The sequence below is a fragment of the Mobula hypostoma genome, chromosome 14 (genome assembly GCF_963921235.1).
Source record: "Mobula hypostoma chromosome 14, sMobHyp1.1, whole genome shotgun sequence".
Taxonomy (NCBI): domain Eukaryota; kingdom Metazoa; phylum Chordata; class Chondrichthyes; order Myliobatiformes; family Myliobatidae; genus Mobula; species Mobula hypostoma.
This window is the reverse complement of record NC_086110.1, coordinates 21,054,922-21,127,010: the sequence shown is the minus strand read 5'-3', so window position 1 is coordinate 21,127,010 and position 72,089 is coordinate 21,054,922. Positions and strand designations below refer to the sequence as shown.

Below are 72,089 nucleotides of genomic sequence, written 5' to 3'. Positions count from 1 at the left end.
TGAACTTTTTACTGTGCTCATGGACTGTTCTTCATCAAGTTATGGTATTGTTGCACTGTTGTAACTGTATGTTATAATTATGTGGTTTTGTTAGTTTTTTCAGTCTTGATCAGTCCTGTGTTTTGTGATATCACCGGAGGAAATATTGTATCAGTTCTTAATGCATGCATTACTAAATGACAAAAAAAAAGAGGACTGCGTGTCTTCATAATCTAAAAAAGGTACTTTACAGAAGCAAAGGGCAAAACAGCCTTCTGCAATATTGGCTATTGAGCTCAATAAAGTGGCAGCTCATAGAGGCGAATTCTCTGCCTGTGGAGCCTATGTCATGGGGTCCATTTTATTTACCATTATACCCATCACTTCTGAAAAATATTTCCTTCAGTAAGTAAGCATCTATTCAGTACAACAGTGGGCTAAGATTCTTGAGAGAGACTACATGGTGAAATCTTCACCATGGACCCAAGGTTCATGGATGTGAAAGTCCTTGGTGCTTACCCACTGTTGTAGCGGAACAAGCATTTCCTTCCCTCCTGTCATAATAACTGCTCTGAAGATAAATCATGACATAGACGTCATACTTGAATTAATTATTTTGTAACTAAAGTGACAATATTTGTATGCTGGAGTTTCCATTTCTCCCAATAATGCTTTTTCTCCCCCTCCGTGCCTCCTCCTGCTTTGCTTTGCGGAGCAGAGATCTCTGTATTGCTCTAGTCTCATCCTGTGCTCTCAATCCCAACCCCAGCCATTCCATTCTGCTGATCTGTCCGAAATATCATGAACCTATGATAATTCAGCCTCTCGCTATTTTTAACAGAGCATCCTCTCGATAGAGCATCCACCTCAAACCCCTGTATTTCTACCCTCAGTGGCCACTTTATTAGGTACACCTGTAAACCTGCTTGATAATACAAATATCTAATCAGCCAATCGTGTGCAGCAATTCAGTGCATAAAAGCATGTAGACCTGGTCACGAGATTCAGTTGTATTTTCAAGCCAATCATCAGAATGGATATGAAATGTGATCTAAATGACTTTGACTGTGGAAATATTGTTGGTGAGAGACGGGGCAGTCTGAGTATCTCAGAAACTGATCTTCTGGAGTTTTTACACACAACAGTCTCTAGAGTAGTGGTTGCCAACCAGTCGATCGCGATCGACTGGTCGATCTTTGAAACTTTCCCAGTAGATCCTGAAAAAAAAGAAAAATAAATACACAAATACATTATGCCTGATAAACCTTTTGATGCAAAAGCAAATTTTACCCCTAGAGTGCATATGTGAGTCATTTTTAACCCATACTTAGTTGCTTTCCCTGGTTATTGTGTTTCTCTTTTCCCACTGCCCAGCATTGTGCGTCACATGTGTGCTGACATCATGTGACTATTGCCGCTGTCTGTCAAATTTCCATGGAGTGTGGCAGAGCTGAAAAAGTGTTTAAGATAAACGAACAAATGGGCAAACTGTCCAATGGCGAAAGAAAGCAACATGTGTGGGTAGAAATGACTCACTTATGCATTCATGACTTAACTAGAAAATTTCTCAGTATAGCGCAGACCTCTGCCAAGGGGGCAGTTAACTGAGGAGTAATTGTTAAAATTTGTAATACAGATAACGTAACTGCAAAATGCAGTCCTCTTTGGCATAAAAATTTGATTAGCTTTAATCGGTTTTGACTCTATTATGCTGCTATTTATATTACATCAGTTACGCAAAAGTTTGATCGGTTGTACTGCTTTTTCTTTCTTTCAATTTTTTTGCCTTTGATAGCGTGAATTCATGTATAGCATTTCAGATAGTGTGCTAGTAATTAGCATTAACTTTAGTTTTTACTGAAAAAGTTAGCGCCCCCTCTCTCTTTTGATTTAGTTGTTGTATTTTTTTCAGCGTAGCCTGTGCTGCATCAAAGTGACCAATTAGATTGGATAAGAGTGCAGACTGTCGCAAACATCAATATACGGCACTCGCTGGTGATATCCTGCAAGGTAGCTAGCATGGTGGAGGCTCCACGAAAGAAGGCAAAAATGTACAAATTCCATCCAGAATGGGAAGAGGAAGTTCTATTTACCTTGGTGAAAGACAAGTGCGTATGTATGTTGTGCCACCAAACACAAGCACTGACTAAAAGAGGGAATCTGGAGCAGCACCACCACACCAACCACCAGGAATTTAAAGACACCTACCCCCCCAAAGAGCGCAATTCGTGCCTGGAAAGTTGAGGAGCTGAAATTGGGGTTGAAGACCCAGCAATCGTTTTTCACAAAACATGCTGCTCAAAATAAGGCTGCTATTGAAGCATCATTTCGTGTAAGTCACCTTTTGACTAAACACAAGAAGCCTTTACAGGTGGCGATTTATTCAAGGAAGCAATGGCCATTACCACAGAGGCTGTTTTTAATGAATTTAAAAACAAAAACGACATCACAACCGCAAGACGTAATATACCACTTGGCCCTGCAACAGTGACAAGGAGGGTAGAGTCACCGTCAGAGGGCATAGATCGACAAGTGTTAAAGGACTTGTCACTCTGTAAATATTTTTCATGACAGTTCAATGAATCCCTGGGTGTAATGCAAACAGCTCAGCTTGTATTTGTCAGAATGGCTTTCCAGGATTCTACAACGAAGGAGGACTTTCTCACTCTTTTGCAATTAAAGGAGAGAACGAGAGGTGAGGATATTTACAATGAGTTTAAAAAAAATGTCCGTGAAAATGACATCCCCATTCATAAACTGGTGGCAATTACTACTGATGGGGGCCCAGCAATGCGCGGTGTGCGTGTTAGTTTTATAGCACTGTGCCGTAGGGACCCTGATTTTCCCGACTTCCTGGATTATCAGCAGTCCTTGGCTGGGAAAGTCATGGACTTTTGTCATGTAATGACACTGGTGGTCAAACTGATAAACTTGATTCGAGCAAAAGCGTTTCAGCACCGCTTAGTCAAGGTGTTATTGGATGAGTTCGATGCCGCTTACGGAGACATAATTCTTCATGCTGATGTTCGGTGGTTGAGTGGCGGCAAAGGGCTGCAACGATTTCTTGACTTGCTGCCTGAGATAAAGACTTTCCTGTCAACAAGAAACGAGGAGCACGAGGAGCTGTCAGGTGATGCGTGGCTACTGGATTTAGCGTTTCTGACAGACTTAATGGCTAAATTAAACACACTGGACAACGAGCTCATGGGAAAAGACCGACACCTGCCCCACATGATAAGCTCAGTAAATGCATTTAAGGCCAAGCTTGGTATTTGGATTTCAAATTTAAAGTACGGGAGGCTGACTCACTTTCCCAACTTGGAGAAAATGTTACAGGCCATCAAGGAAAAAAAAAGATTTTTGCCCTGAGCAGTTGTGCTTACCTAGACAAAATGGCAATAGAGTTCGACTGACTTTTTGGGGAGTTAAATGTCATGAAAGATATCGCTGCATTTATTTCAAACCCATTTCTGCCGATCGATATAGAACAGATAGCAGCCAAACTCCAGCAAGTATTTGGTGTGCCAAGTGCTATTGGAATGGAACTAATTGATTTGCAAAATGATATCGAGCTTAAAACAAGATCAAGGGACAGTGACTTTTGGGGGCTTGTCAGCAGGGAGAAGTTTCCTCGTCTCACCACATGTGCACTAAAGTCAGTGCTTACTTTGGGTCAACTTATCTGTGTGAAACTGCGTTTTCTCAGATGAAAATTATTAAACCTAAGTACAGGAGCTGTCTTACCGACAGACACCTCACAGACTGTCTCAGACTGGCTGTCTGTAGTTATGAGCCAAATTTCAGGGAACTAGCAGAAAGTATTCCATCCTAGCCATCACACTGAGTGCAACAGTCAAATTTTATTCATTTATTTTTCATGTTGAAATAAAATTAAATAATGAAACAGAATTAAAGGTGTGAAGTATTGAAATATTCTTAAAGAAAGTCAGCTATGGCCTGTTCGATATGCTAGTTACAGTGTTTTCTTTTTTGAATTAATTTGAAAGTTTAACAAAAGTATTTTGTGTAATTCAAATGTAATTCACCCAAATAAAAGGCCTCAAGTTGGAAGTACAATCTGAGCTGTTTTTCCCTCTGAACGATTTAGTAGGTAGATCTTGCCTTTCACTGAGGCTGAGGTAGGGGACCTTGGGCTTAAAAAGGTTGGCGACCACTACTCTAGAGTTTACAGAAAATGATGTGAGAAACAAAAAACATCTAGTTCTGTGGATGAAAACTCCTTATTAATGAAAGAAGTCAGAAAGAATGGCCTGACAGGAAAGAGACAGTAACTCAGACAACCACACGTTCCAACAGAGGTGTGCAGGAGAGCAGCTCTGAATGCTCAACATGTCAACCCTTGAAGTGGATGTGCTCCAATAACAGACCGGTTTCTGCTCCTATGGCCACTTCATTAGTCACTCCTGTGCCTAAAGATGTGTCCACTGATGTATTTATGCTACCAATTCAACTATTTTGCTATAAATTCTTCGTGCATTCAGATAGAGGCTTCAATCCCGGTTTATTACTATTTTTCACTTTGTCTCTGTTTGCTGCTGCACGATTGTTCTACGTCCTTTCCTTTCCTGGCCTGTTCATGTAGCCATACTTTGCCTAATGTTAAATACAAGAAATTCTGCAGATGCTGGAAATCCAGAGTAACACACACAAAATGCTGCAGGAACTCACCAGTTCAGGCAGCATCTATGAAGAGGTGTAAATAGCTGATGTTACGGACAGAAGCCCTTCATCAGGACTCTGCATGATCTTTACCTTTCTCTTTACATTTCTAAGTTGCTTTTCATTTGGACCCTCCCACCCCCATCAGCCTCAAACCTGCGATCACTACCACCCAGAAGGGGAAGGACAACAGGAGTGTGGTCATGTCATGTGCTACGGAAACTCCTCCCGAGCACACACTGCACTGACTTGGAAATATGTCACGTGCGCTTCCTCGTTGGGCTAGAAGCCAGGAAAACTCCATAAAGCCTTCACGAGAGAGGGGATGGCAGGTTAAGAGAGTGGCTTACCACTGGCTTCTCAAGAGCATGAGAGATAAGTATTGCTCACTTCCAATAAAGGCTTCCAGGCTTGAAACAAGTAACGTTGAGTTTTTTTTAGCATTTTATTAAAAAAATTTCCTATTGGAATTTTTACTGTATGATCCAAAGTCAGCCATGATTGAATGGTGGAGCAGACTAGATGGGATGAATGGCCTAATTCTGCTCTGATTTGTTTTGGTCTGATGGTCTCATGAACTATTAAATCCATTCACTGTGCTTACACCTTTCCCTCCTGCAAACTATGCATGTGGATCTTGGTTGCAGAGGGTGAAAGAAAGGTAGAACTTCTCTTAAGTTCATTTGAGGATGAGTTGACTTGTGCCTTCATTAGATTCTTCAACATTTGGAGTCCCCCAACATCTACGTGATGATTTTGTTGGTGGATTTTAGCTTTGCCTTCAACACTATATTTCTGGAGCTGCTCCACAGCGAGTTGTGCCCTGCAGTGTCTGTGGATTACAAACCTTCTGACAGGAAGGAGGCAGTGTGTAAGGCTTGTCCGATCCAATGTCTGTAAGCACAGGCTGTCCCCAGGGCTGTGTCCTTTCACCCCTCCTGTTCTCACTTTATTCAAGTGACTGTACCTCCACACACAAATCCATTAAAATTCTGAAGTTTGCAGATGACCTGACTCATCTCTCGTAATGATATGGCCTGCTATCAAAGAGAGATAGACCAGTTTGCAGCTTGGTGTGCTTGTAATAACTCAGACCTTAATGTACAAAGACAGAGGAAATGAAGATTGGCAGCGCTGACAACACCCTGCCTGCCCCCTTTGGAAATGAAGGGTCAGACTATGCCTGTGGTTGAGTCATTCAAATTCCTGGGGACTACCATTGCCAATACATTGAAGTGGGACAAGCGCGTTTCACTCATCGCTAGGAAAGCCCAGCAGACATTGCTATTACTACTCCAGCTTAGGACGCTTAACATCTCAGGGTGTATCCTGTTGAATGTTTACTCAGCCATCATTGAGACTGCTGTGACCACCTCGATCACTGTTTGGTTTCTGGCCACGTCCTCTCTCTCCAAGTCCAGGTTACAGCAAGTGGTTCACTCAGCGGAGAAGATCATTAGCTGTTAGCTACCGACAGTGGTGGCGCCAGAGATCTTTTCTTGCTGGCGCTACAGTGGGGCTGAATTACTCAGTGATGGTGCTGACGGATGTACTGTATGATAATATGTATTCGCAAGGCCAGACGCGTGGCGTTGAAAAGTCAGTTTCAAGCATTATGTGCCTACTATAAATGCCTCTGTTGATTCACAAGCAACAGCAATTGACAGATCTAATATAGAAGTGAACTGTGACAGTGTCAACAGCATTGGAGACAACCCGGGCTACACAGTGCATAAACAAACAAACCAACAGAGCATCCGACCCACAGCGCACAACGTGAATCACACACTAATCCTGCAATCAGCGTCAAATGCGTGCTTTTCAACTGAGAAACACAACACTAACAAGTCAAGTCAAGTCAAGCCAATTTTATTGTCATTTAGACCATAACTGCTGGTACAGTACACAGTAAAAACAAGACAACGTTTTTCAGGACCATGGTGCTACATGAACAATACAAAAACTACACTGAACTATGTAAGAAAAAAACACAAAACTTCACTAGACTACAGACCTACCCAGGACTGCATAAAGTGCACAAAACAGTGCAGGCATTACAATAAATAATAAACAAGACAATAGGCACAGTAGAGGGCAGTAGGTTGGAGTCAGTCCAGGCTCTGGGTACTGAGGAGTCTGATGACTTGGGGGAAGAAACTGATACATAGTCTGGTCGTGAGAGCCTGAATACTTCAGTGCCTTTTGCCAGATGGCAGGAGGGAGAAGAGTTTATATGAGGGGTGCGCGGGGTCCTTCATAATGCTGTTTGCTTTACGGATGCAGTGTGTGGTGTAAATGTCTCTAATGGCGGGAAGACAGACCCCGATGATCTTCTCAGCTGACCTCACTATCCGCTGCAGGGTCTTGCGATCCGAGATGGTGCAATTTCCCAACCAGGCAGTGATGCAGCTGCTCAGGATGCTCTCAATACAACCTCTGTAGAATGTGGTGAGGATGGGGGGGGTGGGAGATGAACTTTCCTCAGCCTTCGCAGAAAGTAGAGACACTGCTGGGCCTTCTTTGCTATGGAGCTGGTGTTGAGGGACACCAGGTGAGATTCTCTGCCAGGTGAACACCAAGAAATTTGGTGCTCTTAGCGATCTCTATGGAGGAGTCGTCAACGTTCAGCTGAGAGTGGTCGCTCCACGTCCTCCTGAAGTCAACAGCCATCTCATTTGTTTTGTTCACGTTCCGAGACAGGTTGTTGGCTCTGCACCAGTCCGTTAGCCGCTGCACCTCCTCTCTGTATGCTGACTCATTGTTCTTGCTGATGAGACCCACCATGGTCTCAATGTCCACGGCTATTCGCATTACATAGGTAGGCAAGGCCAAAAGATACACCGTTATTAAAGTCAAATAAGCCAAACAACAGATGCAAGGCTTTACCAGGAGTTGAACAAATTGTACTCTGACCATGCAATACGTCAATTAGTTCGGCTACTGAACTTAAAACAAAAATCAACAGAATCTCCACTTGGAAGTCTAAGCAAAACCAGTAGGCTTAATAGCAGTAAATGTAATATTTTAGGATTTGCAGGAAACATAAGGACTATGGGGTATCCACCACAAAATAATAATAATCAGCATTAGTCTTGACCCAAATTTAAAAAAAAATCAATTGCACTCACCATTGATGTTTTCAGAGAAGCTCAATCCATCTGTTGTTGTGATTGGTGGCGAAAGCATCAATGATTTTCTGGATGTCAAGTGCTTTGGTCCTCCGGCTGTCTATGGCAAACAGAGCCAAGTTGCTGTTCTGAGCATCGCTGCTGCTGTTCCTTAGGTAGTTTTTGAGGCGTCTGAGGCAAAAGAAACTCCGTTTGCATGAGGCAGATGTCACAGATAGAGTCAGTGATATGCATTAGAGCTAGAAATTCCACTGTGTCATTCACTGCCTGTCCTTGCTTTTGTATATTTCCAGCAGACGCCGAACCTGATGTAGCTCTCCAGTCACTCCATAGTATTGGACCACTGGCCAAAGACAATTCAGGTCTAGGAATAGCTTGTGTTTGGGACTCAATGCTGAGACTCCAGTCAGAACACCCCAGTCTCAATTGAGAACCGTCTGTCTATAACCAGATAGAAACAGAGCTTGCAAAGGTCATCAGAGGATGTGACAGGTGTGTGTTTAGCTTGGGCTTCAACAACAAAATCATGTAGGCGGTGGGGTGGCTGGGCCTGTCTCCTTTCATGTGGTCTGCTCTGTATACTGGCCTTGACGCACAGGTCTCCAATTCTTGCCTGAATTTCACTCCATGATTCCTCTCTCCCCATTTTGTTGAGAGTGCATCGATAACAGACTGAGCCAAGTCTACAGCGGATGAAAGCTCCAAACTGGGAGATTGTAGCTGGTCTGACATGAACTTGGTGACTCGGAATAAATCCTCAAACAGAGTGAGAAGTAAAGCAAACTGCTCATCAATCAGTCCATTTACAGCTCCGTGTTTTCCTCCGTGTATTTGGTTGACTCATAATATCCTATAGTGTAGCTAGAATGGCAGGGAGTGATTTCCTTGTAGCCCACAAAGCTGTATACTGCCATGCCCAGCGTGTATCTGACAATTTCTTCAGTGGAGGAGGAGGAGAAGATGGTGGCGCCGCTTGTGGCCTCTCCGGTGGTGAATATCTGTAATCTGTCAAGTAGGGGACTGTGCACAATTCTGATTTGATGGAGGCAGACGTGAGAGCAGGGAGGAACATCTGGTGAAACTTCTGAAATGCCTGTTTCGTTGCCGCCGCTACTGTGTGATCCGAAATCTCCGAAGGGGAAGGCCCCGAATCCTCAGCTTTGCTTGTTGCTCAGCGGCTGGGGTGGAGTCGAAGCGCTCGGCAGAGATGGTGCTCGGTGCTCGGTGTCGGAGGGCTGGTTGGGGGCTCGAAGTTTTCGGACGGACTCAGAGTCGGACTGTGGTCGGGTGCTCCCAGGGTGTTGCATCGGCAAGTTTGCGGTGCTGGAAGCTCATGGCAGGGAGAGTTTCTCCCTTCTACCATCTGCGTGAGATGTTGGAGCTATCGGGAATTTGAGACTTTTTTTTACCGTGTCCATGGTCTGCTCTTATCAAATTACGGTATTGCTTTGCACTGTTGTAACTATATGTTATAATTATGTGGTTTTTGTCAGACTTGTGTTTCTGTGATATCATACTGGAGGAACGTATCATTTTTTAATGCATGCATTTCTAAATGACAATAAACGAGGATTGAGTGTCCTCATAATCTAATCTAATCTAAAAAAGACTCCTCGGGCTGTGCAGTTGATTCTAGTTCTCCCTGTTTCTTCATGAAAAGATCGAGGGCAACAGAGTTTGAAAAGAAGTTGTAAAGCAGCTGCACAGTTTCAAAAAACTCACCGGCCCGCTTGTTGTACATTGCTCACAACATCCACTAAAACAAGGTTAAGTCTGTGAGCATGGTAGTGTATATATAATGCCTGCGGGACCTCTTTCCTGAACCTCTCTTGTACCCTGTTATTGCACCCGGATATCACTGCCGCTCCGTCATAACACTGACCTATACATGTGTTCTATCAATAACACACTGGGCGAGTGTCTGTTCAATGCTTTTAAGAAGCAACTTTGCATCCAACCCTTCTGCTGGAGTGAAGTGCAAGAATTCTTCAAGCACTGTTTCGTTATTCAAATACCGCACCACCACTGATATTTGCTGCTTTTTACTCAAGTCTTTACTTTCATCCACCATGATGGCAAAATGTCCAGCCTCCTTGATTTCTGCACTTATTTGACGTCTGAGCATATCTGCCATAATACCCTTTAACTTCATTTTGGATATCGTGATGGGTGTTTTTTGCATTTCCAGGATTGTCCTCTTTTTTTTTTAGCTACAGTCTTATCAAACTGTCCAGTTACACTGAGCAACTCAACAAAGTTTCCCCTATTGCCAGATCCATCATTCTCCCAGTGTCCTCGCTGGGCAATGCCTTGGCACGCAGTATAGCGTAGAGACTCAACCACAGCTCTCATATACTCACGATTTTCTTGGACAATCTTTGCATGTCCTTTGTCAAGCATATTTCCCAATCTTGAACCGTCTTGTTTTCTCAATCTGAATTCGGCCCATGCCTCCATAGCAAGCTTATGAGTTGCACTTACATGGTGGGTTTTGAAAGCTGTTGTAGTTTTCCGTCAGTTGCGGTAACCGGTGACAGTGAAGGTAGACTCAGAATGGAACCCATATCCTCCACACAGGAAATGCCTGCATGCGAAGCAGGATGTAGTACCTTTTGTGATCGAATATTTCAGCCAGAAGTACAGGTTAAACCAGCCACAAATAAAACTCCTTTGCTGATTGCCAAACTGTTGCAAAGTGTAATTTTTCCAATGCTGGCCGACGGGGTCCTTCCTCAGGCTGTTGGCTAACATCACTAACAGTATTCCCACTAGAACTAAGAGCAGCTTCATCCACGTTCTCTTCCAAGTCCCGCTCCATTTCTTGTTCCTCTACTTCGTCCTCACACTCCTTTGATGAACTGCTGTCGTCCTCATCCCCACTTACTTCATTCTGCATGTCACATTCAATTAAGACATGCTCAGGCTGAGACACCACTGATTCCTCTGGATGAGGTTGTTTTCTCGCTAAAAATCGATCTATTTTTCACGCCGGCCAAAATAATGCACGTGCCAGGCCCACGCTAGCTTGTAAAAGCACAGTGTGTGTGTGGCATCCATTAGTCTCGTGAAACCGTGGATCTGCGCCTGGATCCTTCACTATGTATGTATACAATCAATCTCTCACGTGAGTGACATCACCACCTTAAGTGATCTTAGATCAGCTTAACTGATCTGAGGACAGCAACGGCAAGACATTGACAGCAAACGAATAAGCAGAACTGTAGAGTGGATCTGACCTTAGACCAGCACAGAGTTTATAACTTTATTGCGGTGTGGGTGCTATGGTAATTGGGGGTGCTGTTTCACTAGATCAACTGGAGAAACCAGCTGTATTCAAAACTATACAGAGAAAGCAGCTGCAATTTGTATGTCAAATTTCAGTTAATTTTTTGGTGGTGCTATGGTGGTGCTATTGTAATTTCTGTTGGTGCAATAGCACCAGCTAGCACCACCTCAGCGCCGCCACTGGCTACCAATCATAGAAGACCTGTTCATCGCCAGAGTGAAGAGAAGAGCTAAAAAATTACTGCTAACTTCACCCATCCTAGCAGTCACCTATTCACCAATTTGCCATCACGAAGATGCTACAAGTCCATCACCACCAGGACTACACATCATCTCCGAGGTTTCTATCCTGTAGCTATCCGGCTTCTCAACAAATCTCATTCAGGTGTAATGTCTCTGCACAACATCTGTTAAATGGTCTTTCCTGCTTTCCCTGCTCTGTTGATAATTATTTAAGCTGTTCAGATGTTCACACTTATTTAAGTTTAAGAAGAGGAAGTACTGGCGCTTTTAAAGAATATAAATGTGGATAAGTCTCCGGGTCCTGACAGGATATTCCCTAGGACCTTGAGGGAAGTTAGAGTGGAAATAGCAGGGGCTCTGACAGAAATGCTTCAAATGTGATTAGAAACCGGGGGGGGGGGGGGTGGTGGCACGTGATGACGTGGAATTGAGACGTATGAATCCAGCTCTCCCGCAAAAAAATCAGCAAAATGCCATTTAAACAGAGCAAAGTTAATAAGTACTTTCCAAAAACTACTTAAAAACTTCTCAAAACTATTTTACGATATGCCTCGTAAACCGCAACAGAAGAAGTCTGCTGTTGTGAAGTCGCCGCAAGACGGGAAGAAAAAAAGGGCCTACTGCAGCGATGGAACCTTGGACTCAGGTTGGATCTCCTTCGGAGGAGACACGTTTTATCTCTGGCATAGAAGAACAGGGAGCAATGGCAGCGGTAGCGGTCCCTGGGAAGAAGATGCCGGAATTGCGCATGCGCAAAGAAGTAGGCATGCGCAAATTGATACAACTCAAACTGCAAGAACTGACAGCCACTGCAAGCGAAAGTGACTCAGAGTCAGAATTGGATTCCGCAGAGAACACAGATGAAGAAGAGGAGGAAGAACTGGAAGAGACTAAAAGTAAAGGATATGATGGAGACATAAAAGAGGCTTTATTGCAAGTAATGATTGAATTAAAAGGATTAAAAATAGAGATTAGAAGCATGAAGCTGAGCTATGCTAAATCTATGAAAAGACAGGAGAAAATGGAAAAGAAACTTCAAAAGTTGGAAAGAACAATGGAGCATATTAACAATAGAGTGGAAAAAACAGAAAATGGTATGCTTGTCTGGAAAACGACAAGAAATCGACTGTTGGAAAAAGTGGACGTGTTGGAGAATTTTAGTAGACAAAATAATATTAAGATTATTGGTCTTAAAGAAGGTATAGAGGGAGACAATCCAATAGAAGTTTTTCAAATTTGGATCCTGGAAACTTTGCAAATGAAAGAGGGAGACCGATCAATTGAAATTGAACAGGCACATAGAGCTCTAAGGCCAAAACCACAAGATGACCAGTATCCATGATCAATTTTTAATAAAATGTTTAAGATTTCAAGACAAAGAAAGGATTCTACAAGTGGCTGCCCAAGCTGCCAAGAACAGAAAAGGGCCATTGATGATAGAAGGGAACAAAATTTTTTTCTACCCTGACATAAGTTATGAACTTTTAAAGAGAAGGAAGAAATTTAATCCAGTGAAAAAAGTCCTATGGGTTCACGGTTATCAATTTATACTGTGCTATCCTGCAACCTTGAAGATTTTTTTGGCTGGCGGAGAAAAAAGATTTTTTGACGATTACCAGAAAGCGAAGGAGTTTGTGCGAGATTCTTTGAAGATACAAGAACAAACCCAGGGGAGCGAGATGGATTAAAGATGAAGACTGGGTCAAGGAACAGACTTGGTAGGTTTTTAAAGGTGAAAGAATATATAAATATATTATTAATTATATGATAGAGGGGAAGAAAGGTTAAAGTTTGAAGAATATTAGTTGGAAATAGTGACATTAATTTTTCTATATATATATATACATACAATTTTTTTGCTATGGGGGAGCTAGAAGAAATACTGAACAATCACTATGGAATTCATGTGTGCAAGCGTGGCTATAGCCACAACCCGCAAAAAAGAGGGGGGTAGTGTTGTGCTTTTTTTCATTCACAACATTAGTAGGGGGGTATTTTGTTATTTTTCTTTTTGTATCATATCTATCTTTTATTTCTTTCTTTTTGCCTGGATGATTGGGAGTGAAACACATAGCAACATGGTGAAGTTTAAAGAGATTCCCCAAGGAACTATGATAGTTAAGATGTTAAGTAACGTTTTAGATTGGAGTAACTTTGTTAAGAATAATGACTAATTTATTGAATTTTTTGAGTTTTAATGTTAATGGACTTAATGGACTGGTGAAAAGAAAAAGAATCTTAACACGTATTAAGAAAATGAAGGTAGATTTAGCCTTCTTGCAGGAAACGCATCTAAAAATTGGGTGGGTAGTATTGTTGCAGCTTCATTTAATTCAAAAGAGACTCATTCCACCGAGATGCAACACAGAGTGTCATAGGAAGGCATTCCTGCCTGTGGCCATCAAACTTTACAACTCCTCCCTTGGAGGGTCAGACTCCCGGAGCCAATAGGCTAGTCCTGGACTTATTTCATAATTTACTGGCATAATTTACATATTACTATTTAACTATTCATGGTTTTATTACTCCAAGTTTGCGATGACACGAAGTTGGCAGCAGTGTTAGCTGTGAGGAGGATGCTAAGAGGATGCAGGGTGACTTGGATAGGTTAAGTGAGTGGGCAAATTCACGGCAGATGCAATTTAATGTGGATAAATGTGAAGTTATCCACTTTGGTGGCAAAAACAGGAAAACAGATTATTATCTGAATGGTGGCTGATTAGGAAAAGGGGAGGTGCAACAAGACCTGGGTGTCATTATACACCAGTCATTGAAAGTGGGCATGCAGGTACAGCAGGCGTTGAAAAAGGCGAATGGTATGCTGGCATTTATAGCAAGAGGATTCGAGTACAGGAGCAGGGAGGTACTACTGCAGTTGTACAAGGCCTTGGTGAGACCACACCTGGAGTATTGTGTGCAGTTTTGGTCCCCTAATCTGAGGAAAGACATCCTTGCCATAGAGGGAGTACAAAGAAGGTTCACCAGATTGATTCCTGGAATGGCAGGACTTTCATATGATGAAAGACTGGATGAACTAGGCTAATACTCGTTGGAATTTAGAAGATTGAGGGGGGGTCTGATTGAAACGTACAAAATCCTAAAGGGATTGGATAGGCTAGATGCAGGAAGATTGTTCCCGATGTTGGGGAAGTCCAGAACGAGGGGTCACAGTTTGAGGATAAAGGGGAAGCCTTTTAGGACCGAGATTAGGTGAATCTGTGGAATTCTCTGCCACAGGAAACGCTTGAGGCCAGTTCATTGGCTATATTTAAGAGGGAGTTAGATATGGCCCTCGTGGCTAAAGGGATCAGGGGTATGGAGGGAAGGCTGGTACAGGGTTCTGAGTTGGATGATCAGCCATGATCATACTGAATGGCGGTGCAGGCTCGAAGGGCTGAATGGCCTACTCCTGCACCTATTTTCTATGTTTCTATGTTTCTAAAAGCGAGGGGAGTAGCAATTTTGATCAATAACATGTTACCAATTAGAATACAAAATGTAACAATCGATTCTGTGGGGACATATGTGATTATACACTGTCAACTTTTTTCCAAATTATGGATTCTCATGAATATTTATGCACCAAATGAAAATGATGCAAAATTTATACAAGAAGCTTTTTTGAATTTGGCTGATGCACATGAAAAAATATTAATAGGAGGAGATTTTAATTTTTGCCTAGACCCAGTCTTAGATAGATCAACTAAGGCTGTTACAAGATCGAAGGTAGTAAAACTAACTTTATCATTGATGAAAGATTTAAATTTGATTGATATATGGAGAAGAATCAATCCCAAAGAAAGAGACTATTTGTCCTATTCTAATAGACACAAAACTTATTCAAGGATAGATTTTTTCCTATTATCAATCAATATTCAACACAGAGTGAAAAATATGGAATATAAAGCAAGAATATTGTCAGATCACTCTCCTTTATTAATGACAATAATAATGACTGATAAGGAAGAAGTGACTTATAGATGGAGATTTAATTCAACATTATTAAAATGTCAAGATTTTTGTGATTTTATCCAATTTTTGTGATTTTTGTGTTTGTATCCAATTTTTTTTGGATACAAACTCTCATTCAGTGGATGATAAATTTATACTATGGGATGCGATGAAAGCATATTTGAGGAGCCAGATAATAAGTTATATGTCTAAAATTAAGAAAGAATATATGGCAGAACTAGATCAATTGGAAAAAGAGATTACAAAATTAGAAAAAGAATCTCAAAGACATACGACAGAAGAAAAACGAAGACAACTTGTCAATAAGAAGTTACAATATAATATGCTTCAGACATATAGAATGGAAAAAGCAATCATGAGAACTAAGCAAAGGTATTATGAGTTAGGTGAGAGAGCACACAAAATTCTTGCTTGGCAGTTGAAAACAGAACAGGCTTCCAAAATGATAAATGCAATTAGAACAAGTGCAAATAAAATTACTTATAAACCTTTAGAAATTAATGAAACCTTCAGAAGTTTCTATTCTGAATTATATCAATCGGAATCACAAAATAATGTTAATGAGATAGAAAGGTTTTTATCACAAGTAACTCTTCAAAAATTGAATTCCGAAGAACAGAAGGGATTAGATATGCCTTTTACGTTAAAAGAGGTTGAAGAAGCTTTAGGATCACTTCAAAGTAATAAATCTCCAGGAGTGGATGGTTTTCCACCTGAATTTTATAAGAAGTTTAAAAATTTATTATTTCCTCCTTTTATGGAGTTAATACGTCAAGCGGAAAAAATACATAAACTCCCAGAATCTTTTTCAACAGCGATTGTAATAGTATTGCCAAAAAAAGATAGAGATCCTTTAAAACCAGCATCAAATAGGCCTATTTCTTTGTTGAGCACGGATTATAAAATAATAGCAAAAATTTTATCGAATACATTATCTAAATATTTACCAAAATTAATACATATGGATCAAACAAGATATGGAGTTAGATATGGCCCTTGTGGCTACGGGGGTCAGGGGGTATGGAGGGAAGGCTGGGGCGGGGTTCTGAGTTGGATGATCAGCCATGATCATAATAAATGGCGGTGCAGGCTTGAAGGGCCGAATGGCCTACTCCTGCACCTATTTTCTATGTTTCTATGTTAAACAGGATTTATTAAAAATAGACAATTGGCAGATAATGTAACTTGGCTACTCAGTGTAATTCATTTGGCACAAAAAAGGGAGGAGATGAGTATAGTAGTAGCCTTGGATGCAGAAAAAGCATTTGATAGATTGGAATGGGATTTTTTATTTAAAGTATTAGAAAAATATGGGTTAGGAACACCTTTTATAAACTGGATTAAAACTTTAAATACTAACCCTAATGCTAAAGTAGTGACAAATAGTCAAATTTTAACACCATTCCAGTTAAAAAGGTCAACTAGACAAAGTTGTCCATTATCACCTGCTTTATTTGTATTGGCGATAGAACCATTAGCAGAACTAATTAGAATTGAGTCAGATATTAAGGGTTTTAGAGTTAATCACGAGGAATATAAAATTAATCTATTTGCTGATGATGTTTTGATTTACTTAACAAACCCACAGCATTCCTTACGTAAATTATCTTCTAGATTGGATGAATATGGGAAAGTATCAGGGTATAAAATAAATTGGGATAAAAGTGAAATTTTACCTCTTACTAAAGGAGACTATAGCCAATGTCGATTAGTAACCCAATTTAGATGGTCGGTAAATGGTATAACGTATTTAGATATAAGACTTGATAATGATGTAAAGAATTTATATAAATTTAATTATTTACCACTATTGAAAAAAATTCAAGAAGATCTTGACAAATGGATGATACTACCAATAACATTAGTGGGTAGAGTCAATGTTGTAAAAATGAATATATTTCCTAGATTACAGTATTTGTTTCAAACATTACGAATACAATTGCCACAGAAATTTTTTCAAGAGTTAAATAAATGTGTGAGAAAATTTCTTTGGAAAGGTAAGATGTCAAGAATATCATTGGAAAAATTGACATGGAATTTTGAGTTAGGAGGGTTACAACTTCCAAACTTTAAGAATTATTATAAAGCAAATCAACTTAGATTTATTGCATCTTTTTTTGACGAAGAAAAATCGGCATGGATTAGAATAGAACTAGATAAGATAGGAGAAAATACATCGGAAGATTTTATATATAAATGGGAAACTAAATAGATACGGGAAAAGAAAGAATCTCCTATATTAAAACATTTGATTGATCTATGGAATAAGATAAACATTGATAATGAAATAAAGAAATCTTTATTAGCAAGGAGACCTTTGATTCAAAACAGACATTCCTTTTACAATGGATAATCAACTTTTATATAATGGGTACCAAAAAGGGATTAGACCTATAGGAGACTGTTATGAACGAGGTATATTGATGTCATTTGAACAATTAATGAATAAATATAAAACATTAAATAACACTTTCTTTTGTTACCTTCAATTAAGGGCTTATTTAAAAGACAAACTGGGTCAAACAATGTTTTTGCCAAAACCCAATGAAATTGAAATTTTAATTCAAAAAGGAAAAAAATCAAAAAATTTATTTATTTTATGTATAATTTGATTCAAAAACAGACAATTAAACAAGGAATCCACAAGTCAAAACAAAAATGGGAAACAGATCTGAATATTAATATTGATGAAACAAATTGGTCAAGACTGTGTCTTGACAGTATGACAAATACAATAAACGTTCGATTTAGATTAGTACAATATAATTTTTACACCAATTATATATTACACTGCAAAAAATAAATAGATTAAATTCGAACTTATCTGATCAATGCTTTCAGTGTAATCAAGAAATTGGTACTTTCTTACATTCTATTTGGTCTTGTTCCAAAATTCAACCTTTTTGGATAAATTTAAGAGTTTTATTGGAACAAATTACTGGAACTCAACTTCCACATAACCCTGTATTATTTCTATTAGGTGATATTGAAGGGATAAAACCGAAACTTAAACTGAATAAATATCAGAAAGAATTTATAAAAATTGCATTGGCAGTAGCCAAGAAGGCTATAGCAGTTACTTGGAAATCGGATTCGTATTTAAGTATGGATCGTTGGAATAATAAAATCTCTAGTTGTATTCCACGAAAAAAATTACTTATAATTTAAGAGATAAATATGATACATTTTTGAATATTTGGCACCCATATTTACAGAAGATAGGATGGCATATTTAGTTGCTCCGATGATAAAGATGTTGGTCCCTTGGGGAAAATAATAAATAAATATACTAAATTTATTTTGAATCCCATGGAGCACGTGGAAACTTTCCAATATCCAGGCAGTCTTGCTTCTTTCTTTTTCTTTTTTTTTCAGGTAGGGGTATATATTGGCGGGAAGGGTTAAGGGGGGGGAGGGTAGATATTATCATTCTATGTAATCATTTCGAAAACTCAATAAAAATTATATTTTAAAAAATGTCATTAGAAACGGGGATGGTGTCAGAGGATTGGCGTATTGCTCATGTTGTTCCATTGTTTAAAAAGGGTTCCAAGAGTAAACCTAGCAATTATTGGCCTGTGAGTTTGACATCAGTGGTGGGTAAATTGATGGAAAATATTCTTAGAGATGGTATATATAATCATCTGGATAGACAGGATCTAATTAGGAACAGTCAACATGGACTTGTGTGTGGAATGTCATGTTTGACAAATCTTATTGAATTTTTTGAAGAGGTTACTAGGAAAGTTGACGAGGGTAAAGTGGTGGATGTTGTCTATATGGACTTCAGTAAGGCCTTTGACAAGATTCCACATGGAAGGTTAGCTAGGAAGGTTCAATCGTTAAGCATTAATATCGAAGTAGTAAAATGGATTCAGCAGTGGCTGGATGGGAGACGCCAGAGAGTAGTGGTGGATAACTGTGTGTCAGATTGGAGGCCGGTGATTAGTGGTGTGCCTCAGGGATCTGTACTGGGTCCAATGTTGTTCGTCATATATATTAATGATCTGGATGATGGGGTGGTAAATTGGATTAGTAAGTATGCAGATGATACTAAGATAGGTGGAGTTGTGGATAATGAAGTAGGTTTTCAAAGCTTGCGAAGAGATTCAGGCCAGTTAGAAGAGTGGGCTGAAAGATGGCAGATGGAGTTTAATGCTGATAAATGTGAGGTGCTACATTTTGGTTGGACTAATCAAAATAGGACATACATGGTAAATGGTAAGGCATTGAAGAACGCAGTAGAACAGAGGGATCTAGGAATAATGGTGCATAGTTCCCTGAAGGTGGAATCTCATGTGGATAGGGTGATGAAGAAAGCTTTTGGTATGCTGGCCTTTATAAATTAGAGCATTGAATATAGGAGTTGGGATGTAATGTTGAAATTGTACAAGGCATTGGTAAGGCCAAATCTGGAGTATTGTGTACAGTTCTGGTCACCGAACTACGGGAAAGATGTCAACAAAATAGAGAGAGTACTGAGAAGATTTACTAAAATGTTACCTGGGTTTCATCACTTAAGTTACAGAGAAAGGTTGAACAAGTTAGGTCTTTATTCTTTGGAGCATAAAAGGTTGAGGGGGGACTTGATAGAGGTATTTAAGTTATGAGGGGGATAGATAGAGTTGACGTGGATAGGCTTTTTCCATTGAGAGTGGGGGAGATTCAAACAAGAGGACATGAGTTGAGAGTTAAAGGGCAAAAGTTTGGGGGTAACATGAGGGGGAATTTCTTTACTCAGAGAGCGGTAGCTGTGTGGAATGAGCTTCCAGCAGAAGTGGTTGAGGCAGGTTCGATGTTGTCACTTAAAGTTAAATTGGATAGCTAGATAGACAGGAAAGGAATGAAGGGTTATGGGCTGAGTGCAGACTAGGTGGGACTAGGTGAGAGTAAGCGTTTGGCACGGACTAGAAAGGCCGAGGTGGCCTGTTTCCATGCCGTAATTGTTATATGGATATATGGTTATTGACATTTATGCATGTAACCGTTCTGCTAATTGTCGATTGCTCATGGCTGTTTGCACTATTGTCTTGTAAATTGTTGGTTTTTATTCTGTTGTCTGTTATGGCATTGTTCCTGTGTTTTATGCTTGGCACCGAACCACAATCAGTTCTGGTAGGTTTCACATACTGGCAATAAAGTGATTCCGATTAACTGTATCACTAATATAGCTTGTGTTTTCCGATAACTTTCCTCTAACATTGGAGATACCTAACGCAGATGACATGAACACCAGCGTTCAGTCCACAGGATGACCCTGAGCCTCTTGGTGCTTTCCACTTTAATTCCCCGTTCCATTCCCAAGCTGACCTATCAGTCTGCGGTCTCCTGTCCTGCTACACAAGGCCCAACATAGCCATGATGAAAAATACCTCATCCTCTGTTGGTGACGTGGAAGCCTTCTGACCTCAGTGTTCACTTCTACAGCTTCAGGAAACTAGATTTTTCCAGTCGATATCAATCAATCACCGATGAATTTGGCTCAGTTTATTTGTTAATTTCTCCTGTTTTTCCTTTTTTCCCTGCTGGAAGTGGAGGACAAGCCCAGCCTGACTTGCCAGGCATGTCTCCCTGTTCTGCATTGCAGAACTCCTACATTCTTCTGTGCGTGTTCTCACTCTCTAACTGTTTCCACTTACATACTGACCAGATATCTGGCAGGCACTCGCTTTTCCCAGCAATCAAATTATCTTCTCTTTCTACCAGAGTGTATTTATCTCCCATGGCACATCTTGGGGCAGGGGATGGATGGGTACATATTCATCTGCTGTCCAGTGAGAGCTAAAGTCAAGTTGGCTAATTGTACTTAACAGCACACAATGAAAAAATCGTTTCTGGCTAAGTGCTGCATTAAGTTAGAAATAGTAGGAGAAAATTAATCAGCCATGTTGAATGGCAGAGTAGACTCGATGGGCCAAATGACCTAATTCTGCTCCCATGTCTTTTAAAAATTTTTTCTTAAGATACTGTATGGAATAAGCCCTTCCAGCCCACGAGCTGTGCTGCCCAGCAATCCTCTGATTTAACCCTAGCATAATCACAGGACAATTTACAATGACTAATTAACCTAACAACTGGTACGTATTTGGACTGTGGGAGGAAACTGGAGTACCTGGAGGAAACCCACGCGGCCACGAGGAGAACGTACAAACTCCTTACAGTCCAGGGCAGAAATATAGTCTTTTGGTTTTATAACTTTGTTTACAGTTTATCACAGTTTTACCCTAACCGCAGCTTAGGCCGCACCCCAGCACCCCCACATCTTGACAAGCTTCTTTTCTCTCCTTCCCGGTTGTGACAAGCAATCTTTGGCTTGAAACGTTAACTTCATTTCTCTTCCCACAGATGTAAACAGATCTACTGAGTAGTTCCAGCATTTCCTGTTTTGATTTTATATTCCACTTACTAAATCATCCATTTCCCATTCTTCTTTGCTTTAGATGACAGGAGTAATTTTGGATCGAATTCCCCTCGCCCTGCAGAGATTGATTTTTCTAATATTCCAGCCAGAGCCTGGGAGTTTTGTCAGGCTCTGGTTCCCTTGGCCTCTTGACTTGAAAACACTACATTCATCCTTCACCCTTGCTGGCTCAGATATTGTAGTCACATCACCATTAGATAAACCTGCAATACACGAACTGCAGTACTTCAAGTAGTCACCCAAGGTTTACCCTACCAGAGGCAAACACCCTATCCCACTCTAGTAGAGCCATTGTCTCACAGTGCCAGAAACCCAGGTTTAATCTAGACCTCGTGTAGTTTGCATGTTGTCCCTTTAACTGTGTGGGTTTCCTCCGGGTGCTCACATTTCAAAAATAAGTGGGTTAGGAGGTTAATTGGCCACTGTAAACTTCCCCTAGTTTAACGAAGCTCTAAAGTAGTCCAGTTTTAACCCAAGTTGTCCATGCCAGACAAGAAATTCATCTACACTTTGGCCCTCATCCTGTCCTACACATCAACCTGACCAAATGCTTCAAGGATGCTGGGATTGCATCCACCTCTACTTCTTCTCCAGAGGTCTGTCCACATATTCACCACCCTGTGTGAAAAACATTCTCCTCAGATCTCCTTTAAACCTTTCCTTCCTCGCTTCAATCCATTTTTAGAGTCCCCTACCTCTGGAAAAGTGCTGTGACTGTACCCAACCTCTTCCCCTCATTCTTTTATAAACCCTTCAGATTCCTGCACTCCTGTGAGGACAATCCCAGCCTATCCAATCTTTCCTTATAACTAAAGACCTTCATTCTAGGGAACATCATGATGAACATCTCCTTCCTTCTTTCTGGAGCTGTTGCAATATCTGATAATAATGAGTGCCTATTGTTGATGAGGTTGGGGGTCATTCACATTCTTGTGTTGATGTAGCAAATGCTATCAATTTTAGTGCTCCCGCAGCTGATACTTTAGTTAGTAATAGTTTTAACGGTTTTAGAATCAGAATCAGAATCAGAATCAGGTTTATTATCACTGGCATGTGTCGTGAAATTTGTTAACTTAGCAACAGCACTTCAATGCAAAATATAATATAGAAGAGAATCAATCAATCAATCAATTACAATATATATATTGAATAGGTTAAAATAATGCAAAAACAGAAATAACATATATTTTAAAAAGTGAGGTAGTGTTCACAGGTTCAATGTCCATTTGGCAATTGGATGGCAGAGGGGAAGAAACTGCTCCTGAACCACTGAGTGTGTGCCTTCAGGCTTCTGTACCTCCTACCTGATGGTAACAGTGAGAAAAGGGCATGCCCTGGGTGCTGGAGGTTAATAATGGATGCTGCCTTTCTGAGACACCGCTCCTTGAAGATGTCCTGGGTACTTTGTAGGCTAGTACCCAAGATGAAGCCAACGAAATCTACAACCCTCTGCAGCTTCTTTCAATCGACAGTGATGCAGCCTGTCAGAATGCTCTCCATGGTACATTTATAGGGGTTTTTAAGTGTTTTTGTTGACATACCAAATCTCTTCAAACTCCTAATGAAGTATATTTTCTGTATTGTCTTCTTAGGACCAGGTTCGATCCTCAGAAATTTTGACACCCAGGAACTTGAAACTGCTCACTCTCTCCACTTCTGATCCCTCTACGAGGATTGGTATGTGTCCCTTCGTTTTACCCTTCCTGAAGTCCACAATCAGCTCTTTCGTCTTACTGACATTGAGTACAAGGTTGTTGCTGCAGCACCACTCCACTGGTTGGCATATCTCGCTCCTGTACACCCTCTCGTCTCCATCTGAGATTCTACCAACAATGGTTGTATCATCAGCAAATTCATGGATGGTGTTTGAGCTATACCTAGCAACACAGTCATGTGTATATAGAGAGTAGAGCAGGTGGGCTAAGCACACACCCCTGAGGTGCACCAGTGGGGATAGAATATCTATCTCCCAGCTTTTATAGGAGGTAGATGTTCCCTTTAGCTGGGATTGAGATTGAAGGAATGACAGAGATATATCGATAATTACATTGATTTCAATAGTGTAGTGATCAGAACTGCACTCATTGTTCAAGTGTAGCCTCACCAACATCTTGTACATCTGCTTGTCCTCATCTAGGTGTAGGTGGGTTGATGGATGGAAATTTGGACAAAATGGGTGGATGGTAGGATTAGTGTGGTTAGGTGATGGAAACGTGATGTGGGGTGATCAGCCAGGCTTGATGAGTTGAAGAGCCTGTGCTGGATCTCTGTAGCCGTATGGAAATTCACTGCCTGGGCAACATGGAGTGGAAGCAAGATGTTGGACTTATCAAAGGCAGCACATTCTGAAATCAAACACTTTTTTTCTTAAAGATCTATAATTGACTGTAGATTAGAGAGTCATAGTGCATCACAGCATAGAGACAGGCTCTTCGGCCCATCTAGACCATGACAAGCTAGTAATTTACCTAGTCCCATTGACCTGCACCTGAACCAATGCAATTCGTATCTCCACTATTCATGTACTTACCCAAATTTCTCTTGAATTCTGTTTGTTCCACACTCAGTCCCCTCTCTGATTGAAGAAATTCCCCCTCATTTCCCCACCACTTCCTCTGGGAGCTCATTACACACTCTCACCACTCTGTATGAAAAAGTGCCCCCTTAAATATTTCACCTTTCACCCTCAACCTATCACCTCCAGTTCTTGTCTCACCCAACCTGAGGGAGAAAAGCCTGCTTGCATTTAACCTATCTATACCTTTCATAATTTTGTACACCTCTAGCAAATCCCTGCTCATTCTCCTATGCTGCTAACTTATTCACCCTTTCCCTATAACTCATATATTACTTAGATTTATTAATAACTTATATTTCCAGACAGGCCTTAAAGAACAACACAGGTTTAGAATTCATGTTGAAGAAGTACATTTATTTTCATTTGTATTTCACATGTTGATTTGCACTTAGTTGTCAGCAATGGTGCTATCGATCCAGTCCCTGAGCTCCGTCACGCGGGCAATAGCCACTGCCCCAGGAAACGATGCCAACCAAGTTCCAGACGTTGTCCTTCTGACAGACAAGTGGGCCGCCAGAGTCACCCTGTAAACAAGTCACAGCCTCAGACTTGGTCTCATTGCCTTTTTGCAACTTAAAAGAGGTTGAAGTACTTTGAAAAGGTTTCATACCATGCAAGATGAGGCACCAGCTGCCCCAGCGCAGATCATGATATCAGTGACTCTGCTACCCCAGTAGTTCCTGCAGTTCACGTTGGAGAGGAGAGGAAGAGCAGCTTGCTGAAGTTTGTTAGGTCGCTCAGCAACGTTAGATGATACTTCAATCAGTTATTTTTTTTTAAGAGTCATATTCCAATGAAAGTAAAAGGGTATATTTTCAGCCATTAGAAACCTTTTATAAACCTACTGATTGACTATACCTCTTTCCGGCCTGTCTCCCTTTTCTCAATTCTTGTGCTTCCACTGTATCTATTGCCAGGATAAGGCTTTTCTTTCCAGGACAGGGAGGAGGTGAACAGCGAGGTGTAGCATTTCTGTTGCATGCAGGGATATGTGAGAGAGACTAGTGGGGAGGGCTGAATGGACAAAGGAATCATGGAGAGAGCAATCCCTATGTAACATGGATAGTGGGGGAGGGGGGGTAAAGATGTGTTTGGTGCTAGGATCCCACTGAAGATGTGGAGAGTGGAGGGAAGGTAACGATGTGTTGGCGGTGGGATCCCTTTGTAGACGGCGGAAGTTGTGGAGAATGATGCGTTGGGTACAGTGGCTCATGAGGTGACAGGTCAGGACAAGAGGAACTCTATCCCTGTTCAGGTGGCAGGAAGATGAGGTGGACGTGGATGTCCGGGAAATGGAGGAGATGCAGGTGAGGAAGAGAAACCCCGTTCTTTGTCCTTATCCCTGGGACAGATGCGACAGAGGTGAAGGAACTGAGCAAAGGGAATGGCGTTTTTACAGGAGATCAGTTGGAAATAGTATCGTCAAGATAGCCGTGGGAATCAGCAGGTTTATAAAAGTTGTCAGTAGATAGTTGGTCTCCAGAGATGGAGACAGAGAGATCGAGAAAGGGGAGGGAGGTGTCAGAAATGGACCAAGTGAACTTAAGGGTAGGGTGGAAGTTGAAGGCAAAGTTTATGATATTGATGAGCTCAGCATGAAGGTGTGAAGCAGCATCTATGCAGTTGTCAATGTAGTGCAGAAAGAGTTGGGGAGTGTTACCAGAGAAGGCTTGGAACATGGACTGCTCTACGCAGCCAATGAAAAGGTAGGCGTAGCTGGGGCCCATACAGGTAACCACGGCTACTCTGAGGGTTTGGAAAAAGTGAGAGGGACGAAAGGAGGAATCGTTAATGGTTAGGACCAGTTCTGCCAGACAAGAGGGTATTGGTGGAGGGGAACTGGTTGGGTCTTTTGGAGGGAAAAATACAGAGAACTTTAAGGCCTTCTTGATGGGGATAGAAGTTTATAGGGACTGGACATCCATGGTGAAAATGAGGCGGTCAGGGCAGGGAATTGAACATTATTGAGGAGATCGAGAGCATGAGAAGTGTTGCTGTGTTGATCTGGGAAGGGACTGAACCAAGGGGGATATAATGGAGTTGAGGTATGTGGACATGAGTTCAGTGGGGCAGGAGTTGGCAGAGACAATGGTCTTACTTAGACAGTCACGTTTGTGGATCTTGGGTAGAAGGTAGAAACAAGCAGTGCGGGACAAGGGAACTATGAGTTTGGTGGCAGTGAATGGAAGGTCACAAAGTTGATGAGATCAGTGATGGCGACACTGAGGGTCCAGAATATGGTCCTTTTCAAGGAGGTGTCTTGAGAGTTTCCGACTGGCATCAGCAAGGTCGAGGTCAGTCCGCCACTCAGCAATGGCTCCCCCTTTGTCTGCAGGTTTGCTGGTAAGGTTGTGATTGGTGTGGAGAGAGTGGCGGGCAGTGCATTCAGAGGCAGTAAGGCTGGAGGAGGAGGAGAGGAGTGCTGAGATTGTGGCGGTTGATGTTTCATTGGGAATTAGAGATGAAAGATCTGGACCTGGCAGTTGCTTAATTTAATTTAATTGCTTATTAAAAATAGAATTCAAAAGCCCTTCATTAGAAAAAAAAAGTCAGCAATTTAAAGAAAAACAGATAGACTTACAAGCTGGAAGTGGAAATAAGTGGCTGCATTCTGTGGTTTACCATTACACTGTTGCTGTCGTCTTGTATAAAACATCTTCAGTTTTTCCTTTCTGAATCTACTAACTTTTTTGAGATAATTAGTTTTTTTAGTTGCCCAGACAGTTCGATCAAGCCAGCAGTTCATGTGCTCATTTCTAAACTCTATATGAGCGAAACAGCAATCACCTCAGCACAATAGACAACAATTTCTCATTGCATGTACATCTGTCTCAATTGCTAATGAACTTCTTGCAAACCGCTCGATACCAGGACACAACGGTGGTCGGAAGACAAAAAGAAGATGCAAAAATCATTCAGAAGTGTCAGCAATCAATCCCAAATCATTGACTCAAAATTGCTCTACTTTGCAACGGATTAAGCAATCGTTGGTAATCTGTTGATACACCAACCTTATCTAGGACAAGGAGACAAAGGATGAATCATGTAGAGAAAAGGGTGCCAGTCCAGCTACCAGGCCAGAGAGGTTCAAACGTTACCGTGTGTGCAGTCATATAGACACTGGCATTCTGGCATACAGCCCAAAGACTGGACCTTATACCGACCCGCACATTATCAAATTCCCTGATGGGTTTTACAGGCAACCCTTAGTGAACAGGACACCAGGATCAATGGCCCACTCTATGTCATCACGTGGGACAATATATCTGCAGTGACTGGCTGGTTTCAGGCTTATCTATCCATGTCCGTGAAACTCTTTTCACCGCACTCCCCATTCCTCAACCCTACTGGGTTTTTCCCTTCCTGCAGATGGCAGGTGTTATTCCGACCAAAGGCCGCTGATGGACAGTATGATTGAGGATCACCATGCAGACGTCCAGGGCTGGATTTGGCATCCCAGTGGGTGCATTGCTAGGGAGCACATTCGATGTGATATTGATGAAAACATGAGGCCAAACCGGGGACAAAATAGATCAGAGATGACCATTATTGTACGGCATTTCTGTTATCAGAGATGAATGATTTTGTTCTCCTAAAGGTGTGGGCAACTTTGTCTTTGACTTTCATGTAACGACAGTTGAGATTCCAGACTGTGTGTGTAGGTTTGCATTCTTGCATCTCATCCTGTTGATCCTTCAAAGTTCTTACTCAAGATTGGAGTTGTAATCATTGTATTTACAATAATAGACAAGGTGTCCTGATCTCTGGCGTTATACATAGTATGCACCAAGCATCACAATGTGCAACTGACTACACTGATCATGTTATGCCTCTTTGAGAAGGATGGCCTAGAACTTTATAAACAAAGAGCTGAACTTCAAATGGAACATAATCTCTTATTATCATCTTCGATTGAAAGTCAATCAATCAAAACTAAGAGTCAGTTTTATATACATGGTGATAAAACTAGGAAACTTTTAGCTAATCAATTGAAATCGGCCTTGGTTAAACGACAGATTCTTAAGATTCGTAAACAAGATGGCAATTTGACAGTTGACCATGATGAGATTAATAAATCCTTTCAAGAATTTTATACCTCCCTATATCAATCAGAATTTCCTGATGACTCCACTATAATGCATGAATTTTTTAAGAAACTGAATATTCCAAAATTATCATCTAATGAACGTTCAAAACTAGATGTACCTATTATAGCAGAGAAAATAAAGAATGCTATTTTTTCAATGAACTCAGGTAAAGCATCTGGCCCAGATGGATTTACTGTAGAATTATTTAAATTTTTCTCAACTACACTGACTCCTTGGCTATGTAGTGTTTTTAGGGATGCAGTGTCAATAGGTAAATTACCACAATCCTTTTATCGAGCTTCTATTTCCCTAATTCTTAAAAAAGATAAGGATCCTACTGAATGTGCATCTTATAGGCCTATATCTCTGTTGAATGTCGATTCTAAGATTCTTTCTAAAATATTGGCAACGAGATTGAAGAATGTATTACCCCAAATTATTTCTGCTGATCAAAGTGGATTTATTAAAAACCGTTACTCTTTTTTTAATATTAGGAGATTAATGAATATTGTTTATACGCCTTCACCCAAAATTCCAGAATGTGTTATTTCATTGGATGCTGAGAAAGCCTTTGATAGAGTTGAATGGATATATTTATTCAATACCCTTGAGAAATTTAATTTTAGTCCGATATTCATTTCCTGGATTAAACTGATATATTTTACCCCTTTGGCCTCGGTATTTACTAACAATCAAAGATCCCCTTTTTTTCATTTATTCCGTGGTACTAGGCAGGGTTGTCCTCTTAGTCCACTACTATTTGATATTGCCTTGGAACCGTTAGCTATTGCCATTCGTGACTCCCCTAATATATTTGGTATTACCCGTGGAAATGAGACTCATAAATTATCACGAGATGCAGATGGTTTACTATTATATATTTCTAACCAAGGAAAATCTATTCCGGCAGTATTAACTTTGCTTGCTCAGTTTAGTAGTTTTTCTGGTTATAAATTGAACCAAGGTAAGAGTGAACTCTTTCCATTAAATATGCAGATTCCCATTTATAGAAACTCTCCATTTAGAGTGATTACTGACTATTTTACTTATTTGGGAGTTAAAATTACTAAGAGACATAAGGATCTAATCAATTTCAACCTTTTACCATTAATTAATCAGGTTAAACAACTGATTACTAGATGGTCCTCTTTGTCTCTATCACTGATTGGCCGTATTAATGCTATTAAAATGATTATTTTACCCAAATTTTTCTATTTATTTCAAGCGATACCGATTTTTATTCCTAAATCATTTTTTTGATACTATTGACTCTAAAATTTCCTCTTATATATGGCAAAATTGAAATCCCAGATTAAGTAAAAAATACTTACAGAAATCTAAGGAAGAGGGTGGTTTGGCATTGCCTATTCTAAGATTTTACTACTGGGCAATTAGTATCGGATATTTAATATTTTGGACACAAGATTGGAATACAACTCCAAGCCCATATTGGGTAAACCTTGAAGGCCATTCTGTACAAGGGTTTTCTTTAGCTTCCATTTTAGGAACTTCACTGCCTTTTGCACTATCTAAATTGAATAAACAAATTTTCAACCCTATAGTTAAACATACATTGTGAATATGGTTTCAATTTCATAAATTTTTTGGCCTGAATGAATTTATGCTATCAAGCCCTATTATATCTAATTTCTTTTTCCAACCCTCAGTAATGGGCCAAGCCTTTTTGATATGGGAAACGAAAGGTATAACATGTTTTCGTGATCTATTTCTGGATAACTGCTTTTGAGTATTTATCTGAGAAATTTGATTTCCTAGATGCCATTTTTTTAAGATACCTACAAATAAGAAATTTTTTAAATACTAGGTTGCCGACCTTTCCGACTTCAAATCCTTCTGGCATTTTTGATAAAATTTTAGGTTTTAATCCTTTGCAGAAGGGATTAATAGCAGTAATTTATGATATAATTATGAAATTACAGCCAGATATATCGATTAAATCAAAAATGAATGGGAAAGGGAACTTCAACTTTCCCTACCTATAGAGAAATGGGAAAAAATTTTTCAATTAGTTAGTACTTCTTCTATATGTGCTAAACATACATTAATACAATTTAAAGTAGTACACAGAGCTCATATGTCCAAAGATAAACTAGCTCGTTTTTATTCCCATATAAACCCTACTTGTGATAGATGTCACTCTGAAGTGGTTTCTTTAACTCATATGTTTTGGTCCTGTCCTCTTTTGGAAAAATATTGGAAAGACATTTTTGATATTATTTCAACAGTTCTATGCTTCGATTTAAAACCCCATCCTATTACGGCAATCTTTGGATTGCCAATGGTAGAACACAGATCTTTGTCTTTTTCAGCCTGTCGAATGATAGCTTTTGTTACTTTAATGGCGAGAAGATCTATTTTGTTGAACTGGAAGGAAACTAATCCTCCAACTACATTCCAATGGTTTTCTCAAACCATATTAAGTTTAAATTTAGAAAAAATTAGAAGTGATATTTTTGACCATTCGGTTAAATTTGAAGAAACTTGGAAACCTTTTATGCAACGTTTTCATATGATGTAATCTGACCTTTCCGAATTTTTTTTCTAAACTTAAATTATATGATGAGAGGAGCGGAGTTAACAACATTATTGAACGTGTCTGATACAAGCTGTTGGTCTAGCCCTGCTTTGTTTTTTTTGGGTTTTTTTTTCTCTTTTCTTTTGGGTTTTTTTTGTTTATATATATTTTTTCTTTTTATTTCTTTTTTTTAATGATTAATTTCATTATGAGTTTGGAAGTCTTTTATATCTATGTTACTTAAAATTCATTTTATATATGCTGATGAATATTATTCCAATCTCTTTGTACCAACTTTGTTATTGAGTTTATAATTTTGAAAAATTAATAAAAAGATTTAAAAAGAAAAGAAAGAGGATGGCCAGTGTTTTGCCAGTGATTACCCAGTGATCACTGATATGTGTTAGTGATGTAATGCTGTGTGCTACTGTTTTAATTGAATTATTCACTTTTGCTGCAAATATTTATTGTTTTGACTTGCTGAGTGTAATTTGCAGTGAGAATGAGGAGTTTAGCACAATGGATTAGTCTTTTGCAGCCCGTGTCGACTGTTTAGAGAATGTGGCTACTGTTTTGAACTGTGTGGTTAAGCGACGGAGAAAAACTGTAATAGGGCTAATAGTATATTCTCTTTTAATTTGATCTAAAATGGCCATGATACCAAGCATTAATGACTTAAGTTAGCTCTCACTTGATATAAGTGAGATAGGAATAAGACTTTAGTTTATTTTGTTGGTTCCAAGCTATAAGTATTCAACAGTCTTGAGACTGACCTCATTTTGTTCTGGCTGTGAGCCTAATGATTTGTCAGCATTGACATTTCCAGAGAGGTCATGCATTCCAACATGAAATGTCTAATCTGTTTGCTTCATGTTTGTACTTATGACTGAGTTTGTCTTTTCACTTACTACACTGCAAGTAACATTTATTGCTGGAAGGCGCATATGTCAGGGTATTGGGGCTAGTGCAGAGGAAAATTAATCTGATTAAAACTGGGGCCCCAATGCCTGAGGGAAGTGACGTGTAATAATCTTTTATCATCTTCGTCAGCACCTGAAATAATTCTTGCCTTGCTTGTTATCAATATCTTGTGATTCTATTATTGGTTCTATGAAGTTTATCATGGCGAGGCATATTCATATTGGAGATTGAAACCACTTTTGGTGTTGGACACCCCTTACTAAGATCCTGTGTCCTGTCTGTATGGCATCCATCTCTGCACATCATTTTGGATCCTAACAGTACTGTAGCCCAAATTTGACCTGTATTTAAACAAATTCCTAGTTTTACAGGGAGCAATGTACCTTAGCAATGGACATGGACTTCTGGCTGGCTTCAGCTTTTGAGCTTTTGTCATGGGCACCAACAATAGCAAAGTCGTTCGTACTGTATGTGACAAAAGAAAAACAAAAGCAGTGACAGAGTTTGCTTGTTGCAAGATACCAGCAACTCCAAGCTTCATCAGTGGTGGTGGGGGGTGGGGGATGTGGAGGGAAAATTGTACTTTCCAGTCAACGATTTCCCAAACTATTCATGCAAGGATCTTCCCTCATGAGGTCAATGTTCATGCCCACAAGAGCAACTTTTCTTTGCCTCATATATCACTTTGAACAAAAATATCAGTTAAAGCTGCATCATCCCTCAGGAATTAGAGAATGATTCACCAGCACATTTCTTTCTCTCTTTGTAGGTGTTAAGACTTACCTCACGCCACAATGTGCAGCGGTGACAAACCAGTTTTCATTGATCAAGGAACTGCCGCAGAAATGCCAACCAGAGTCACTCTGTCACACGAGGAAAAAGGATTCTCAGTATTACCATAAAAACAGCTTAAGTTTTTCTCCACCATACAGAAGTAGTTTTATTGAAAGTTGACAGTGACTCCATATTGCAAATTGGGTAAAAGGAAACAAGGAAGTTATTAAACTTCATTGGATCATGAGTCCTCTCCTCTGTTATCAAGGTCATATTAAGCTCTCTTTCCCAATCTTGCTTGATCTTAAGTAAAGGATAATTGTCCTGTTGTAATAGTAAATTATAAATTTTCCCAATAAAGCCTTTCACTAAAGGGTTCATTTTTAAACTAATGTCTAACAGGTCAGAAACTTGTATATATGGAAAATTATTTAAATATTTTTGTACAAAATGTCTGACCTGATGATATTGCAAAAAATGTGAATATGAGAGAGAGTATTTAGTTACTAATTTCTCAAAGGCCATCAATCGACCTTTTTGAAACAAGTCCATAAAGGAAAAAATTCCTTTATTCCTCCAAAGAGAAAAGGTAGGATCATTAAGTGAAGGTTTAAATAAATAGTTTCGATAAATTAAACTAAGAAGGTTAATTTTTTTAAGATTAAAAAACTTACGAAACTGATACCAAATTGGTAATGATTGATTAATCATATGATTTATATTTAGAATAGAAATTTTGGCTAATTGTACAGGTAAAGGAGCTCCTAATAACGAAGCTAAATGAAACTGTTTCACAGTTTTCAATTCCAAGTCAACCCAAGATGGTCATTCCTCTTTATCGGTCCAATACAACAAAGAACACACATAATGTATATTAACCGCCCAATAATACATTCTTAAATTAGGCAAAGTAAGACCTCCATTCTTTTTTAATTTTTGTAAATGACATTTTCCAATTCTTGGTCTTTTATTATTCCAAACAAAAGATGAAATAATAGAGTCAACTTGATCAAAAAACTTCTTAGTTAGAAAAATAGGAATGTTTTGAAATACATATAAAAATTTTGGAAAAATCATCATTTTAACTGCATGAATTCGATCTACTAAGGAAAGTGTACGTGGATTCCATCTAAAAAAAAATTGCTTCATAAAATCCACAAAGGGAACTAAATTAGCTCTATAAAGGTCTCCATAATATTTAGCAATGGTAATACCTAAATATTTCTCAAGAATCCGTAACTTTTCAAGTAATATTATCATATATAGAAGCAGAATTATTTAAAGGAAATAATTCACTTTTATGCAGGTTTAAATTATATCCTGAAAACAATCCAAATTCATTTAATAATTTCAATAAGCTAGGAAGAGATTCTTCGGGATTCGAAATATAAACCAAAAGGTCCTCTGCATAATCTTCAGGATGAGGTCCTGAAAGGAGAATATAGGGAGCTAGGAAGGGAGTTGAGAAAAAGGACCGCAAAGGTAGTAATCTCGGGATTACTGCCTGTGCCACGCGACAGTGAGAGTAGGAATGCGATGAGGTGGAGGATAAATGTGTGGCTGAGGGATTGGAGCAGGGAGCAGGGATTCAAGTTTTTGGATCATTGGGACCTCTTTTGGCGCAGGCGTGACCTGTACAAAAAGGACGGGTTACACTTGAATCCTAGGGGGACCAATATCCTGGCAGGGAGATTAGCGGGGGCTACTGAGGTGACTTTAAACTAGAATGGTTGGGGGGTGGGAATCAAATTAAAGAGGCTAGGTGTGAGGAGGTTAGTTCACAACAGGGGGATGGGAACCAGTGCAGAGAGACAGAGGGGTGTAAAGTGAGGGTAGAAGCAAAAAGTACTAAGGAGAAAAGTAAAAGTGGCAGGCCGACAAATCCAGGGCAAGCATTAAAAAGGGCCACTTTTCAGCATAATTGTATAAGGGCTAAGAGAGTTGTAAAAGAGCGCCTGAAGGCTTTGTGTGTCAATGCAAGGAGCATTCGTAATAAGGTGGATGAATTGAAAGTGCAGATTGTTATTAATGATTATGATATAGTTGGGATCACAGAGACATGGCTCCAGGGTGACCAGGGATGGGAGCTCAACGTTCAGGGATATTCAATATTCAGGAGGGATAGACATGAAGGAAGGGGAGGTGGGGTGGTGTTGCTGGTTAAAGGAGAGATTAACGCAATAGAAAGGAAGGACATAAACTGGGAAGATGTGGAATCGATATGGGTAGAGCTGCGTAACACTAAGGGGCAGAAGACGCTGGTGGGAGTTGTGTACAGGCCACCTAACAGTAGTAGTGAGGTTGGAGATGGTATTAAACAGGAAATTAGAAATGTGTGCAATAAAGGAACAGCAGTTATAATGGGTGACTTCAATCTACATGTAGATTGGGTGAACCAAATTGGTAAAGGTGCTGAGGAAGAGGATTTCTTGGAATGTATGCGGGATGGTTTTTTGAACCAACATGTCGAGGAACCAACTAGAGAGCAGGCTATTCTGGACTGGGTTTTGAGCAATGAGGAAGGGTTAATTAGCGATCTTGTCGTGAGAGGCCCCTTGGGTAAGAGTGACCATAATATGGTGGAATTCTTCATTAAGATGGAGAGTGACATAGTTAATTCAGAAACAAAGGTTCTGAACTTAAAGAGGGGTAACTTTGAAGGTATGAGACGTGAATTAGCTAAGATAGACTGGCAAATGACACTTAAAGGATTGACGGTGGATATGCAATGGCATGCATTTAAAGGTTGCATGGATGAACTACAACAATTGTTCATCCCAGTTTGGCAAAAGAATAAATCAAGGAAGGTAGTGCACCCGTGGCTGATGAGAGAAATTAGGGATAGTATCAATTCCAAAGAAGAAGCATACAAATTAGCCAGAGAAAGTGGCTCACCTGAGGACTGGGAGAAATTCAGAGTTCAGCAGAGGAGGATAAAGGGCTTAATTAGGAAGGGGAAAAAAGATTATGAGAGAAAACTAGCAGAGAACATAAAAACGGACTGTAAAAGCTTTTATAGATACGTAAAAAGGAAAAGACTGGTAAAGACAAATGTAGGTCCCCTGCAGACAGAAACAGGTGAATTGATTATGGGGAGCAAGGACATGGCAGACCAATTGAATAATTACTTTGGTTCTGTCTTCACTAAGGAGGACATAAATAATCTTCCAGAAATAGTAGGGGACAGAGGGTCCAGTGGGATGGAGGAACTGAGCGAAATACATGTTAGTAGGGAAGTGGTGTTAGGTAAATTGAAGGGATTGAAGGCAGATAAATCACCAGGGCCAGATGGTCTGCATCCTAGAATGCTTAAGGAAGTAGCCCAAGAAATAGTGGATGCATTAGTGATAATTTTTCAAAACTCGTTAGATTCTGGACTAGTTCCTGAGGATTGGAGGGTGGCTAATGTAACTCCACTTTTTAAAAAAGGAGGGAGAGAGAAACCGGGGAATTATAGACCTGTTAGCCTAACGTCGGTGGTGGGGAAACTGCTGGAGTCAGTTATCAGGGATGTGATAACAGCACATTTGGAAAGCGGTGAAATGATCGGACAAAGTCAGCATGGATTTGTGAAAGGAAAATCATGTCTGACGAATCTCATAGAATTTTTTGAGGATGTAACTAGTAGAGTGGATAGGGTAGAACCAGTGGATGGGTATATTTGGATTTTCAAAAGGCTTTTGACAAGGTCCCACACAGGAGATTAGTGTGCAAACTTAAAGCACATGGTATTGGGGGTAAGGTATTGGTGTGGGTGGAGAATTGGTTAGCAGACAGGAAGCAAAAAGTGGGAATAAACGGGACCTTTTCAGAATGGCAGGCGGTGACTAGTGGGGTACCGCAAGGCTCAGTGCTGGGACCCCAGTTGTTTACAATATATATTAATGACTTGGATGAGGGAATTAAATGCAGCATCTCCAAGTTTGCGGATGACACAAAGCTGGGTGGCAGTGTTAGCTGTGAGGAGGATGCTAAGAGGATGCAGGGTGACTTGGATAGGTTGGGTGAGTGGGCAAATTCATGGCAGATGCAATTTAATGTGGATAAATGTGAAGTTATCCACTTTGGTGGCAAAAATAGGAAAACAGATTATTATCTGAATGGTGGCCGATTAGGAAAAGGGGAGGTGCAACGAGACCTGGGTGTCGTTATACACCAGTCATTGAAAGTGGGCATGCAGGTACAGCAGGCGGTGAAAAAGGCGAACGGTATGCTGGCATTTATAGCGAGAGGATTCGAGTACAGGATCATGGAGGTACTACTGCAGTTGTACAAGGCCTTGGTGAGAGCACACCTGGAGTATTGTGTGCAGTTTTGGTCCCCTAATCTGAGGAAAGACATCCTTGCCATAGAGGGAGTACAAAGAAGGTTCACCAGATTGATTCCTGGGATGGCAGGACTTTCATATGAAGAAAGACTGGATGAACTGGGCTTGTACTCGTTGGAATTTAGGAGATTGAGGGGGGATCTGATTGAAACGTATAAGATCCTAAAGGGACATACATCAAAGTTGCTGGTGAACGCAGCAGGCCAAGCAGCATCTATAGGAAGAGGCGCAGTCGACGTTTCAGGCCGAGACCCTTCGTCAGGACTAAGATCCTAAAGGGATTGGACAGGCTAGATGCAGGAAGATTGTTCCCGATGTTGGGGAAGTCCAGAACGAGGGGTCACAGTTTGAGGATAGAGTGGAAGCCTTTTCGGACTGAGATTAGGAAAATCTTCTTCACACAGAGAGTGGTGAATCTGTGGAATTCTCTGCCACAGGAAACAGTTGAGGCCAGTTCATTGGCTATATTTAAGAGGGAGTTAGATATGGCCCTTGTGGCTACGGGGGTTAGGGGGTATGGAGGGAAGGCTGGGGCGGGGTTCTGAGTTGGAGGATCAGCCATGATCATAATAAATGGCGGTGCAGGCTCGAAGGGCCGAATGGCCTACTCCTGCACCTATTTTCTATGTTTCTATAAAGGGAGATCTTACGAATAGTCCCATTTATAGAAATTCCTTGAATATTTTTAGCTTCACGAAGTGCAATAGCCAAGGGTTCCAACACAAGTTAAATAACAGAGTGTGGCGACCCACTTTCTGGCACCCACGAACCGGCTCACGAAACAGCGCGCACAGGCAGAGGGCCAGCAGCAAAAAGGGCGCCAGGCCATCTTCACCAGCAGGGGGAAAATCCCGCGTGGAAAGGGTCTGGGAATATGCATTCCCCACAGCAGTCCCGCCCAGGGAGGGCGGGAACGGGAAGGCTTTAAAGCGGGCCGCGAAGTTTGAATAAATCTCTTCCATCGCAACTCCAACCTCACCGACTCCATGTGGTTATTCTAGCGCTGTGTGTAGCACATCGCTACAATTGGTGACCCCGACGGCCCAAACGATATTTGGACCAGAGATGACCGACGCTGCATCTGTTCACGCAGTTTCGTTAAAACTGCCAAGCTTCTGGACGCTGCGACCGCATTTATGGTTCGAACAAGCAGAAGCACAATTCCACATTCGGCAGATAACCTCGGAGTCCACTCGCTACTACTACGTGCTGAGCTCCCTCGACCAGGAGACAGCTGCACAAGTTGAGGAGTTTATACAGTCGCCCCCGGAGGACGGCAAATACACAGCATTCAAAGCCTTGCTCATAGGGACTTTCGGACTCTCACGGCGCGAACGAGCACGCCGCTTAATGCACCTGGATGGTTTGGGAGACAGGCCGCCGTCAGCATTAATGAACGAGATGCTGGCCCTGGCTGAAGGACACAAACCCTGCCTCATGTTTGAGCAGGCGTTCCTAGAGCAACTGCCCGAGGACATATGCCTGCTGCTGTCCGACGCAGATTTCAGCGACCCCCGGGAGGTGGCGGCCCGAGCAGATGTGCTGTGGAATGCCAGGAACGAGAGAGGGGCATCCGTCACACAGATCACCAAGCCGCATGCCCAACGACAGACCAGACCGGGCCCAGCAGCAGAGCCTACAAAACCCGGCGACGGGAGTGAGGAGCCCAACGAACAATGGTGTTTCTACCACCAGCGGTGGGGCACGGAGGCCCGCCGCTGCAGACCGCCCTGCAAATTCCCGGGAAACGCCAGGGCCCAGCCGCCGCTGATGGCTACGGCGGCTGGCCATCAGGACAGCCTCCTGTACGTCTGGGACAAGCAGACGGGACGCCGCTTTTTGGTCGATACCGGAGCGGAGATCAGCGTCTTACCTCCAACGAGTTACGACACCCGCAACAGAAAACCCAGACCCACCCTGAGGGCCGCTAATGGCAGCACAATACGAACCTACGGCACCCGCACGGTGCGGCTACAGTTCAGCTCCAGCCGGTTCACGTGGGACTTCACACTGGCCGCCGTGGCCCAACCACTGCTGGGGGAAGATTTTCTGCGAGCCCACAGCCTGCTGGTCGACCTGCAAGGGAAGCGATTAGTCCAAGCCAAGACTTTTCAAACGTTCTTCCTGGGTGAAGCACAGTTGCCAGCCCCACACCTGGACTCCATCACGCTGTCCGACGATGAACTCACCAGGGTCCTGGCGGATTTCCCATCAGTACTGACACCGCAGTTCACGGCAGCCATGCCCAGACACGGAGTACAGCACCACATCCCGACCCAGGGACCACCCCTCCACGCCCGTGCTCGAAGGCTTCCCCCGGACAAGCTCCGACTGGCGAAGGAGGAGTTCAAGAAGATGGAGGAATTGGGGATCATACGACGGTCCGACAGCCCATGGGCCTCCCCCCTTCACATGGTGCCCAAGGCAACGGGGGGCTGGAGACCATGCGGTGACTACCGCAGACTGAACGAGGCTACAACGCCAGACCGCTACCCTGTGCCGCACATTCAAGACTTCGCAGCAAACCTACACGGCGCAAGGATCTTTTCCAAGGTAGACCTCGTCCGGGGATACCATCAAATCCCTGTACATCCGGACGACATCCCCAAAACAGCACTTATCACCCCGTTCGGACTTTTCGAATTCCTCCGAATACCGTTTGGTCTAAAGAATGCCGCACAGACTTTCCAGCGGCTAATGGACGCGGTGGGACGTGACCTGGACTTTGCATTCATCTATTTGGACGACATCCTCATAGCCAGCAGTAGTCGGCAGGAGCATCTGTCCCACCTCCGCCAGCTCTACTCCCGCCTGAGTGAATTCGGCCTTACAATCAATCCAGCCAAATGCCAGTTCGAACTCGACACCATCGACTTCCTGGGCCACAGGATTACTAAAGACGGGGCAACCCCGCTGCCCGCCAAGGTAGACGCGGTCCGCCACTTCCCCCGACCCAACACAATCAAAGGCCTACAGGAATTCCTGGGTATGGTGAATTTCTACCACCGTTTCCTCCCCTCAGCAGCCCGAACGATGCGCCCCTTGTTCACTCTAATGTCGGGTAAGGGCAAGGACATTACCTGGAACGAAGAGGCCGCAACCGCTTTCGTTAAAACCAAAGAAGCCTTGGCAAACGCCGCGATGCTAGTGCACCCCAGAACGGACGTTCCTACTGCCCTCACGGTGGACGCATCCAACACAGTAGTCGGTGGAGTGCTGGAACAACTCATCGAGGGTCGCTGGCAACCCCTGGCGTTCTTCAGCAAACACCTACGACCACCCGAACTCAAATACAGTGCTTTCGACCGGGAGCTATTGGCACTATACCTGGCAATCCGGCATTTCAGGTACTTCTTAGAAGGTAGGCCCTTCACCGCGTTCACCGACTACAAACCGCTTACCTTTGCGTTCACTAAGGTGTCCGACCCCTGGTCGTCCCGCCAGCAGCGACATCTGTCCTACATCTCCGAGTACACGACGGACATCCGGCATGTCTCTGGAAAGAACAATGTCGTGGCAGACGCACTTTCCAGACCGACCATACAGGCCCTGTCCCAGGGGGTGGACTATGCAGCGCTGGCAGAGGCACAGCGGGCAGACGCTGAGATCCCCAGTTACAGGACTGCAGTCTCCGGTTTGCAGCTCCAAGACCTCCCCGTAGGCCCAGGTGAGAGGACCCTGCTGTGTAACGTAGCTACCGGCCAACCCCGCCCCGTCGTCCCAGCAGCCTGGCGCCGGCGGGTGTTCGAATCCATTCACAACTTAGCGCACCCCTCCATCAGGACAACTGTCCGGCTGGTCTCCAACAGGTTCGTGTGGCATGGGCTGCGTAAACAGGTCAGTGAATGGGCCAAAACGTGCATGCAGTGCCAAACGGCCAAGGTGCAGCGGCACACCAAGGCTCAGCCGCAGCGGTTCGAACCCACCCGCCGGAGGTTCGACCACATCCATGTGGATATCGTGGGGCCCCTGCCAGTGTCACGAGGAGCGCGGTACCTCCTAACTATGATAGACCGGTTCACCAGATGGCCAGAGGCAGTCCCGCTCAGCGACACCACCTCCGAATCCTGCGCCCGAGTACTGATCGCAACCTGGGTAGCACGCTTTGGGGTACCGGCCCACATTACCTCCGACAGGGCCGCCCAGTTCACCTCCAGCCTGTGGTCGGCTATGGCCAGACTTTTAGGAACACAGCTACACCACACAACTGCCTACCACCCACAGTCGAACGGACTAGTGGAGCGTTTCCACCGTCACCTGAAGTCGGCTCTCATGGCCCACCTGGAGGGGCCTAACTGGGTGGACGAACTTCCCTGGGTCCTGCTCGGAATCGGCATGGCGCCCAAAGAGGATCTGCACACCTCGTCGGCCGAGTTGGTGTACGTCGCGCCCCTGGTCGTCCCAGGAGAGTTCATACCTGCCCCAAGGGGGCAAGAGGAAGAACCCACAGCAGTCCTGGACAGACTACGGGAGAGGCTCGGTAACCTGCCCCCATACCCACTTCACAGCACGGACAGAGCCCGACCTGCGTACCCAAAGACCTGCAGAACTGTAAGTTTCTTTTTGTACGACGGGGCGGACACCGGGCACCGCTACAGCGGCCCTACGAGGGGCCGTTTAAGGTGATCAGGAACAACGGGTCCACGTTCGTGCTGGACATTGGGGGGAGAGAGGAGGTTTTCACGGTGGACCGACTCAAACCGGCCCATGTGGACTTGGCGCAACCGGTCCAGGCTCAGGCACCGCGGCGCAGGGGCAGACCTCCCAAACAGAGGCCGATCCAGACTGTGGACATTGGGGGAGGTATCGCCGGTTCTGGGGGGGGGGGGTTATGTGGCGACCCACTTTCTGGCACCCACGAACCGGCTCACGAAACAGCGCGCACAGGCAGAGGGCCGGCCCCAAAAAGGGCGCCAGGCCACCTTCACCAGCAGGGGGAAAATCCCGCGTGGAAAGGGTCTGGGAATATGCATTCCCCACAGCAGTCCCGCCCAGGGAGGGCGGGAACGGGAAGGCTTTAAAGCGGGCCGCGAAGTTTGAATAAATCTCTTTTATCGCAATGCCAACTCACCGACTCCGTGTGGTTATTCTAGCGCTGTGTGTAGCACACCGCTGCAAGAGGATTTAACGGACATCCTTGTCTCGTACCCCGAGAAAGTTGGAAAAAGGGGGATCTACAGTTATTAGTGATAACAGTGGCAACAGGGCTTTTATATATCAATCTAATCCATTTATTAAAATTAGTACCAAAGCCAAATTTCTCTAAAACTTTAAATAGATCTTTCCATTCAACTCTATCAAATGCCTCTTCAGCATCTAGAGAAACAACACATTGGGGAGTCTTACAGAGGGAAGAGTATATAATATTTAACAATCTCCGAGTATTAGAAAAAGAATAACGGCCTTTTATAAAACCTATTTGATCCTGAGAAATAATTTTAGCTAGTATATTCTCCATCCGATTAGCCATTATTTTTGAAAGAAGTTTGGCATCCACATTTAATAATGAAATAGGCCTATATGAAGCACAATCAGTAGGATCTTTATTTTTCTTAAGGATTAAGGAAATAAGAAGCTTCATAAAATGTAGAAGGTAACTCTCCTGACATAAAAGAATCTTTAAGCGTTTCCAACATATAAGGAGTAAGCAAATATTCAAATTTTTTATAAAATCCTGCAGTAAAACCATCTAATGCAGGAGTTTTACCAGATTGCATTGAAAGAATAGCTTTCTGAATTTCTCTTTCAGTAAAAGGAGCATCAAGAATTTGCTGATCTTCGACAGATATTCTAGGAAAATCAATCTTTTGTAAAAAGGCATACATATTAGAAGGGTCAGCAAGAAACTGAGATTTATAGAGTTCACTGTAATAGTCTAGAAAAAATTTATTAATATCTTCATAATTACAAGCTAAACTACCATCTCTCTTACGAATTTTTAAAATTTGTCTTTTAGCTCTAACTGCTTTAAGTTGAGATGCTAATAGCTTGTTACTTTTATCTCCAGACATATAAAATTGACTTTTTAATTTAAGCAAATTTCTTTTAATTGGATAATTTAATAGTAAATTATATAGAGATTGAAGTTCAACCCTTTGTTTAAATAAATCAACATTAGGAGAAACTGCATAAGTATTATCTAGATCTTTAATTAGTTTGGAAATTCTATCTAATTCTATTTTTGTCTGTTTCTTAAGTTTAGCCAAATAAGATATTATCTGACCTCGCAAATATGCTTTGAGTGTATTCCATATAATCAATTTCGAAACATCTCCCGTATTATTAAAAAGAAAGAAATCTTTTATCTGAATCTCTGTAAATTTAACAAAGTCCAAACTTTGTAATAAATTTTCTGGAAAGCGCCATGGCAAGTTTACATTACTAACATCATTTAACTCAAAAGTTAAACTTAAAGGCGCATGATCCGATACTGCAATAGCATCATATTCACATTTCTGAACTTTGGACAAAAATCGGAAATCAGCTATAAAATAATCAATTCTCGAATATTTATTATGAACATGTGAATAAAAAGAATAATCTCTGTCATTAGGATGTAAATTTCTCCAGATTTCTATCAAACCATAATCAGTTAAAAAGGAACTACAAAGTGTTGCCGAACGATTCAGAGGCTGCTGATTGGTTGAACTTTTGTCAATCAAAGGATTTACGCAACAGTTGAAGTCACCTCCCATCAGCAGCATATATTCATTTTAGTCTGGTAATAAACCAAATACATTTTTAAAAAAGGATCATCTACATTAAGTCCATATAGATTAACCAGGACAATTTTTCTATTACAAATAGTTCCTATCTGAAACAATGTCTTTTTGAATAAATAAAATATTAGATTTAATAAAAATAGATACTCCATTTGTTTTATTATGACAAGTAGCATGATATTGAAGGCCCTTCCATGTTTTAAAAAATCTATTTTGATCGCCCGTTCTGATATGCGTTTCTTGTGCAAAAATTATATCGGGCTGGAATTGATTAATAACTTTAAATGTCTTCCTTCGTTTAATAGGGTGATTCCAACTAATAACGTTTATCTGTTTAAATATTCTGAACCCGACAATACACGCATACCATCGCGGGCTAATCAAAGATGGCGGTGATGAACATAACCAAATAGAAAATGCGCATGCTCCGGAACTCCATAACGGAGAAAAATACAAAAGGTGTGTGTGAATGAAAAATCCCACAATAAACCCCAAAATACAAAAGTACCCCCAAACATCCCACCATCCCCAAGGAAGAAAATCCGGCGAAAGAAAGAAAAAGCCGGAACGCATCCCCAAGAAAAAGACATAAGAACAGGGTTCCACGTGCCGCTCAGTTTAAATAATGATTAAAAGTTTTTCTCCTAATTCCCCCTCCCCCTTACAAAGAAAATACGTAACCTTAAGATTAAAAAAAAGCCCAGCAAAGAAAAAAATGTTTATACTTAATCAATAAATATAAACTAAAGGTATGCAACGACAGTCTCCAAAGACGCCAAAACAATACTATTAACCCAAACAGTTTAAAGAGGGAAAAGCAGCACCATTATTCTTTAACTTACTACCTTATTTAACAAAAGAATTAAAGCTAATTATCTATTACTAAACACTCCAAAAAACAAGAAAAAATCTATATAAACTGCAAGCAACCTATCACTTAATTAATAAAGAAAAAGACAAATAGAAACAGATAGTCAAACCAGTTCACAATCTATCTGCTGTATTAATTCACTCCGTATACTAAAGTCTTCAAAAAAAAGTCATTCTTTAATCAAACCAAGAAGACCACCTCTTCTTTAAGTAATCCATTTATCAAAAAATATCTTCAGCATACCGAGATCTTCAAAACCTGTTTTCTTTCGGAGAATTATTCAGCGACTCTAATATCTTTCATACATCAGACGATTCTACAATAGAATTGACAAAATCCAATGCCGCTTGGGGATCCAAGGAGACACGAGGAGTAGAGTCTTTAGGGAATAGCTTAAGTCTCACTGGACATCTCAGGGATGGAAACAGAATTTTTTCGTAAGCAATCTTCATGACCGGTATGAATTTAATCCGTTGTTGCATAACTTCCCGTGGATAATCTTCATAAAAACGGATCTCGGAACCGTTAAATTTAAAAACTTTCTGTTTTCTTGCACATTTTATAATTTGGTCTTTAACTTTAAAGCGAAGAAAGTTGACTAAAATTGGTCGAGCTTTACCTGACGCAGTGAAAATTCTGTGAGCTCTTTCAATATCGGGCGGCTGAGACAGAATATCTGGGAGCAGAGAGTGAAACAGATTGGCAAAATAATCCAATAGATCCTCAAATTCTGAGCCTTCCGAAAGACCTAAAATACGAATGTTGTTTCTTCAAGACTTTGCCTCTAAATGGACAATTTTGCGTTGAGTCTGTTCCAATCGGGTTGAAATATCCGCAATCTGACATTTCGATTCTTTAAGCTCAGTATTCAGGGAAAGAATATTTTCCTCAATAGTCTGTACACTCTGTCGGAACGACTTCAATTCAGAAGTGTTATTAACCACTTTGTTATCGAGATCCATCAACGCACGTTCCAAACGCTCAGCCCAGACAGGCATGTCTTCTGATTTTTCTTTTGAAGTTTTTCCCTTTCCATTGCTGGGTTTAGAAGGCTGTTTTCCACTTCTTAAAGGATACGACATAATAACCACTATTTCCTTCCAAGATACAGAAAATATAAGTTGAATAATTCAAGAATTAAATTGGGGAAAAGGAGGAATTAAAGGCAGCCACAGACTTTACACGTTACTCCGTTGAGCTGCAGGCAGAACTCCATCCAGTGCCTAATATCTTGCTGCCATTTCATCTTGCACAATTCATCTCCGTCTCTCCTCTCACATTGGTTCCAGGCTCTCTTTACTTTAAATATTCTTCAGGAAAATATCTTATATCCCCATAAACTGCCTTACATTATCTTTTATTCATTTTTCAAACTCCCTTTCCAACTTATTCTTATCCAACTTTTCAGATTTCCACATCATTTTCTAAATCCCACTTAACTGTTCTTGGTATTACAATATTAGCCCTATTTCTCATCATATGTTACATTTAAAATTAAAGTTTTGCGGTAGTTATTTATTGCATCTTTAGAACTTTTTTCTCCAACGAATTTCTTTGAATTCATGATCCAATGACGTTTGATAACTTCCTTGTTATATTATGAGTCTTGCTTCCTTTTACCCAATTTGCAATCTGGAGTCACTGTCAACTTTCAATAAAACTACTTCCGTATGGTGGAGAAAAACTTAAGGTGTTTTTGTGGTAATACTGAGCATCCTTTTTCCTCGTGTAACAGAGTGACTCTGGTTGGCATTTCTGCGGTGGTTAGTTGATCAATGAAAACTGGGTTGTCACCGCTGCACATTGTGAAGTGAGGTAAGCCTTAACACCTACAAAGAGAGAAAGAAATGTGCTGGTGAATCATTCTCTAATTCCTGAGGGATGATGCAGCTTTAACTGATATTTTTGTTCAAAGTGATATATGAGGCAAAGAAAAATTGCTCTTGTGGGCATGAACATTGACCTAACGAGGGAAGATCCTTGCATGAATAGTTTGGGAAATCGTTGACTGGAAAGTACAATTTTCCCTCCACCCCCCCCCCCCACCACTGATGAAGCTTGGAGTTGCTGGTATCTTGCAACAAGCAAACTCTGTCACTGCTTTTGTTTTTCTTTTGTCACATACAGTACGAACGACTTTGCTATTGTTGGTGCCCATGACAAAAGCTCAAAAGCTGAAGCCAGCCAGAAATCCATGTCCATTGCTAAGGTATGTATCTCCCTGTAAAACTAGGAATTTGTTTGAATTCAGGTCAAATTTGGGCTACAGTACTGTTAGGATCCAAAATGATGTGCAGAGATGGATGCCGTACAGACAGGACACAGGATCTTAGTAAGGGGTGTCCAACACCGAAAGTGGTTTCAATCTCCAATATGAATATGCCTCTCCATGATAAACTTCATAGCACCAAGAATAGAATCACTAGATATCGATAACAAGCAAAAGCAAGAATTATTTCAGGTGCTGCTGAAGATGATAAAAGATTGTTACATATCACTTCCCTCAGGCGTTGGGGCCCCAGTTTCAATCAGATTAATTTTCCTCTGCACTAGCCCCAATACCCTGACACATGGGCCTTCCAGCAATAAATGTTACTTGCAGTGTAGTAAGTGAAAAGACAAACTCAGTCATAAGTACAAACATGAAGCAAACAGATTAGACATTTCATGTTGGAATGCATGGCATAGAGTGGCCATTGATCCTGGTGTCCTGTTCACTAAGGGTTGCCTGTAAAGCCCATCAGGGAATTTGATAATGTGTGGGTCGGTATAAGGTCCAGTCTTTGGGCTGTATGCCTGAATGCCAGTGTCTATATGACTGCACACACGGTAATGTTTGAACCTCTCTGTCCTGGTAGCTGGACTGGCACCCTTTTCTCTACATGATTTGCCCTTTGTCTCCTTGTCCTAGATAAGGTTGGTGTATCAACAGATTACCAACGATTGCTTAATTCTTTGCAAAGCTGAACCATTTTGAGTCAATGATTTGGGATTGATTGCTGATACTTCTGAATGATGTTTGCATCTTCTTTTTGTCTTCTGACCATCGTTGTGTCCTGGTGTCGAGTGGTTTGCAAGAAGTTCATTAGCATTTGAGACAGATGTAGATGCAATGAGAAATTGTTGTCTATTGTGCTGAGGTGATTGCTGTTTTGCTCATATAGAGTTTAGAAATGAGCACATGAACTGCTGGCTTGATCGAAGTGTCTAGGCAACTGAAAAAAAACTAATTATCCCAAAAATATTAATCATATTCAGAAAGGAAAAACTGAAGATGTTTTATACAAGACGACAGCACCAGTGTGATGGTAAACCACAGAATGCAGCCACTTATTTCCACTTCCAGCTTGTAAGTCTATCTATTTCTCTTTAAATTGCTGACTTTGTTTTCTAATGAAGGGCTTTTGAATTCTATTTTGAATAAGCAATTCCCCATTCATGAGTGCAGCTCCATTGACATGAAATCCAGGAGAGTCTGAAGTTATCGGTCTCAAGCAAGTGCCAACTGTAAAAGATGAGTACTAGGCACAGCCGTCATCCATGTTCTCTCTGTTACAGGTCATTACACACCCCAAGTGGAACCCATCCACCGTTAATTATGATGTTTCTGTGGTGAAGCTTGCAACCCCCGTTCAGTTCAACAGTCATGTGTCACCAGTCTGTCTCGCCGCTGTATCTGATAACTACCCAGAGGGCATGATGTGTGTCACAACGGGATGGGGAAGGACTCGTGCTTATCGTATGTCAGTTCAAAACTTTACAAATTACAGTGTTGCAGTTCCGAGCTCTGTGCCTTTGTACCCTTACCCTGACAGGGAGCAGTGGATAGATTCCCAAGATGATTGGCAATCTGGAAGGTTATGCTATGAATAATACTTCATGGCTGCAACAAGTTTCTCTGGTCAAGGAACAGGATAATTCTGTTCATCAGAGGGATATCGTGGGCTTCTACAACTGATCCAGCGATAAGGTGTTCACAGTGTCATATAGATTGGAAGTGGGTCCTTCTGCCCAATTGGTCCAAGCAGACTAAGGTACCCCATCCAATCTAGTGCCATTTGCCAATGTTTGGACCATAACGTTCTAAACCTTTCCAATCCACAGACCCATAACCTTCTAAACCTTTCAAAACCATAGACCCATAATCTAACTCTTTCCAATCCATGGACCCATAACCTAACCTTTCCAATCCATAGACCCATAACCTTCTAAACCTTTCTAATTCATAGAACAATAACTTTATAACCTTTCCAATCCACAGACCCATAAACTTCTACACCTTTCCAATCCATAGACCCATATCCTTCTAAACATTTCCAATCCATGGACCCATATCCTTCTAAACCTTTCCAATCCACAGACCCATAAGCTTCTAAGCCTTTCCAATCCATGGTCCCATAACCTTCAAAACCTCTTTAATCCATGTGTCATAACTTTCTAATCCTTTCCAATCCATGTACCTGTCCAACATGTCTTTTAAAAGTTGTCATTATATTTGCCTTACCACTTCTTCCAGTAGCTGATTCTGCATAGATACCACCCTTTGTGGAATGAAAAAGGTTGTCCCTCAAGTTTCTCTGAAATCTTTCCACTCACACCTTAAACCTATGCCCTCTTGGTCTTGATGTCCCAACTCTGGGGGAAAAAGACGGAATACATTCACCCTATCTTTGCCACTCATGATTTTATACCTCTCTATAAGATCATCTTCAGTCCTTAATGCTCTAAGGAATAAAGTCCTACCCTCTTCAACCTCTCCCTATAATTCATTTATTCAAATCCTGGCAGCATCCTTATAAATCTTTTTTACACCTCTTCCAGTCTAACAACACCTTTACTACAGCAAGGCGACCAAAAATGAATACAATATTCCAAGAGCAGTCTTACCAGCGTCCAGTACAACCACAACATGATATGATTTCCCAACTTCTCTACTCATTGGCCTGAGAGATAAAGGCCAGTGTGCCAAAGCCTTCTTCACCTCCTCGTCTACCTGTGACTTTCACTCTGTTCTACACCACTCCCCAGTGCCCTGCCATTCACTGTGAAAATCCTACCTGGATTTGACTTTCCAAAATATAGCACTTCATATTTATCTGAATTCAACCCATTTTTCCACCCTTTGCCCCATTTACCCAGTTGATCAAGATCTGCCTGTAATTTTTGATAACCCTTTTCCATTGTCCACTATACCATTTGCTTTAATGTTGAATGCAGACTTATTAACCGTGCCTTGCAGATTATTATCCAAATCATTGATAAACAATGGGCTGAGCACAGCCCCTGGGGCACACCATTTGTCATGTGTTTCTAGTCCAATAAGCAACCTTCTACCATCACCCTTTGCTTTCTACCATCAAGACAATCATGTATCCAATTAGCCAGCTCTCTCTGCATTCTATGTAATCTCACCTTCTGGAGCAGCCTACCATGTGGAACCTTATCAAAGGCCTCACTGAATTCCATATAAACTAGATCTACCACCCTCCCCTCATAGACTTTCTATGACACATACTCAATCAAGTTCGTAAGACATGATCTCCCATGCACAAAACCATACTGACCTAATCAGTCCCTGACTTTCCAGATTGACATATATTTTGTCTCTCAGAATCCTTTCTAGTAACTGACAGATGTTAGACCTACTGCTTTATAGTTCCCAGGTTTTTCTTTGCCCCCTTCTTAAATAAAGGCACAACATTTGCTACTCTCCTGCCTACTGTCTCCTCAGTTGTGGCTAACGATGATGCAAATATCTGAGACAAGGCTCCCACAATTTCTTCTCTAGTTTCCCATAGTATTCTTTGATACACTTGGTCAAACCTGTTGATTTGTCTACCTTCCTACCTTTTAAGACATACAGCACCCTTCTACTGCAATGCAGACTATCCCCAAGACAACTCCATTTAAATTTCCTAGTTGTTAAGGTTTCATGCAACTCTCAATGGTAAAAAAAAACAGAGGAGAGATATTCATTAAGAACTTTGCCTGCCTCCTGTGGCTCCACACAAAGATATGTCTCTGTGATCTTTGAGGGGCCTTATTCTGTTTCTACGTTAATATACTTATACAATCTCTGTAGAACTTTGTTAATATTCTCTGTCAAAGTTCCCTCACGCCCCCTGTCTGTCCAATATCCCTCCAGAGATTTGCTTGATCCCAGCTGCTTGTACCTAACCCATGCCTCCTTTTCTCCAGGGTCAGGGCCTCAATATCCCTCGTTATCCAAGGTTCCGTACTTCTATTGTTCTTGTAAATGCCTGCAATCAAAATGAACCTCAATTCGGCACACCATAACATATATGTACGCACTTTCATGATAAATTTACTGGCATTTTGACTTTACTTTTAATCAGACTGAATCAGTTATATGGAGGAGAGGAGCAAATCCAAGGGGCCTAGATGGAGTGCCGTGGACAGGATGTTTCCTAGAGTGGAGGAGTCTAAGAGCAGAGGGCTCAGTCTTACAATAGAAGAATGCTCCTTTAGAACAGGGATGAGGAGGAAATTCTCTCCGACCCCAGGTCTCTCAAGATCCCCCGTCACTTTTTGGGTCCTCAGAGCCACCATCTTCTTCCCACCCTACCTTCCCAGAACACCCTAACCCTCACCCTGCTCTCCTCCCCCTTCCAATCCCAGCTCGAATCCTTGCCATGTCTTCCCCATTCTCTCCATCCTTCCCCTCTCTGAGGTGGAATGTTCCGTCCTCAGCAAAGGTCTCATGTTTGTCCTCCTTTGCCTGCATCAGAGTGAGTTCTATGCCTGGCAGGTTGCTGAAGTCCTCTTTTGTCGCCTCCGTCTCCAAGCCCAGTTCTTTGGCAAGATTCCCCCACCCTGCACCAATGACCCTTCTCCCATATCCAATCCCACACCTTCTCTTGGACATCCGGCTTTAGTTCTCTGCCAGCTCCAGATCTTTCACCTCTAATTCCCAACGAAACATCAACCGCCACAATTTCAGCACTCCTCTCCTCCTCCTCCAGCCTTACTCCCTCTGAATGTACTGCCCTCCACGCTCTCCACACCAGTCACAACCTTACCAGCAAACCTGCAGTCAAAGAGGGTGCTATTGCTGTGTGGCAGACTGACCTCGACCTTGCTGATGCCAGTCAGAAACTCTCAAGACACCTCCTTGAAAAGGACAATATTCTGGAGCCTCAGTGTTGCCATCACTGATCTCATCAACTTTGTGACCTTCCATTCACTGCCACCAAACTCATAGTTCCCTTATCTCACACTGCTTGTTTCTACCTTCTACCCAAGATCCACAAACGTGACTGTCTGAATAAGACCATTGTCTCTGCCAGCTCCTGCCCCACTGAACTCATGTCCACATACCTCAACTCCATTATATCCCCCTTGGTTCAGTCCCTTCCCAGATCAACACAGCAACACTTCTCATGCTCTTGATCTCCTCAATAATGTTCAATTCCCTGCCCTGACCATCTCATTTTCACCATGGATGTCCAGTCCCTATACATTTCTATCCCCCATCAAGAAGGCCTTAAAGTTCTCTGTATTTTTCCCTCCAAAAGACCCTACTTGTTCCCCTCCATCAATACCCTCCTGTCTGGCAGAACTGGTCCCCACCCTTAACAATTTCTCCTTTGGTCCCTCTCACTTTTTCCAAACTCTAGGGGTAGCCGTGGGTACCTATATGGGCCCCAGCTACGCCTACCTTTTCATTGGCTGCGTAGAGCAGTCCATGTTCCAAGCCTTCTCTGGTCAAACTCCCCAACTCTTTCTGCACTACATTGACAACTGCATAGATGCTGCTTCACACCTTCATGCTGAGCTCATCAATTTCATAAACTTTGCTTTCAACTTCCACCCTACCCTTAAATTCACTTGGTCCATTTCTGACACCTCCCTACCCTTTCTCGATCTCTCTGTCTCCATCTCTGGAGACCAACTATCTACTGACAACTTTTATAAACCTGATATAAAGCTGTTTACGTCATTCCCTAACATGAAACTAAATTAGGTGACTTTAAAGAAACATTGCTAAAGGTGGATCCAAATCCCATTTCAGTGATGGTGTCAGAGTGACGTTGAAGTTAGTAAATCCAGTCGATATAAACCAGGAAGTGTGAACACAGGAGTTCAAAAACAGATAGCAGCTCTCAGCAACCACCGACTGGGGAAAGAAAAAGTTCACTTTCACTTCATGAGCTGTTCCTTGCAGGTAAATGGAGATTATTAAATCAAAGTGATTTCTGAGATCCAACTTCAGCAGATGCGTTATACGCTGATGATAGAGAAAGTAGGGTTGTTGCCCAGTGTATTAATAGAAACAGATTATTTTTCTTGTGGTGGGGTGTTGCTACCCTGCTGAGTGTTGTGCCATTATCCTGCAGGTATCATGGTTAATGCCATGCTGCTCTACTGCTGTGCTCTACAGCTCATTCTCTGCTTCGGTGCCATCAGAGCTGAACTGGATTCCAACGCCGTTAGAGATGTGACCACAAATGCCGACTTTACATCCCTGAGCAGGGGCAAGACCCTATTTTCTGCTGCAGGTGAGTATTAACCATCTCCATTTAATTCTGCACTCTCTGCATTAATCCTGGTCTTTGGCTCTCAGCGTGACTAATTATCTACTGCTTCAGTCGCAGTTGACTGTTGCATTTTGTCCAAGAGTATTGAATGGATTTATGACTCTACTGGGAGAGCATGGTACAGGTTCCGCATAGGAAACCTACAAAAATATATTTCACTGGAAGAAAAATAAGTGATCAGCTCTTGTTTACAGTGAAGCCAATACTCTCATTCAATGTACATAGGCAGTTTGTTAGAGTAGTCTCTAATTAGCAATGTAGAACTCATTTTGGATATCCCTGACATTACACCCAGAACATACTTTTGTTGTGCTCTGTCACCTTTAGAAATAATTTACTCTTAAACCTCACTTTATCATTGAGTGAGTCTCCTGTATGGTTGAGAGTCTGTTGGAGATTGAGTGCCTTTCTATTGTCTCTTATTCTTTGTTCTTACAGTTCACTCTGTCAGTTTTGTTTGTTTGAATTCTTTTGGTTCTTCTCCAGACTTCTGGGGAATGTTAATGTGGTAGAGCACAAATCCATTGAGAAAGGTAGAGAATGGTTTGTGCGGCAGCCTTTATTTTAGGTCATTATTATTGCCATCTACCAAGTCACCATTTCATGCACTGACATTTAATGTTTGCATGAACAACAGGATAGACATTTGACGAATTCTGTTAATGTTGTGAATTCAAGTCCACTGACTAAACCCACATTGGAAAAAGAACATCAAATGGCAGAAAAGATTATGCTCAATCCTGAGGTAAATCCAGTTTTTATATATTATCGTTCCAAAGGCAGAGTGACTGATATCTGGTAAACTGATTAAGTTTTAATTACTTTTCAAATTTGACTTTTTATAACAGATATTGTAAAATATAATACGATTTAAAGCTGAAACATCAGCAGTTCAATTAAATTCTGTTATTCACTGTTCTGGCCCAACATTACACAATCATCTGCTATTTAATATTTAGGATTCTTTAATATGAATTGTATTTATTTAATATAAAATTGTTTCTTAGTTAAAATAAAAGAAAATTATGAATGAGGAAATATTCTCACACAATTTTTAATCCCAACGTCACTCTGATATTGGGGTACCTTAGGTGTTTCTGCAACGATGTTCTGTCCTCTCCAGCACCAACAAGACCTGCATTTTTCAGCCTCAACTAATCTGTTATGAGGACATTTCTGTTGCCTTGTGTTTCTTAAAGCAGAGTAACCTGGAGACATCTGCCTATTGACAGGCTTAGCTCTGCTGAATGCCAAGACACCCTCCTTACCCGGGCTAGCCCAGGTTGGTTTAACCGCTCCCTGACTTATATAAGGAAGAGGCAATGCTGGTTTACATAGTTCCAGGTTTACGGCATTATATCTCCTTAAAGAACGAGGAGACCATTTGGCCCACAGGGTATATAGTCGGTAGTCCATGTTTAAATGTTAAATGCGACTCGTTGTTCTTGTTGCAAAATTGGAGAAATTGAAAATGGTATGTGACATTTCATATTCTGTAAACTTTAACATTTTCTCTTACAGCTGATGTTTGATGCAGTCGAGACGGATAGATCAGAGCGTTCGCCCAGGAGATGCGTTCGACACCTAGAGTCCTGCTTTGGCCATGCTCTGCCTTGCTGTGATTTATGCGCCATTTGTTACTGCAGATTCTTTACTGCTATTTGTTACTGCAGGAAAATCGGTAGTGACTGTGACCTGGTCAAGAACTAGCTTTGTACTTGTCCTCTTGACAACTTCTCTGTTTTAGACGTAAACAGCTTTATATTATGTTATGTTGCTTTCCATGTGCAACTTGTAAGTTTGCAGTTGAAATAAACGTTTTACTTTGATGAGAAGGAGAAACTTGCAGTGGAGTGCAGCCCAGCTCAGCTCTTAATTTAGTGTGAGAGAGTCATAGAGCACTACAGCCCAGAAATAGGCCCTTCAGCCCATCTACTCCATACCAAACTGGTCTTCTGCCAGGTCCCTAAACCATAGCCCTCCATACCCCTCTTATTCATGTACCTGTCCAAACTTTTCTTAAACCCCTCTTGTGATAGGAAATAATGGATCTACCAGTAATTTGTCACAAATGCCCCAAAATTTCTAATGACAGAGAGAATTTGGTGATTTATTTGTCTAATTTAAAGCTCAATTTTTACCATACGGTTAAAGTGCAATTACAAAATTCCTTAAATTTGCTACCAGTTATGTTGGGGGAGGTGGAGGACTCTGTTACATTTTGTAGAATACAAATGTATTACACAGGAGTGTCTTTCTTTGCACTTTGAACAGAAACTTTAACCATGTCTACTTACATAAACAGGAAAGAAATGTAATTTCAATTCTGCAATATATCACCAATTAAAAATTTAAATATTGTTCATCCTTAGTTGATAGCGATGACCTAGAGGGCACTCATGTTGCTGAAATATACTTCTGTTTGCGGAAGCTGCTTCTAGAATCTCAGTCCGGTACAAATTTAGGACCTGAGATTGATTATCTCATGGGTTTGGCATTACCGGTTTTCAACCTGCTGAGTTCCTCCAGCGTGTTGTGAGTGTTGTTTTGACCCCAGCATCTGAAGATTATTTTGTGTTCTGAGGGAGAAAAACCTGCTTGCATTTAACCTATCTATACCTTTCATAATTTTGTACATCTCCAGCAAATCCCCCCACATTCTCCTATGCTGCTAACTTATTCACCCTTTCCCTATAACTCATATATTACTTAGATTTATTAATAACTTATATTTCCAGACAGGCCTTAAAGAACAGCACAGGTTTAGAATTCATGTTGAAGAAGTACATTTATTTTCATTTGCATTTCGTATGTTGTTTTGCACTTAGTTGTCAGCAATGGTGCTATCGATCCAGTCCCTGAGCTCCGTCACGCGGGCATAGACACCAGGAGTGCTGGTGGAGCAATAGCCACTGCCCCAGGAAACGATGCCAACCAAGTTCCAGACGTTGTGCTTCTGACAGACAAGTGGGCCGCCAGAGTCACCCTGTAAACAAGTCACAGCCTCAGACTTGGTCTCATTGCCTTTTTGCAACTTAAAAGAGGTTGAAGTACTTTGAAAAGGTTTCATACCATGCAAGACGAGGCACCAGCAGCACCAGCGCAGATCATGACATCGGTGACACTGCTACCCCAGTAGTTCCTGCAGTTCACGTTGGAGAGGAGAGGAAGAGCAGCTTGCTGAAGTTTGTTAGGTCGTTTAGCAGCTGTGGAAATGTTAGATGATACTTCAATCAGTTTTGCTTTATTTTTTTAAGGGTCATATTCCAATGAAAGTAAAAGGGTATATTTTCAGCCATTAGAAACCTTTTATAAACCTACTGATTGACTATACCTCTTTCCGGCCTGTCTCCCTTTTCTCAATTCTTGTGCTTCCACTGTATCTATTGCCAGGATAAGGCTTTTCTTTCCAGGACAGGGAGGAGGTGAACAGCGAGGTGTAGCATTTCTGTTGCATGCAGGGATATGTGAGAGAGACTAGTGGGGAGGGCTGAATGGACAAAGGAATCATGGAGGGAGCAATCCCTATGTAACATGGATAGTGGGGGAGGGGGGTAAAGATGTGTTTGGTGCTAGGATCCCACTGAAGATGTGGAGAGTGGAGGGAAGGTAACGATGTGTTGGCGGTTGGATCCCTTTGCAGACGGCGGAAGTTGTGGAGGATGATGCGTTGGGTGCAGTGGCTCATGAGGTGACAGGTCAGGACAAGAGGAACTCTATCCTTGTTCAGGTGGCAGGAAGATGGGGTGGACGTGGATGTCCGGGAAATGGAGGAGATGCAGGTGAGGAAGAGAAACCCCGTTCTTTGTCCTTATCCCTAGGACAGACTCGACAGAGGTGAAGGAACTGAGCAAAGGGAATGGTGTTTTTACAGGATATCGTGTGGAAATAGTATCGTCAAGATAACCGTAGGAATCAGCAGGTTTATAAAAGTTGTCAGTAGATAGTTGGTCTCCAGAGATGGAGACAGAGAGATCGAGAAAGGGGAGGGAGGTGTCAGAAATGGACCAAGTGAATTTAAGGGTAGGGTGGAAGTTGAAGGCAAAGTTTATGAAATTGATGAGCTCAGCATGAAGGTGTGAAGCAGCATCTATGCAGTTGTCAATGTAGTGCAGAAAGAGTTGGGGAGTTGGTGGAGGGTTAGGGTGTTCTGGGAAGGTTAGGTGGGAAGAAGATGGTGGCTCTTAGGACCCAAAAAGTGACGGGGGATCCTGAGAGGACTGGGGTTGGAGAGAATTTCCTCCTCATCCCTGTTCTAAAGGAGCATTCTTCTATTGTAAGCCTGAGCCCTCTGCTCTTAGACTCCTCCACTCTAGGAAACATCCTGTCCACGGCACTCTATCTAGGCCCCTAGGATTTGCTCCTCTCCTCCATATAACTGATTCAGTCTGATTAAAAGTAAAGTCAGCGTGTCAGTAAATTTATCATGAAAGTGTGTATGTCTATGTCATCGTGTGCCAAATTGAGATTCATTTTTCTTGCGGGCACTTACAAGTACAATAGAATTTATGAAAAAGCTACGTTAACAAATACAAATAGCCACTGTTCATAGGAAAACAACCTGTGCAAAAATAAATAAACAAATAAATAAATACAGAATATATGATTTCAGTGTCCATGAAAGTGAGTGTGTAGGTTGTGGTATCAGTTCAGAGTTGAGGTGAGTGAAGTTATCCTATGATGCAATAATATTACGTTAAAACAAATAAAGCAAGAAGCTAACTCAGGAATTCTTTCCACAATCTGTTGAAAACTATGTTTTCCAATGTCAGCACAAATTGATTGATGACCATATACCTCTAAGTTGCTGTTTCTTTGAAAATTTGCCTTTGCTGATGTTCAAGTCGAGTACCCGACAAATGACTCTGGAATGGACAGACTGCATCAGGTTTGTGGTTCATGTCCAATGAGGCTTTGTGGGTGGAGCCGAGAAATAATGTTGGGATTGTACTATAGGCCTCCCAATTTTGAACGGGAAGTAGAGGAATAAACATGCAGGGAGATTGTCGAGAGATGCAAGAATACTAGGAGTATTCTTGAAGGAGATTTAAACTTTCCTAAAATACTGAGGAACATACATACAGTTAAGGGCTTAAGGTGATTTCAAGGAAGTTACCTTGGACAGTATACTGAGGGCCCGACAATGGAGAGGGCAAAACTCGACCGAGACTGAGGAAGGAGACACTGAGGGAGCAATTAGGGACCAGTGACTATAGTTCTATTAGTTATTAAAGGGTTATGGAAAGGGACAGAACTGGTCCACAGGTTCAAGTTCTAAGCTGGGGCAAGAATAATTTTAACAGTATGAGACAGGAGGATGCAACGATTGTTTGGAGTAGGTAGTTTATTGGCACAGAGCCCACAGGTAAGTGGGAGTCTTTTAAATGTGATCTAGTGAGAGCTCAAAACCTGCATGTTCCTGTTAGAGTGTAGGGCTAGGCAGGCAGGAGTATGGAACCTTGGATAATGAGGGATATTGAGGCCCTGACCCTGGAGAAAAGGAGGCATGGGTTAGGTACAAGCAGCTGGGATCAAGTAAATCTCTGGAGGGATATAGGGCAAACAGGGGGCGTGAGGGAACTTTGACAGAGAATATTAACAAAATTCTACAGAGATTGTATAAGTATATTAACGTAGAAACAGAATAAGGCCCCTCAAAGATCACAGAGACATATCTTTGTGTGGAGCCACAGGAGGCAGGCAAAGTCCTTAATGAATATCTCTCCTCTGTTTTTTTTTTCCCATTGAGAGTTGCATGAAAACTTAACAACTAGGAAATTTAAATGGAGTTGTCTTAGGGATAGTCTGCATTACAGTAGAAGGGTGCTGTATGACTTAAAAGGTAGGAAAGTAGACAAATCAACAGGTTTGACCAAGTTTATCAAAGAATACTATGGGAAACTAGAGAAGAAATTGTGGGAGCCTTGTCTGAGATATTTGCATCATCGTTAGCCACAACTGAGGAGACAGTAGACAGAGAGTAGCAAATGTTGTGCCTTTATTTAAGAAGGGGGCAAAGAAAAACCTGGGAACTATAAAGCAGTAGGTCTAACATCTGTCAGTTACTGGAAAGGATTCTGAGAGACAAAATGTATGTCAATCTGGAAAGTCAGGGATTGATTAGGTCAGTATGGTTTTGTGCATGGGAGATCATGTCTTACGAACTTGATTGAGTATGTGTCATAGAAAGTCTATGAGGGGAGGGTGGTAGATCTAGTTTATATGGAATTCAGTGAGGCCTTTGATAAGGTTCCACATGGTAGGCTGCTCCAGAAGGTGAGATTACATAGAATGCAGAGAGAGCTGGCTAATTGGATACATGATTGTCTTGATGGTAGAAAGCAAAGGGTGATGGTAGAAGGTTGCTTATTGGACTAGAAACACATGACAAATGGAGTGCCTCAGGGGCTGTGCTCAGCCCATTGTTTATCAATGATTTGGATAATAATCTGCAAGGCATGGTTAATAAGTCTGCATTCAACATTAAAGCAGATGGTATAGTGGACAATGGAAAAGGGTTATCAAAAATTACAGGAGATCTTGATCAACTGGGTAAATGGGGCAAAAAGTGGAAAATTAGATTGAATTCAGATAAATATGAAGTGCTATATTTTGGAAAGTCAAATCCAGGTAGGATTTTCACAGTGAATGGCAGGGCACTGGGGAGTGGTGTAGAACAGAGTGAAAGTCACAGGTAGACGAGGAGGTGAAGAAGGCTTTGTTTGTACTGGCCTTTATCTCTCAGGCCAATGAGTAGAGAAGTTGGGAAGTCATGTCATGTTGTGGTTGTACTGGACGCTGGTAAGACTGCTTTTGGAATATTGTATTCATTTTTGGTCGCCTTGCTGTAGTAAAGGTGTTGTTAGACTGGAAGAAGTGTGAAAAGGATTTATAACGATGTTGCCAGGATTTGAATAACTGAATTATAGGGAGAGGTTGAAGAGGCTAGTACTTTATTCCTTAGAGCATAGAGGACTGAAGATGATCTTATAGAGAGGTATAAAATCATGAGTGGCAAAGATAGGGTGAATGTATTCTGTCTTTTTTCCCAGAGTTGGGACATCAAGACCAAGAGGGCGTAGGTTTAAGGTGAGGGTGGAAAGATCTCAAAGAAACTTGAGGGACAACCTTTTTTGTTCCACAAAGGGTGGTATCTATGCAGAATCAGCTACCAGAAGTGGTAAGGCAAATAAAATGACAACTTTTAAAAGACAGTTGGACAGGTACCTGAATTGGAAAGGATTAGAAAGTTATGATGCATGCATTAAAGAGGTTTTGAAGGTTATGGGACCATGGATTGGAAAGGAATAGAAGGATATGGGTCCATGGATCAGAAAGGTTTAGAAGGTTATGGGTCCATGGATTGGAAAGAGTTAGATTATGGGTCTATGGTTTTGAAAGAATTAGAAGGCTATGAGTCTGTGGATTGGAAAGGTTTAGAATGTTATGGGCCAAACATTAGCAAATGGCACTAGATTGGATGGGGTACCTTAGTCTGCTTGGACCAATTGGGCAGAAAGACCCATTTCCAATCTATATGACAATGTGAACACCCTATCACTGGATCAGTTGTAGAAGCCCACAATATCCCTCTGATGAACAGAATTATCCTGTTCCTTGACCAGAGAAACTTGTTGCAGCCATGAAGTATTATTCATAGCATAACCTTCCAGATTGCCAATCATCTTGGGAATCTATCCACTGCTCCCTGTCAGGGTAAGGGTATAAAGGCACAGAGCTCGGAACTGCAACACTGTAATTTGTAAAGTTTTGAACTGACATACGATAAGCACGAGTCCTTCCCCATCCCGTTGTGACACACATCATGCCCTCTGGGTAGTTATCAGATACAGCGGCGAGACAGACTGGCGACACATGACTGTTGAACTGAACGGGGGTTGCAAGCTTCACCACAGAAACATCATAATTAATGGTGGATGGGTTCCACTTGGGGTGTGTAATGACCTGTAACAGAGAGAACATGGATGACGGCTGTGCCTAGTACTCATCTTTTACAGTTGGCACTTGCTTGAGACCGATAACTTCAGACTCTCCTGGATTTCATGTCAATGGAGCTGCACTCATGAATGGGGAATTGCTTCTTCAAAATAGAATTCAAAAGCCCTTCATTAGAAAACAAAGTCAGCAATTTAAAGAAAAATAGATAGACTTACAAGCTGGAAGTGGAAATAAGTGGCTGCATTCTGTGGTTTACCATTACACTGGTGCTGTCGTCTTGCATAAAACATCTTCAGTTTTTCCTTTCCGAATTTGATTAACTTTTTTGGGATAATTAGTTTTTTTCAGTTGCCTAGACACTTCGATCAAGCCAGCAGTTCATGTGCTCATTTCTAAACTCTATATGAGCAAAACAGCAATCACCTCAGCACAATAGACAACAATTTCTCATTGCATCTACATCTGTCTCAAATGCTAATGAACTTCTTGCAAACCACTCGACACCAGAACACAACGATGGTCAGAAGACAAAAAGAAGATGCAAACATCATTCAGAAGTGTCAGCAATCAATCCCAAATCATTGACTCAAAATGGTTCAGCTTTGCAAAGAATTAAGCAATCGTTGGTAATCTGTTGATACACCAACCTTATCTAGGACAAGGAGACAAAGGGCAAATCATGTAGAGAAAAGGGTGCCAGTCCAGCTATCAGGACAGAGAGGTTCAAACATTACCGTGTGTGCAGTCATATAGACACTGGCATTCTGGCATACAGCCCAAAGACTGGACCTTATACCAACCCACACATTATCAAATTCCCTGATGGGCTTTACAGGCAACCCTTAGTGAACAGGACGCCAGGATCAATGGCCACTCTATGCCATGCATTCCAACATGAAATGTCTAATCTGTTTGCTTCATGTTTGTCCTTATGACTGAGTTTGTCTTTTCACTTACTACACTGCAAGTAACATTTATTGCTGGAAGGCCCATGTGTCAGGGTATTGGGGCTAGTGCAGAGGAAAATTAATCTGATTGAAACTGGGGCCCCAACGCCTGAGGGAAGTGATATGTAACAATCTTTTATCATCTTCAGCAGCACCTGAAATAATTCTTGCTTTTGCTTGTTATCAATATCTCGTGATTCTATTCTTGGTGCTATGAAGTTTATCATGGTGAGGCATATTCATATTGGAGATTGAAACCACTTTCGGTAATGGACACCCCTTACTAAGATCCTGTGTCCTGTCTGTATGGCATCCATCTCTGCACATCATTTTGGATCCTAACTGTACTGTAGCCCAAATTTGACCTGAATTCAAACAAATTCCTAGTTTTACAGGGAGGTACGTACCTTAGCAATGGACATGGATTTCTGGCTGGCTTCAGCTTTTGAGCTTTTGTCATAGGCACCAACAATAGCAAAGTCGTTCGTACTGTATGTGACAAAAGAAAAACAAAAGCAGTGACAGAGTTTGCTTGTTGCAAGATACCAGCAACTCCAAGATTCATCAGTGGTGGGGGGAGGGGGGGTGGCTGGGGGTTGAGGGAAAATTGTACTTTCCAGTCAACGATTTCCCAAACTATTCATGCAAGGATCTTCCCTCATTAGGTCAATGTTCATGCCCACAAGAGCAACTTTTCTTTGCCTCATATATAACTTTGAACAAAAATATCAGTTAAAGCTGCATCATCCCTCAGGAATTAGAGAATGATTCACCAGCACATTTCTTTCTCTCTTTGTAGGCGTTAAGGCTTACCTCACTTCACAATGTGCAGCGGTGACAACCCAGTTTTCATTGATCAAGGAACCGCCGCAGAAATGCCAACCAGAATCAGTCTGTTACACGAGGAAAAAGGGTGCTCAGTATTACCATAAAAGCATCTTAAGTTTTTCTCCACCATACAGAAGTAGTTTTATTGAAAGTTGACAGTGACTCCAGATTGCAAATTGAGTAAAAGGAAGCAAGACTCATAATATAACAAGGAAGTTATCAAACGTCATTGGATCATGAATTCAAAGAAATTCGTTGAAGAGCAAAGTTCTAAAGCTGCAATAAATAACTACTGTAAAACTAAACTTTAATTTTAAATGTAACATATGATTAGAAATAAGGCTAATACTGTAATACCAAGAACAGTTAAGTGGGATTTAGAAAATGATGTGGAAATCTGAAAAGTTGGATAAGAATTGCTTAAAGGGAGTTTGAAAAATGAATAAAAGATAATGTAAGGAAGTTTATGGGGATATAAGATATTTTCTTGAAGAATATTTAAAGTAAAGAGAGCCTGGAACCAATGTGAGAGGAGAGACGGAGATGAATTGTGCAAGATGAAATGGCAGCAAGATATTAAGCACTGGATTATATGATGCAAGTACTAATGGAATGAGAATCTGGATGCTACACAGAGGGATATGTCACTGCAGGAAGGGAGCAGTTCTAAAATGAAGGAATCAAGAAGCTCCATGCAGTTGAAATAATTTGTAAAGGAGGATAATGTAATCTTAGTGTTCAAATTGCGATTTAGCACTGGAGAATTACTAATCAAAGGATAGAGAAAGATAGGCCAAATAATCATAAACCAACTGGTATGAGGACATTTAAGGATCAGCTCTGAGAATCTATAATTTCCCACAATTAGTAAGAATTCAAAAATACATTAATTAAGAATAACCAGCTTGGATTTGTTGAAGATAAATAGTGATTTAGTAGCATATTGTAGAAAGTACATATTACATCAAGGTTTTAAGAAAGTAATTCACGTGAAGCTTGTTAAATAAAAACAGACAAACATATATTAGGACAGATAAAACAGAAACAAGAGAGACAGAGAGAGAGGGTGAGAAAGAGAGTGCGAGAGAGTGAGAGTGAGACAGAGAGAGAGGGTGAGAAAGAGAGAGAGAGAGGGAGAGAGTGAAAGAGAGTAGACTGGGTGGGACAGAGAGGGAAACTGTGCACCCCAAACAACGGTACTGAGTTCAATTAAAGACACTTCAGGAAAACCTCTCTAATATTCAAAATTAGGAAAATAGATAATTTTTTTGAGAGTTGTGGTGACTGAAAGCAAAACAGGATTATTTAAAGAAAATAATCCTGTTTTTTTAAAACTGGAATGCAAACATATTTACTTTTTAATCTGTGGAACAGGGATGAGCAGAGAAAGCTCTTCATATGACTTCCCCTTTTGAGCAAAGAGCAGCAAGTATTGCCCATTACTGTGTCTATTAACCAAACAGGATGCAATATAAATACAGAATTATCTGGCCTTTTGTAGCAATTTCAACAGTTCTAAGGCTTTCATATTTTTACAAGGCCAAGTTGCTAGCTCGACGTTCAACCCAGCATGGATGCAAAGCGTGCAAGGGAGCCGGCTGGATTCGAACTCGGGACCCTTTGCGCTGAAGTCCAGCAATGATGCCACTATGCCACCAGCCGGTGAGTCTAGTGATTAGGTTAGGGTCAAATCCAGTGTTGCTGGGCAATGTGGCTCGAAGGGCTGGAAGGGCCTATTCTGTGTTGTCTCTCTAAATACAGTGGTATGCAAAAGTTTGGGCAACCCTGGTCAAAATTTCTGTTACTGTGAATAGCTAAGCGAGTAAAAGATGACCTGATTTCCAAAAGGCATGAAGTTAGAGATGACACATTTCTTTAATATTTTAAACAAGATTACTTTTTTATTTCCATCTTTTACAGTTTCAAAATAACAAAAAAAGGAAAAGGGCCTGAAACAAAGGTTTGGGCACCCTGCCTGGTCAGTACTTAGTAACACCCCCTTTGGCAAGTGTCACAACTTGTAAACGCTTTCTGTAGCCAGCTAAGAGTCTTTCAATTCTTGTTTGGGGGATTTTCACCCATTCTTCCTTGCAAAAGGCTTGTAGTTCTGTGAGATTCTTGGGCCGTCTTACATGCACTGCTCTTTTGAGGTCTATCCACAGTTTTTCGAAGATGTTTAGGTCAGGGGACTGTGAGGGCCATGGCAAAACCTTCAGCTTGTGCCTCTTCAGGTAGTCCATTGTGGATTTTGAGGTGCGTTTAGAATCATTATCCTGTTATAGAAACCATCCTCTTTTCATCTTCAGCTTTTTTACAGATGGTATGACGTTTACTTCCAGAATTTGCTGGTATTTAATTGAATTCATTCTTCCCTCTACCAGTGAAATGTTCCCCGTGCCACTGGCTGCAACACAAGCCTAAAACGTGATCGATCTACCCCCGTGCTTAACTGTTGGAGAGGTGTTGTTTTCATGAAATTCTGCACCCTTTTTTCTCCAAACATACCTTTGCTCATTGCGGCCAAAAAGTTCTATTTTAACTTCATCAGTCCACAGGACTTGTTTTCAAAATGCATCAGGCTTGTTTAGATGTTCCTTTGCAAGCTTCTGACACTGAATTTTGTGGTGAGGACGCAGGAAAGTTTTTCTTCCTTGAGGGTCATATCTGTGCAGGTGTTGCTGCACAGTAGAACAGTGTACCACCACTCCAGAGTCTGCTAAATCTTCCTGAAGGTCTTTTGCCGTCAAATGGGGGTTTTGATTTGCCTTTCTAGCAATCCTACAAGCAGTTCTCTTGGAAAGTTTTCTTGGTCTTCCAGACCTCAACTTGACCTCCACCGTTCCTGTTAACTGCCATTTCTTAATTACATTACGAACTGAGGAAACGGCTACCTGAAAATGCTTTGCTATCTTCTTATAGCCCTCTCCTGCTTCGTGGGCATCATTTATTTTAATTTTCAGAGTTCTAGGCAGCTGCTGAGAAGAGCCCATGGCTGCTGATTGTTCACCATTAACAATTCGACTGTAGCCTGACAGAACCGGGGTGATGGGTGGAGATCCGCAGCCTGCACCTGGGTGGAGAGAAGCAGTTGCTCTATGTAGATGTTGCCAATTGCATTCAACACGGCACCCTCCGTTCCAATGGTTAAAAGTAGAATTCTAATTTCAAGTGATATTACCATAAGTGACTCCAAAGAAAGCGGAGCAGGAGAGAAGCCACAGAAACACCATGGTGAGCTTAGGGGGGAACGTCGACTCAGACCATGAGAGGCCTGTGTCGGGCATTTTCATGCCTTACAAGGCTCAGATTGGAAGTCTGTGTGGGGCGCCACTGCTCGCACAGACTAGAGCAATGTGTGATTACGTGTCTTGCTCAAGGGCACAAACACACTGCCACAGTTGAGATTCGAACTAGCGACCTTGAGTCCACGTGCCCAGCAAGCTTATAACATTCTTTAAGAGACTGATGATTGGTTTTATAGGGTCTAGTTGCCATGAACTTTATACTTCAAAGTCATGAATAAAAAAATGCTCTGTGTGCAAAAGTTAATAACAGCATATGTTCCTTGTTCCTTTTCAAAGGAAACAAATATTATACAAGGTTGTGCAAACTCTGGAAAAATGGCAAATATCTTAAACAAATGCAAATAAGGCACATATGGTCTTTGACACATAACTTCTCAGCTCTCTGCATTCTAGCACTTGATCACAATGAGTTGCCGGCAAACACTTGCACAGGTCAATGCAGTTCAGTGGCTGTGTTCCGAGCATCAGTGTCTTCACATTCAGTGAAGCTCCGATCCACCCCCATTTGTTGATCCAGTAAGAAAAATACAAAGATTGTTCTGGAAGACCAAATCAGCCGGCCTCAGCCCTGGTAAGTGCTAAACTCTCCGGAGACATACAGTATACAGTCACCTAGCAACACACACAAAATGCTGAAGCATCTCAGTAGGTCAGGCAGCATCTATGGAGGGGAATAAAGAGTCGATCTTTCAGGCTGAGACCCTTCATCAGGATTGGAAAGGAAGGGGGAAGAAGCCAAATGAGAAGGTGGGGAAGGAGTACAAGCTAAAAGGTGATAGGCGAAGCCAAGGTGAGGGGGAAGGTGGGTGGTGGAGGGCGGGAATGAAGTGAGGAGTTCGGAGGTGGTAAGTGGATAAGGCAAAGGGCAGTAGGAGAAGGTATCGGATTGAAGAGGAGAGTGGACATGGGAATGCGAAGGAGGAGGGGCACCAGGAGGAGGGGATGGGCAGATTAAGAGAAGAGGGGAGTCAAAATGGGGAATGCGAAAAAGGGAGAAAGTGGAGGGGGGCGGAATTACTGGAAGTGACTGGATGCAAACCTAATGAAGTGCAGGTGTCTTTGAGAATCAGAATTAAACGTACTGTTGCCATACAGGCCTAAAATGATCAGCCTCAACAATCTCACTGAAGTCTCACATTAACTTATTGGTGACACTTTCTTCAAAGCACTTTCAACGTCTTTTCCCAAACCTTTAATGTACCTCACTCGTGGCCCTCTGAGTTCTCTCTTTCTCCCGGTCAGGGAACTGAGCTGGAAACTTGCTCTACTCTCACATGCAGTGTGAAGCTGGAGAGATCTAGATGACTGCCTTGGATTGAATTACATTTTTTAGAGATTATTTTTGGGTGCTGTATGTTTCTGATGACATGAACCCCTGGGTTTCACACAGTGGGAGTGTCATAAATAACAAAGAATGATATTTATAAGGAAAGTTAGCTTTCTTACATAAAATTCATGCATAATATTTATCATACCCTGTATGTGTGAGAAAATGTCCTTACAGTTCTGATTTTCATTTGACTTCCATTTTAATAGGTGCTTAGATTCACCTAATATAGTACCAAGAATACTTACACGTAAACAAATCAGGAGCACTTGTAAGCCACTTGGCCTTTTGATATTGTCTACCATTCCTTATGATTATGGCTAATCTGAATGACCCTACCTGCAGTAACCTTTTAGACTTTGGCTTACCAAAAATCTATCTAACACTGCCTTAAAAATATTACAAAACTCTGTTTCCAATGCTGTTTAAGGTAGAAGGTCCTGGAAACTCATGACCTTCTGAAAGAGAAAAAAAATCTTATTTTAACATTTGTAACACTCATGCTGTAAATTAGTTTGTAAAGTGCTGAAAGATAAGACTGTATATATTGTGTACGTTGTAAATTTTATACCTTTGTATATTTTTGTGTAAATTGTTAATTGTTAAAGTTTTGTTCCTTAAGGGACCAACTCTTTTTTTTGGAGGAGTTGTTACATACCTCAAGGTGATCTTGTGAGAATGATGTAATGGTCTTTTGGAGGTCACCTGATGTAATTTTCCCGCCGATATGAGGTCATGTGATGACATGTGCACCACGAGTATAAAAGGGAAGATCTCTGGTGACGCAGTTAGTTATTAGTTTTCCAACTAGAACGTTTGTCAATGTCTCCGTTCTGTTGTGTATTTGTTTTTATGATGCAGTTTCATTTTTAAAATGGAGTGTTACGTTCTGTTGCAAGGTACAATAGTGCTGAATTGGCAGTTTACCCTTTTTGCCAGATTTGTTAATGTACCTTTTCAGTAGTATTGGAGAGTGAAGACTTCATCGAAGTACAGGATTGAAGGATTAAGAGAAGGTGGTATCGTTCGTCAGTTTAATAAAGGATCGACCTTATTGAGTCTTCGTTGAAGAAGTAGCGACCTGCATCGAGATAACTCTTGCCAAAGGAGAAAGGTAGTTCATGCAGAATTTGCTCTTTAGAAATTAAGGTCAGTTGTTTTAAGCCGTTTATTTCCTTCAGTATGAATCCTTTGGACAGAACCAGCAGGAAAGTCGCGTCTATGAAGAAATCCTTCTCCAGAGAAGTCCCTCCCAATTGAATGTATAAATCTGTTGGACTTTCGAATTTACCATTTTAAGAACTGTGTTTGACTTTACTGCTTTAAGAACTATTTTCACATTTATCGCTTTAAGAACCAGGCTTGTTTACAAAACAGAAATGCACGGTACACAAGGGAGCACAAAGGATAGGTAAAACAATGGTTAAAGGGCAGAAAACAAAGATGTTGATTTTTGGGTTTGAATGATAGTGTTGTCCCCTTTGCTGTCTCTCTCTTGATTCTTTATGCCTGCAGGCATTCTGTCAAAAAGCAGTAAACAGAAACTGTAGTTCCTTCCTTTTTATCCAAACTTTTAACCGGAGCACCAAGTGAGATTCAGAAACTGAAGGAAACATATTTGCTTTCACAAGTTTTGTTGTGGAGCAGAAATTCTATAGAACTTTCTCAGGGGAGTGACCATAAGCCCATAAGACACAGGAGCAGAATTAGGCTAATTCAGTCCAAATGGTCAGCTCCACCAGTCCATCACGGCTGATTTCATATTCCTTTCAACCCAGGAATTCTGCCAGTTTTCCACAGCAGACCTAAGGAAAACTCACATATGTACTGCATCAACCAATGTACACTATGGAAGTGTAAAAATAATGTCTCATTATTTGTCTTCAAATAATCAAAATATATAAGAAAAGAAGCAGATTAGCAACTTTCTGTTTGGAAAGGAACGACACTTATTGGTTCGTTAACAGCACAAGAGATTCAGTATCGTAGGTTATCAAATAGCTGCAGAGAGAAAGCTTCCAACAGGTAACTGGATACATGTGACCTTGTCTTATGTAAATAACCGGTTTCTTGCACAACACTTCAGCAAAGTGGAAAATAGGAAACTCTATTCTGTTTGCTTCAGCAGAGCCCAACTCAGGTTTTCCTCTAATTATTAGAAGTTTTAAACAGCAACTTCCCTTCAACCATTCAGTTCTGGAACCAACCCATACAACCCTAATCACTACCACAGCAGAGAAATGCTAGCTATGACCACTTTGACCTGCAATTGCATTTTTGTTGTAGTTGTGATCTTTCCTATATCATCTACGTTTTTCTTGTGAATGTTGTGTATGTCTCGCCTTGTCCCTTTGACACCGTTGCAACCAAGTTTTCCATTGCACTCGTGTTTGCTTTTTATTCAGAGACACAGCACGGTAACAGGTCCTTCTTGCGCTGCCCAACTGCACCCATGTGACCTGTTGAGCTAATGAACTGCATGTTGGAACGTGGGAGGAAATCGGAGCACCCAGAGGAAAGCCAAGCGGTGACGGGAAGAACATGCAAACTCCTTACAGACAGTGACAGGAACATACCCCTTATACATGCACTTGGGCATAAACTTAACTTTGACTTAGACCCATGTTAATTTACTTCAAGCATCACACACCAAAGTTGCTGGTGAACGCAGCAGGCCAGGCAGCATCTCTAGGAAGAGGGACAGTCGACGTTTCAGGCTGAGACCCTTCGTCAGGAACTTACTTCATGTCATGAAGTAATCTCTGGACTGAAGAAGGATTTGAATAAAAACCCAACATGCTGGAAACTTGGGAACTCAGGCCCCTTCCAATGGAAAGGGGAACAGCTCACTCTCCATGAGTTTTTCCAACATTTTCCGCTATGATTTCACCTTTCCATCTTCTGCAGTTCTTTTGATTTTCATCAAGCATTGGAATATATGCCTGTTCAAGTGCTGATGATAAAGCTACCAATAAGTGGGGTTGCTAATTAATAGTTTTAATCAAATAGTGCATGAAGTAGAAATTCTGCTCTGTCAATAGCAGAAGGCAAACTGATTCACACACCATTGTTCTGGAACTCTGCAGCCCTTTCCAGATACCCACTCCACTGTTCAGCTGTGTGACGGCTACATGTGAAATAAGACAGTGGCTTCGTTTCTAGTCTTCTTTTATTGACATTAGCCCAGGATTTTAGTTGCATATGAAATAAGACGCAAACAACAGGAATTCTGCAGATGCTGGAAATTCAAGCAACACACATCAAAGTTGCTGACGTGTCCTGACGAAGGATCTCGGCCTGAAACGTCGACTGCACCTCTTCCTACAGTTGCTGCTTGGCCTGCTGCGTTCACCAGCAACTTTGATGTGTGTTGTATGAAATAAGACAGTTGCTTTGTTTCTAGTCTGCTTTTATTGACATTAGCCCAGGATTTTAGTTGGGCCTACACTCATCACCCCCTGCATTGGGGAGATTTGCTCTTTTCGACTGCAGGAATTCTGAAGCTCTGTTGCTAATCCAATGCCCTGTAGGCAGTAGAATAAAGTGAACTTCAAATCATTCAGTTGCTCTGAACTGAAATATTGCTTTCATCCGTTGGAGATAGGAGCAGGCATGGGTACTGTAGGCACTTATTTTGGGAATTGCTCATGAAGTAATGGAGGGGAGGAGAGGTGTTACAGCCAGGATCAGAAATGTTTGGGATTTTCCAGTGCCTCGCTTCCCCAGAGCAGGACAAACCAGCAGACTGGGCCTCCCTCAGCTTATCAAAGTTTATTTCTTTCAATATTCAAGATTGTTTATCACCATTCTTTGGTACAAGTGTAAAGAAGAACAAAATGATCTGGATCCAATACAGCTTTAAAAAGTACAGGAATGGGGATTGGTATTGAAATGGGTGGCCACCGAGAAATCCTGTCTGTTGTAGTGCTCGACAAAGCGGCCCCCCTCAATCTCCACCAGGTCTCACTTGGTGGGTTGAAGGGATGGAGTCCAAGCTGGAAAGTGATAGGTGAAACCAGGTGCTGGAGAGGGGATGAAATGAGAAGTTGGGAGAAGGTAGGTGCATGATGTAAATAGTTGAAGAAGAAGGAATCTAATTGGAGAGGGCAGTAGACCATGGGAGAGAGAGAAGAAGGAGGGGCACTAGAGAGAGAGGTGATGACAGGTGAGGAGAAGAGAAGGGTAAGAGAGGAGGCCATGGACTGAAATGTTGGAATGGGAATGGGGATTGGTATTAAAATGGGTGGCCACCAAGAAATCCTGTCTGTTGTAGTGCTCGATGAATCGGCCCCCCCCAATCTCCACCAGGTCTCACCAGCATAGTGGGGCTTTGACATGTTTGAAACACATTTGACTCTGAGGGGACTTGATAATGTGAATGTGAAGAGGATGTTTCCTTGTAGGAGAACCTCTAACTGGGGATCGCTGTTTAAAAATACTCTTTGCTCAATTGAGAAAGAGATGAGGGGAGATTGTTTTCTCTTTCAGAAGGTCATGAGTTTCCAGGACCTTCTACCTTAAACAGTGTTGGAAACAGAGTTTGGTAATATTTTTAAGGCAGTGTTAGATAGATTGTTGGTAAGCCGAAGTTTAAAAAGTTACTGCAGGTAGGGTCATTCAGATTAGCCATAATCATAAGG

The 72,089-nt window shown here is 41.5% G+C and overlaps 1 protein-coding gene and 1 pseudogene across 1 annotated transcript; one reads left to right on the top strand and one right to left on the bottom strand.

Annotated features, from left to right (window-relative positions):
• The first annotated feature begins 46,124 nt into the window (after positions 1 to 46,124).
• LOC134356601 (chymotrypsin-like protease CTRL-1) lies at positions 46,125 to 54,615 on the top strand. Its single transcript, XM_063067560.1, is given in 6 exon segments — positions 46,125 to 46,193; positions 46,261 to 46,340; positions 46,653 to 46,734; positions 48,084 to 48,264; positions 52,883 to 53,044; positions 54,605 to 54,615. Coding segments are annotated over 6 exon segments (585 nt in total).
• A 1,292-nt stretch (positions 54,616 to 55,907) lies between these two features.
• Positions 55,908 to 66,047, bottom strand: LOC134356470 (chymotrypsinogen A-like; annotated as a pseudogene).
• Between the last annotated feature and the right edge of the window lie 6,042 nt (positions 66,048 to 72,089).